The sequence below is a fragment of the Apium graveolens genome, chromosome 7 (genome assembly GCF_009905375.1).
Source record: "Apium graveolens cultivar Ventura chromosome 7, ASM990537v1, whole genome shotgun sequence".
Classification (NCBI taxonomy): Eukaryota; Viridiplantae; Streptophyta; class Magnoliopsida; order Apiales; family Apiaceae; genus Apium; species Apium graveolens.
The window spans coordinates 46,185,614-46,257,702 of NC_133653.1; the positions used below are offsets into that span (position 1 = coordinate 46,185,614).

General features: G+C 35.7%; 3 pseudogenes; 2 read left to right on the plus strand and 1 right to left on the minus strand.

Annotated features, from left to right (window-relative positions):
• Positions 1–34,708: 34,708 nt before the first annotated feature.
• Positions 34,709–35,729, plus strand: LOC141673570 (uncharacterized; annotated as a pseudogene).
• A 624-nt stretch (positions 35,730–36,353) lies between these two features.
• Positions 36,354–44,090, plus strand: LOC141673571 ((R)-limonene synthase 1, chloroplastic-like; annotated as a pseudogene).
• A 1,821-nt stretch (positions 44,091–45,911) lies between these two features.
• On the minus strand, positions 45,912–47,833 carry LOC141671141 (protein RTF1 homolog; annotated as a pseudogene).
• Positions 47,834–72,089: the final 24,256 nt, after the last annotated feature.

Here is a 72,089-nt window from a genome sequence, read left to right on the forward strand (position 1 = left end):
CTCGAAAGATTTCGGGCAGGATTCACGACCTGGATCTCGACCTGGATTCTGGTCTTTTTCTAGCCTTCTCCATTGGGCCTTACATCTTTTAGGGCTAAAATTGAATTTTCCAAATCCTAATTAAATTGGGCCTGGCTTTCTCTATTGGGCTTTTTCAAATATAACTGGGCCCCTCTTATTGGGCTTTACCAAATATTATTGGGCCTCTTTTATTGGGCTTTACCAAATATTATTGGGCCTCTTTTATTGGGCTTTACCAAATATTACTGGGCCTCTTTATTGGGCTTTACCAAATATTACTGGGCCTCTTTTATTGGGCTTTACCAAATATTACTGGGCCTCTTTATTGGGCTTTACCAAATATTAATGGGCCTCTTTTATTGGGCTTTACCAAATATTACTGGGCCTCTTTATTGATCTGGGCTTAATATTGATCTGGGCTTAATACACCCTGTTTAGAATGCTCTAGAATTCCTAGGAATATTCTGGAATATTCCTTTTTCTGGGCTTTTTCCTATGGGCCCTTGTCCTTAATGGGCTTTCGTCCCTTCAACTTCCTTTTCCTCTTATATAAAGGAATTAGGAAAGGCTACTACTCCTCACCTTCTCATTTCTAAGTTTTCTTCTTTCTCCTCCTGCTAAGATTCTCAGAGCAATAACAGCAAGTCGGAGCTCAAAGCCTTTTTTCAGGAGTGCTTCTTCAGGTAAAATTCCTCCCTTTGCTTTTCGTATCTATTTTTCCATTGTGTGCCGTTTTAAGATAGCCTGTTTACGTGCCCCTTTCTTCTTTTTTTTTAGATGGCTGACAAAAAAATGACTCGCCTGGCCAAGATGAACGTGGCTAGAAAGTCCAACGAATTTCCTATTCGATCGAGGTATACTTCCTTAATCGACATGATCAACACTCGAGGGGACGAGTACCCGTCTGATGCACATCTGGACGCGCACGATCATATTAGTGCTTTACGGGATCCCAAGGAGCTGGAGAAGTTGAGCAGCTGCTTCAAAATCAAGGAGCCTTTTAAGCTGGTTCTTGCGGGTCCGGCCGACAGGGCCTGCCAGTGGAAAAAGGACGTACTATGCGTCTATAGGGATACTCTAAGGGCAGGTATCAGACTTCCTTTTCATCCGTTCATTCCCTTGTTACTGGCTGATGTGGGCGTCAGCCCTTGCCAACTCCCCCCAACTCCTGGAGGCTTATTCTGTGCTACCTGTCACAATGTGCCAAGCGCAAGGTTCCTACTTCTGTTGCTGTTTTCAGGAAAATTTTCTAGTTCAAAAATAGCCCTGATAAAAGTCCGGGTTGGGTTTCTCTAAACCAGCGCCCCACTATTCCCCACATTGTGAATGGGAAGTCCATCCCTGACAACAACTTGGGGTGGAAGAAAGATTTTTTGTTCGTTGTTTGGGAGGGTGGAGATTGGGGCACCCTGTTTCGATCGTCCTTCGGGCTTGCCGTCGATGGGAGCCCAAATGACATAACTTTGTCTGAGGAGGAGGCTAGAGCTTTCAACCTCCTTACACAAGATAATGGGACTTCCCATTCTTGGGATCTTATCCGGGAGTCCGTTCTTGTAGAACGCGGCCTCTCTCCCGTCCCTAAGAAAAGTAAGTTTCCTCCCTTATATCTCGCTCTCTTTTCTTTATTTCATTTTCTATTCCACTCAGTTTTCAACTTTGCTTGTTGCAGTGGCTGAGAAGATTGAGGAGGCTACCAAGCCTAAAGACCTGGAGACAACCAGGATGAAGAGGGCTGGAAAGGTCTTTAAAGACCCATGCCTTGGTGACCGATTCCCTGAGTTCCTCCTTCAAGCAATGGAACCGGGCGAGGAAGGCCCCAGCCAGGTTTTGCGCACCAAGCAGAGGCCAGGGGCCTATTTTCAACCTGCTTGGGGGATCCGGGGCAAGGATTCAATATTAGGCAGCACGGCCCTTTCCAAGGAATGGTCTAAGCACTCCATCTCCCCGGTGGACTATCAAGATTTTATCCTTCAACAGGACTTAGAGGGGAATGAGCTTTTTGGAGCCCAGGCTTTGGCGACGGTACGTCCTTTACCTATGCCCTTCATACTTGCCTTTTCATGTTTCTTTTTTTCATACTTTTGCTGCTTTTCTTGCAGGCTAACGCCCCTTTCCAAGGGGCAATTCACCAAGCTAAGGCTTGGAAGGTTGGCCTGGAAGATGCTAACAAGAAGTTGGAGGAGGCCAACCAAAGAATAGAGGCCCTTAAAGCTCAACTGGCCTCTTCCACTTCTGACCTGGAAACAGCCCGGGCCGAAAATGTTATTCTGAAGGCGCAGAAGGATAAAGCCTTTGATGGCTGGATGGACACCCAGGAGTTTCAAGGACTTGATGGTGGAGCACGATGCCCTCCTACACCCAGTTAGCTATAAGGAGGGCTGGGATGCTGCTGTGGAGGCCGTCCAAGATGAATTTCCGGAAGTCCTAGAGCAGTCCTCCTTCCCTTGCCCTGTGCGAGTTCCGGAGCTTGGGGGTATTACTGAGAAGCTTGCTGATATGATCAAGGACGGAGAGGAGGAAGATTCTTCCGAAGAGGAGTTTGAGCCTGTCACTAAGAAGGCCAGGGTGGAAGAGCTTCCAAGAGCAGCGCCTCAACAGCCAGCATCTCCTGCAGAGGGAACCTCTACAGGGACTTCGGAGGGGACGACCGAGACGTCCGAAGGAATGACTGAGACATCCGAGGAGACTTCGGATTGTGGTTCCGAGGAGTCTCAGCCTTCCAAGGCCTAAGTTTTTTTGTATATCTTCTTTTTGAACTTTATTCATATCAGAACTTGTTACCCTTCAAGGTTATATTCCATATGCTATTTTCCTTATTTGCCTCTTTCTTCTTTACAATACTTAATATGCACTTAAACTTTAAGCACCCTTAGATTGAAAAATATTCAAACTCTTTAATACGAAGTCTGGTTTTCCAAAACCTTACATAGCATGGGTTCGACCTTAGATTATCTTACACGTAGTAAACCTTCAGGTTTTGTGCGTGCCAGGTTCTCGGGACTTCAAAACCATCCATAGTCTCCAGCTTGTAGATTCCTCTACCCTGAACGCTCTTGACTCTGTACGGCCCTTCCCAATTCGGGGCTAGCTTTCCTTTTTGTCCGACACCAGAAGCTTCTATCTTTCTCAAGACTAGGTCACCTTGTTTGAAAAACCTCTCTTTAACCCTGAGGTTGTAGTAGAATGAAGCCTTTTTCTGATATTCTACTATCTTTGCATGTGCCTTATCTCGCACTTCATCGATTAAATCCAGGGCTAACCTCTGCCCTTCTTCATTTTCTTCTGCATTGAAAGCCTGAATCCTTGGAGTGGAATGTGATATCTCTACTGGAACAATTGCTTCTGCCCCATATGCCAACATGAAGGGAATTGTGCAACCTGCTTAGTTGTGATCTTAGCCAAGGGTTTGGCTTCGACCCACTTGGTGAAATAATCAATGGCTACAATCAGAAACTTCCTTTGTGCCGTGGCCATGGGAAAAGGCCCCAAAATATCCATCCCCCACATAGCAAAAGGAATGGATGAGTTGATAGAGGTCAGCATCTCGGGGGGTTGTCTAACAACAGTTGCATGCTTCTGACAGCGGTCACATTTCTTCACGTACTCTTTGGCATCAGCCATCATTTCTGGCCAATAAAAGCCTAAACGAGTTATCTTATGAGCCAAGGCCCTGCCCCCCAAGTGTTGTCCACAAATACCTTCATGCACTTCTTCAAGAGCCAAGCGTGCCTCATCGGGCCTGAGACACCTCAAGTAGGGAACCACAAAGGATCTTTTGTAAAGAATCCCATATATCAAAGAGTACCTTAGTGCCCGAACAATTAACTTCCGTGCTTCAGTTGCATCGCTTGGCAACCAACCGGTTTGAATATGAGCCTTAATGGGATCAATCCAGGATTTCCCCAGGCCTATAGGAGCCACAAGCTTAACATCTATGCTTCGTGTTTTCAAAACACGGAAGTACACACTTCCTGAACTTTCTTCTATCTCAGATGAAGCAAACTTTGATAGCGCATCTGCTTTAGCATTTTCTTCCCTTGGAATGTGTTCAACATGGCATTCATTAAATTGGGTCATCACAGCCCTTACTAGGCGAACATACTTAGCCATCGTATCATCCCTTGCCTCAAATTCTCCCTTTACCTAGGATATGATCAGCTTCGAGTCTCCACGGACCTTTAAGTTTTTGACTCTAAGTGTCCCAGCTAGACCAAGGCCAGCTATCAGGGCTTCATACTCTGCCTCATTGTTTGTGGTTGGGAGTCCTTGAATTGGACTTGGTATAGGAGACTTGGTGGGCAAGTCTCATAATTAGAATGGACTTTGGAGTCCTAGATAGTAGGAAACTGATTTATATCCTTATCGGGACTCTTCTCAACAGCTGATTTTTCCCTTATTAATTAATTACGAAATTAATTAATAATCAGGGCTTTTGGACCTTCTTTATTCCATCAGGCCTGATCTGGTCCATCAGGCCTGATCAGTATGTTAACCTTTCTGGTCTGAATGTCATACATCTTCTTATTGGGCCTAGCAGTCCACACCTTGTACAATTAATGCAGTATTTAATTATACTATCATAATTTATTAATCCCTATCAGGTATTTATTGAGTATTTTATCGCAAGTTATATGTTTCATATCAAAACCCATACAGCTGAAACAGTATTTTAAGAGCCTGTATTTCAAACAAAATTATTGGCCCTATTTTTCCAAGAACGGTCTATACCACATCGCTATTCTGAACCCCCAGACGTTTTACAAATTTACCTTTTTTCGCGAAAAATGACTTTTCCGGACCCCTTCGGGAGTTAAAACCCCCACAAAAATCACATTTTTATTTTTATATGATCATGAAATTATCGAACATCATTTTTCTTTGCATTTTTGTAAAATTCATAATTTTTGGGAATTTCTGGCATTTATATTGTATTTATTGGATAACTAAAAATTCATAATTAATACCCAAAAATTAAAAAAATTGGGGCAAAATATTTTTATTAGATGTGTAATTAGCCCCTTAATTTTATTTAGGGGTATTATTTTTCATAGTATAAATAGCTGGATTATTATTAATTTTTAGTTAATTAATTATTAAAAATCAGAAAAATAAATAAGAAAGAAGTGTGGGTGAAGAACATTCAAGGAATTTGTTAGTCCCTTAACAATATAGCAAGAATTACAGAAGGGGGGTTGAATGGAATTCTTTACCTTTTTCTTGAAATAAAAATGTTCAACTCGATTATAGATATATCTGTTTTGATTAGCACAATGCGGAATATAAACTTTAATGAATCAAAACAAGAGTAATTAAAAACAAGAGTCTTTAAAAACTTTCTGGTGGATTTAAACAATTCCACCAGAGATATATATTAATATATCGAGAGAACTCTGTGTGCAGAAATGCTCACAGCTGCTTTTACAAGATAGAACAACTAGGAACACAGGAAATGCTAAAGATAGTGCTTACAAAGATTTCTCTGTGTTTGTTTCTAAGCTCACTTAGTTTTCTTAGTTCTTTTATATTTGCTACTCTCTTGGTTTATATATATTACCAAGATTACAAAGTCAAAAGAACTAAATAAATATAAAATCTAACAGTCTTGATCTTTGCTGCTTTTCGTCCTCTATGACCCAGTTAATAGGCTTCCACAGTGTTTGTATCCAATCTCGACGGCTGTGTGTCAGCTTTCACTGTTCAACTGATGTTTGAATCTTGATATTATCATCCGTCGACTTTCAGATCATCTGTCGATGACTTACTTGATCATTCGTCGACTGCTATTTTGAACATCCGTTGAAAGTCATTTGATCATCCGTCGAAACTTTGTTAAGCATCCGTTGATAGCTATTTTGGCACTTGACTTCATTTCACTTATACAGAATTACAAGACATTGCTTATGTACAGTTAATCAACCTATTCTGCATATCTAGTTAAAGTCAACATGACTTATATGCTACTACAGATTTTATACAAATGTGCATACAACACTGTGCTACAAACTTATCATTATATAAGCTACTCACTCGATGGATAATAAATTACTCATCCGTCGGTACTCAAACTGAGTTATCCGTCGGGACTATAATTCTTATCCGTCGAGTGCTACATTATTTCACTAAGTAGAATCTACTTAGATGTTTTGTTTAGGTAATCATCAAGTGCACAACATATTCACAACAATCTCCCCAAATTTATGTCTACTGGAATTGTAGCCATAAATTAAGAGACACTTGATGATAACAAAACATCCTAAACATATATCTTTAAAGATAAGTAGATAAAACTGAAAGTGCTTCAATTTAAACAAGGTATACAAGGTTTGGCTCACAGTCAATTCAAGATGCTCCTCTAGCCTGAGCAGATTTTTCTAGTTTCTTGAAGGTCTGGATCTTCTTCCAAGCTTTCTGTTGTTTTCTTCAATTTGATTCTGGAGCTGTCTGTGGAATTCTAATTCATCAGATTCTGAGAGATCTAACATTTCTTGCATTTCCAAAAGAGTCTCATTGCTAGAGATACTCAATTGGTCTTCTAGTCTGAAGAATCTTCTCACACCCTTGTCATCCATGAATTCTATCAGCCAGTAGGGCCTTAGATGCACTCTTCTCCCTGTGTATGGGATGATAAGAGTTTTGGGTAGTGCATCTTTGGCTCTAACACTCCTTAGCTCTTCAATCTTCTTCAATACTAATCTTCTTGCAGTTACATTAAACCCAAAGTTTTTCTTGAAGGATGAATAGACTTTGATCAACACAGCTTGGCTTTCTTGAAGTATCCTGTGAAGAGGCCACTGAATCTCCCTTCCTCCTTTGTACTTGAATACCAACCTTTCAGGTAGGTTTCTGTATGCATCAATTGCCCTTACCTCATCCAGCTCCTCCAGATAAAGGTTTAGGTCTGAAAATTCCTTGATGTCACACAGGTACAAGTAGTCTCCCTTGTTGATCTTGGGTTGAGCTTTGACTACTGCCTTGGATTTGAGAGGTGACAGCTTCACTTTCTTGACTGCCCTTAATTTTTTCCTTCTTGGCTTGGTGAGAATTGGCAAGTTGAAGTCAGGAATTGGTAATTTATCCCACTCTATTGGCTCATCCTTTGGCACAATAGGCTCTCCATGTATGTTCCTGTAGGGGTCTACCACCCTTATGTCTTCAAATACCACATAGGGCTTTGATGCTTGAGTTTCAGCTTTAGTGGATTCCATTGGAAATTGATCTTCCAATTTCTTGTTAACAATATCCAACTTTCTTTTTGTTCTTTTAGCCAATTCTTTCTTTCTTGGAGATTTCTTCTGTTCTTCAATCTTCTTCTTTGATCCAGTAGCTTGAGTTGGTTGAGAGGGAATTTGTTGAGAAGAGTTCACAGCCTGTAGCTTGGTCAAGATAGCAAACTATTCTTTCTTTTGTTTAGACTTCTTTACATCTAGAGCAGCTTGCCTCTTTTCCTGCTTCAATCTGGCTTTTTCTTCTTCCTTTGCTTGAGCAAATTGTGGATGTCCAGCTACCACACAAATTTCCTTCCCATTTCTGAATATCTTTGCAATTCTCTCTCTTGAGGCTGAATCAGCTGGATCTTTGTAGAGAAGAATAGATCTTGACAGAAGCTTCTTTTCATCAGGCTTGGGTGTCTCATACACATTATCCATAGGGTTCTTCAAAGATGACTTTGTATAGTTTGCCCTTGGTTTAAGAATCATCTCAGCCTTTGTAGTCTTGATGCAGGAAGATTGTCCTTTCTCCAGATAGTTCATGCTCATTTCATTAACATTGATTGGCTTGACATGAGAGTGATGGATTGCTGACTGATCTGGTTCCTTGACTAATTGAAACTTTCTCTGTATGTCCTCATCAATCTTTTTCCAGTTGATCAGAGTCAACTCTTCTTTATCAGCATCTTTCAAACTTGCTGCTGCTGCATTTATAAGATCTATACAATCTGCAACTGGTGGCTTGGAGATAGTAATTGAAGGTACAATTACTTTGCTGATTTGAACTACAATATTCTCCCCCTTAGTTGGTCCTTTCTCCCCCTTACTTGATTCTCTCTCCCCCTTTTTGTTATCATCAAGTGAAGGAGTTAGGCCTTGTGCTTTAGCCAGTTGCATGAGAAGATTTGTCTGAGTATGTTGATTTTGAAGAAGTAGGGCCACTGAATTCTCAATAACTTGAACTCTGGTCTCCAGCTTGGCTATCTTCTTTTCAGAATCTGATTCTCTTCTCAACCTTTGTAATAAATCATGCATGGTATCATATGGCATTAGTGAATCCAGTTTCTCAGAGTTGTATGTCCTTAAGTCAGCTATCTCCTTTTTCAATTCATCCACACTGATATTCTGTCTGGAGTGTTGGATCTTCATTAAGTGCAAGGAGTCTAGATGAGCTTTAAGAACAGCCTTGGTACCAGCATCTGAAACTTCCTGAAGGGCTTGCTGAATAGCTGTTACTTGTCTTACCAAAGACACCTCAAATTGTCCTGATGTAAAGTCCTTTGCCCATGCCCATTCAGGTAAACTTAAAGCAGAACTTTGGCCTCCAGCTCCCCCTAAGTTCATGCTTCCATTCAAAGAACTAGAGTCATCATCATCAGAATTTACTCCAAATTCTTCAGATGGCTCTCCAGCTTGAGGAGGCATCCTGTTGATAGCATCTTTATCTCTTTGAAGAGATTCTGTGATATGCACTAAGTGTAAAGTCTGCTCTGCCTCCACATTGCCCTGAGCAGCCAACAATTGATAGGCTGAAACAGGGTGAGTAAAAGTGTCAGTATCCAAGGAAATGTTATCAATTACAGCTTTGTAATGTTGCTGAAATTGTCTTTCCTTTTCAGCATCATCCACAATCATTGACTCACTAGCAATGGTTGGCTCCATCCTTATTGCTCTAGTACCTACTTTTCTCTCATATTCTCTCTTTTGTTGCATCAGGGTCTCACCCTGGCTCCCCACCCTCACACCCTCACCTTCACCTACTAAGGTGGGACTCCTCTCACTCACTTTTGCCAATCCTGAATGAATGGATTGCTGAGATTCACTCTTTTCCTCTCCTTTTGCCTGGGAGCAACCCAGCCTCTCACTCAATACACTCTCCTCTCTCAGTCCTAAGAGTGATTGTATTACCACCAAATCTTCTGCACTTGAAATTATTGAAGTTTGAAGTTGTGCAGAGACACTCGACGGATAAATGATATTCGTCGGGTGAGTGGTAAAGCTATCCGACGGATAACTGTTATTAAGCTTATCCGTCGGGATACAATCACTACTCGACGGATGAGAAATATCCATCGAGAGAGTAGAAATGAATGAGGTGGGAAGAGAAACTATTGTTGACTCTGTGTTGATTGAAGTTATTTGAGGCACAGAAGTCACAATAGAATCAGAAAGAATTGGCAAGTGAGCCAACAAATCATCTAAAAGATGATGGTCACTTGCACTAGATTTTGGCTTCCCCAACAGAGTTAAAGAAGGGGAATCAGGAATTGAAGTGTTTATCATGTCCACTTCCAGTGAGTTGTTTGGTGAGTATTGTGTTTCATTGGCTTCTATCAAGAGAGATTTTGGCTGTGACTCCACATTTATTGGAGCCACATCAATCTGAATTTAAGAAGGTGCAGGGACTGTGTCTTTAGCACCAGTTTGCACTAAGTGTGTGTCCTGTGCATCCCCAGTTGTTTTGGATTTCTTCTTTCTAGTGTAAGTTTGGTGTAGGCTTGTGTCCCTAACCCTCTTGGCCTGTGCTCTTGGATGAGAGCTTTGTTCAATAGCCACATCCTTTTGGGAGGATGCAGCTAGAAGTGAGCTTCTGCCCTTTTTAAGCACTGCAGTTTGTTGGGAAACTGCAGTGTGGCTAGGCTGGGATTCACTTATCTTTCCAACCTTATCCTTGGGGTTTCTTTGATGTTCACCCCTTCCCTCACCTATCTTACCCTCCTTCACACTCCCCTCTTTGTGTTTGGTAGAATTTTCAACTGGTACCTTTTGAGAGATACCAGAGGGGGTTTTCTTTGATTTGGATTTAAGACTTGCAGTTGTTTTGGCAGCTTTGGTAGGCAACTGTTTGGTCATTATCACAGTTGCCATAGCTATGCCTGAAGTCAAAGAAATAGAAGGGATTGGAATAGTTGAGAGTGTAGATGAACTTACCTCACTTACCTGAGGTGCCAGCATTACAGGAAAATAGAACATTGGCACATCCTTGTGATGGTTGGCTCTGTTCAAATCTGCAATGATTCTTCTCTCTTGAACCCAACATGCTAATTTGTTGGTTGGGTTCTCAAGTACAATCTCTTCACAAAGATGGTTAGCCAAAAGCATAAAAAATCTAGCATAGTAAATATTTTTTCCTCTTTTGGCTAAGTCACCTAGTTTGTAACCTAACTCATACACAACCAGATCACTTAAGTTGTAATATTTGTCTGTAACTAGCATGTATAGCATGTTAAGCATGGAAATGTTCACAGAATCAAAATTACTGATTTTTCCAGAAAAGACCTTAGTTACTACACCACACAAGTAACTCCATTCCTTCCTAAGACCTAGTCTTCTAATTTCACTTAGTTTTACAGTAGGAAGTGCATAATGAATGGAATTTAGCATATTGACAATATCAGTGTCAGTGTGTGGTGCAGTAACATTGTCATCAGGAATCTTGAAACATGCTTTTATGACATCACTATTGATACAGAAAACATTACCTTTGATGGTCAGAGTGATGGTTTTGTCAGTAGAGTTGTAGATTGCTGTTGTCCACATTTCCACAACAACTTCACAATAAATTGTGGGTGATTCCAGCATAGCAAAACTTAACTTGCAGTTCTTCACGAAGTCCATCATCTTATGATAGTCTTCAGATTGCTGAATCCCCTTATTGACCAAGGCAGTGAAGTTGTTCTTCTCATAGATGAACCCAGTCTGTAACATGATCTTTACTACGGGTGCCATTGTTAGGGAAGAAAAGCTTGAAGAGAAAGAGGATTTTTGCTTGAGAGAGAGTGAAATAAGACAGTTGAATTTGAGAATGATAAAAGAAAATGATTAGAATGAAATAGGCTTTTATACTTTGCTCAAACTCAACGGATAAAAAAAATAAAGAGAAATAAATTACCCAATAGAAACTGCCTAAAATTACCGTTTTAAAATAAACTTTAAAAATTCCACCCATTATCCGTCGTGTAATGCTTATAAACTGTAAGTCTACTCGATGGATAATGTTCAGGGAATTAACGGTTAAGATTTAGACACTTCGACGGATGAGGATAAAATGTTATCCGTCGAGCTTTAAAATATTCCAGAAAAGTAATTGATTTTTATTTACAATTTGTATATCGACGGATGACTCAACCCGATGGATAATGGTCATCCGTTGAGAGACAAATTTTGACTTAGCCAAAATTTCATCCAAGACTAAAAATCATCTAAATTTCTGGCTCCTTTTCAACTTGCAAGAATAATTCAGATAAATTCAAGAGTAATTAAGCATACCTAACTCACTTACCAACCTAGAAAAGTTGGATTCATCCAGTGGCTTGGTAAAAATATCTGCAAGTTGCTTCTCACTTGGAACAAAATGTAACTCTACAGTACCATTCATTACATGTTGTAAGTCATATGTCATAGCCTATTTGTATATTCGAGGATTCAACTCAACTCAAATAAGAATGTAATAAGTAAATAGTGGATCTACCGTCAGAGAGATCTCGCAAAGTAATATCTGTCAAAGGATTCAGAAACAAGGTTCATCTACAGACTTGAGGAGGTAATTCACTGGAAGAAGTTCAAGAAGTTGATCATGCCTCAGTGATATAAATCAAGATCGTGGATTTAATCAAGTGACAGAGATTACGTCGGAGTATCATTAATTACAAGGATTTAATCTGAAGAAAATCAAAGCGTCAAAGTCAAGACATGAAGAAACGTCACGGAAGTTAGTCACTCATGAACCAGACAGTACATCGAGTATCAACGTTGAAGTGGTGGAATTGATTCATAATTCTCAGTGATTTTCAGAAGATATTCAGAAGAATGGATGCTGCTCAGGGTTAGTATTAATTCTCTATTAATTAATTAAGTCATATAATTTAATTAAGAGAATAAATTATATCTGCAAAGATTAATTTATTGATTAATTAAATTAATTGATTAATTAATTCAGAATTAATTTTAGGAATTTTCAGAAGTTTAATTGGATTAAATTCAATCTTAAATCAGCAAGACAATTGAAAATGAACTAGCATGACAATCTGGATTGTCATACCGATTGTCATGCCAGTTCAAAAGATTGTCCTACCGATAGTCATGTCATTTCAAAAGATTGTCCTACCGATAGTCATGCTGGTTCAAACGATTGTCTTGCTAGCTCAAAAGGATAGTCTCACCGATTGTCATACAAGCTTAAAGGATTGTCATTCCAATTCAATTAATTCGGCTGTTGATAAATAGAAGCAGAAGTCATTCAACTCAAAACATCTCAATCATACAGAACACATTCAAGAACAAAGAAAAGAAAGCAGCCGCCTTGAAACATTTTATTTTCTTCTCTGCTTACATCAAGATCAAAATTCTAGTTTGTTAATGTTAAATCCAAACCACTAGAATTATTTATCTTGTTCTTGTGTAACAATCTAGCGGATCAAAATCCCTAGAACTTAATCTCAAATCGCGTTTAGCATTTGATTCTAATTATTGCAAAAATAGAAAAAGTTCATGTCGAATTTATTCTAGATTTGTGATAATTGATTTGAGATTAATATCTTGTAATCGATACAGTTGTTGTAACACCTTTCAAGTTTAATAATATTTTTATTTAACTTGAATTTTGTTTCACATTTTTTATTCCGCATTTATTCGATTATTTGGTACTGTTTGTATTCAACCCCCCCTTCTACAAACACATTGGGACCTAACAATTGGTATCAGAGCCTTCTGATTAACGAACAAATCAAGATCCTAGACTTTTGTGATTTTTGAACTCTTTGAATTTTTATTCATTCAAAAATTCATAATGACTTCACATAAAGTTGGAACCGTTAAAATTCCACAATTTGATAATGAGAATTATATTATGTGGAAGAAGAAGATGCTCTTATTTTTACAAGTTGCAAATCCCAAATATTCAAACTTGTTAAAGAAGGGTATAAAAACTCCGATGGTTATTGAACTGAAGGTAATAATAGATGGTGTGGTGACTACTAAAGCTAGAACCTATCCAAAAGAGCTCGAAGATTTTACTCCTGCTGAGAAGGAAGAAGCCTCCTTGCATGCCAGCCTTCAATTAATATTAATTGATTCCCTTGATCCCTTGATGAACAGACATGTGATGAACTGTAAAAATTCTAAACACATGTGGGAAACTATTGAGGTAATTAATGAAGGAACAGAGGAAGTTAGGGAGAACAAGTTGGAAATCCTAACCTCTGAATATGAACATTTCAAATCAAATCCAGGAGAAGGAATTACTGAAGTGTTTGAGAGGTACAATGCGTTGATCAACAACCTGAACATCAATGGAAAGTATTATTCAATCAGGGAGGTCAACAAAAAGTTCCTTTTAACACTGCCAGCTCATCTTGAACATAGAATCACTGCCATTAGAGAAGCTAGAGATCTGAGTGAGATTTCTTTGGACAGGCTCTATGGAGTGTTAAAAACCTATGAGTTGGAGCAGATTCAACAGAAGGAAGTCTACGGGAAGGATAGAATGGTCAGCACATCTACTGCACTTGTAGCTGAAGGTCAACAACAACAACAATCTCAACAATTAGAAAGAATGGTACAGTTTTCCAAGGGTGAGGAAAATGAGTTAGTAGCAGAATATGATCCTCCTACTACAAATCAATCAAGTGATGACTTTTATTCCTTGGAAGAGCTGGAGCAATTGGAAGATGAATCAATGGCCCAAATTGTCAAGAGATTCTCTAATGTTAGATTCAGGAGGAATCCCAAGCTTAAGTACAAGTCCAACTACAACAAATTCCAGAAAGGTGGATCTTCATCCTCTAACACCAGCAGTGGTGGATACAAAACAGGGATGGTTGATCGGAGCACCATTAGATGCTATAACTGCAATGAGTTGGGACACTTTGCCACAGAATGTAGGAAGCCAAAACAAGTAAGAAAGAACTCTGAAAGGGCTTATCTGGCAAAGGGAAGAAGCTGGGATGATACTGACAGTAAAGATGAAGAAGAAGGAAATCTTGCTCTTATGGCTGTTGATGGAAAAGCTTCATCGTCAAGAATAGAGGTAAAACTTTCTGATGCTGAAATGGTTTATCATCTAAGAGGTAACTTAGATTGTGCACGTCGTGATAATGAACTGTTAAGTTTACAGATCACAGACCTTGAGAAAGAGGTCAATGAATTAAGACTTGTGCACATTAATCAAGACAAATTAAAAGAACAGGTATCTTTTCTAGAGAATAGAGTTGACTGTTATAGAAAACTCGAAACTATTCTCAAAGACAAGATCACCGGTCTTGAGACTAAGGTTAGAGCCTACTTCAATTCTTGTTCGAAGGCTAAAGAGTTCTACAGTAAGCAAGCTGTTAATCAAACATCTGGAATAGGTTATGATTACAATGCTGCTATTGGAGAATTAGGCATAAACTCCCCTCCTCATGTCTATGCTAAAGGGAGGGAAGTACCACATGTGCTTAAGGGTGTTGATGAACCCCTCTATAAAGCATCAATTGCTGAACCATTTGATGCGACCTCTTCTGTTATTCAAGAAGAAATACGTGCTGAGGATCATGCTAATGAGAAGATTGTTTCCAAGTCAAGTGAGTCGAAAGTTCCAGTCAAAGTTGTGAAAGCAACTGAGACTAACTCAGACACACATGAGTTGGATAACAATAATGCCATGTCTACCATGCATAAATTGCCTACTGTTAATCACTCTCATAAAGCATGTGGTGTTGCTAATTGTATGTCTTGTGCTTTTAATATGATGTATGCTTATTTTAATGGTAAGCATGTGTCTAATGATAAGACTACTCCTCGTCAGCATGTGAATAACAAGAAGCATGATAGGTCTAAGACTGCTAGTCCTTCTAAGGCTAGAAAGGAGACATTTGTGCCTAAGCTTAAACAGAAATTTGTTAAGGCTGTTTACAAGGTCAAATGTTCAGTCATTGAGGATGTTGAGATCGTTAAAATTAAAAATGTTGTTTTGCCTGACAAAGGACAATTCTACAAGTATGCCGGGCCCAACCAAGTTTGGGTTCCGAAGAAGGTCTAATCCATTTGAAGTGCAGGGCAGTATACAGGTGTAACCGGTAGTGTGGATTCTTGACAGTGGATCATCAAGACATATGACCGGAGATAGAGCCCTGCTATCAAATGTGGATTGAGAAAGCTGGCCCCCTGATTACCTTTGGAGATAACAGCAAAGGTTTATCTGAGGGATATGGCTGTTTGCAAGCTGGGAATGTTATCATTGTAATTTTGTATATTGTGCTAGGTTATTATCAGGAAGCAGTATCTAACATATAGCACCAGTGACGAGACTTGAGAATATTACGACATATCAGGCACCTGCTGCACATTACACTTGGAATTGTACTCTAGTAAGATGTGTACAAGTGTACTCCTGATTGGTGAGTTAAAAGAGGAAGTCAGTGCACCACAGTTCATGGACTTTGCAGCTGCAGATCTATTGGACTATGCAATCTCTTCTTCACAATCTCACTTCAGGTTAGTATGAACTAGTATACTGCTCAAGCAATCGTCAAGGACATGGTATGGCACTCTAACTGCAGTTACAGTTTTATATGAATAAGTAGAGTCGTCATATTTATAACTATCTTATCACTAGGCACAATCATATTGTTTTATATGTGCAGTGGTATATTGATTATGTAACATAACAATTAGTATCTAAAGTACTTGACAAGTATCGGTCAATGATATCTTGTTAACATTATGTTGCAGATATTTGTAAGCTTTTGACATGAATGAGAATTACTTAGACTTTACCCTAAGTGATCAATGTTTTATCAAAAACTCATTCATATTGAAAAACAAAATCAAACTTCTTTCTACATTAGTGATTTCTTATTTCATGTAAAATCTTTTGAAATCACTATTGTAAATCATTTTCTCTCTATTACCATATGTTCTGTGTTACAGTTTCAGTCTCCAATGACTTTCTTTCATTGACAGTCATGAGGTTGAAAACCCACAACGTCTATCCCAGACTGTAAAGATAAACACAAAAACAGAACCAACCAACACTCTCTTACCACTAAATGTAGTATGAATGAGCGTGAGGGAGATAGTGCCTAGTGCACCACATAAGGAAGGTTCTGTAGTCAACCCAGTAGCTCTGTCTCATACATAGATGAGTAGTATTTAAACCGAGACAACTGCTAGCCCCCATACATCTTCTCAAAAAGATGTAATGGCTGAAAAGGCACAAAAACAGTTACTAGATTCATTCTCTCAACAGGGTGAGTCTATTGAATTTTGCCTGTCGGCCAAGGTATCCGATGTAGTGTCACCACTTCAAACATAATCAATTCTTGATGCACAAGGAGAGGTTACACACACAAAGGATGAGTTGACGGAAACAAGAGTTTCGACCATTTTAAGGTCAGATTCGATTGTTCAAGGTTCGTTAGTGGACCAATTGCCTTTACAGGTGTTAGGAGAGGATACTGATCCAAAAGCCATATGTCAGTGGTCAGTATCTACCTCCCCAGGCTTAAATCCCCTGGATGCATCTGCGGATAATGGATCTGACATAGGCGCAGATCGGCAACTTGTTGACAATGATTCAGATATTACCTGATGCGTCACAAGGAAATGTCTTCACAGACATTAGAAGGGAACTTTGATCTTTATGCTAAATTCGATGGATCATTGTTTACCTTCCCAGAATTCAAATCTGGAACCCTAAAAGGGAAACTAGCAACTTTTAGATTATGACTCAGATTCATCTGACGAGTTTAACAAGGATGGGGATTTGCGAACTCCCATTGCACCACCTGTGACCTCCTTAAGGATGGCTAAGGTGATTTTCCTTGTAGGTACAGCTGGAATATGGAGCTATAAGAGGAGTGATACACTTGTGAGAAAGAGTGTAAACACGAGTGGAGAGAAGAGTGAAACACATGTGAGGTACACTAAACAGAATCACACACTCACAGTGAGGTAGAAAAAGAAACTACTTGTTATTTCTTTTCCAACCAAGTGAAATATGAGAACTCCTTCAGACGATGGCATACATTCCTTCTTTAAGGGGGAGATAAAAGCTTAAGTAATAGTTTGGAGGATTCCTCAACTAAGGGGGAGAAATAGCAGGGAGGAAGAAAAAGATCCTAAAAATGTACACTACACCACACCATTGTTGTTTGTAACTACGGATCCTATTGTACGGGAGAGGTGGTAAACACAAGGTGATTTCCTAGTAAGGGAAGAAGCTGTTAGGGGAGTACCATTGGTTTTTATCTGCGGATCCTATTGTACGGGAGAGGTGGTAAAACGAAGGTGATCTTCTTTAATCAGTTGATTCTCATAGGGGGAGAAGCAAGAGATATGGGCTTCTCAACAGGAAATGCGGTTGTACAAATGAAGATGGAACTACTTGAAGATATGTTCAGTCTAGAGGAACATCTACTAGGAATCTGGAAAATGTTAAATCTCATCGAGAACTTTTCTGCTATTTACTTTGCATGTATGTTTATATCTTTTTCTTATTTGTTAGTTGAGTTATCCTCTAGGTATTTGTGTGTTATTGTCTAACAAACAAATAGGGGGAGATTGTAAGTCATATGTCATAGCCTATTTGTATATTCGAGGATTCAACTCAACTCAAATAAGAATGTAATAAGTAAATAGTGGATCTACCGTCAGAGAGATCTCGCAAAGTAATATCTGTCAAAGGATTCAGAAATAAGGTTCATCTACAGACTTGAGGAGGTAATTCACTGGAAGAAGTTCAAGAAGTTGATCATGCCTCAGTGATATAAATCAAGATCGTGGATTTAATCAAGTGACAGAGATCTCGTCAGAGTATCATTAATTACAAGGATTTAATCTGAAGAAAATCAAAGCGTCAAAGTCAAGACATGAAGAAACGTCACGGAAGTTAGTCACTCATGAACCAGACAGTACATCGAGTGTCAACGTTGAAGTGGTGGAATTGATTCATAATTCTCAGTGATTTTCAGAAGATATTCAGAAGAATGGATGTTGCTCAGGGTTAGTATTAATTCTCTATTAATTAATTAAGTCATATAATTTAATTAAGAGAATAAATTATATCTGCAAAGATTAATTTATTGATTAATTAAATTAATTGATTAATTAATTCAGAATTAATTTTAGGAATTTTCAGAAGTTTAATTGGATTAAATTCAATCTTAAATCAACAAGACAATTGAAAATGAACTAGCATGACAATCTGGATTGTCATACCGATTGTCATGCCAGTTCAAAAGATTGTCCTACCGATAGTCATGTCAGTTCAAAAGATTGTCCTACCGATAGTCATGCTGGTTCAAACGATTGTCTTGCTAGCTCAAAAGGATAGTCTCACCGATTGTCATACAAGCTTAAAGGATTGTCATTCCAAATCAATTAATTCGGCTGTTGATAAATAGAAGCAGAAGTCATTCAACTCAAAACATCTCAATCATACAGAACACATTCAAGAACAAAGAAAAGAAAGCAGTCACCTTGAAACATTTTATTTTCTTCTCTGCTTACATCAAGATCAAAATTCTAGTTTGTTAATGTTAAATCCAAACCACTAGAATTATTTATCTTGTTCTTGTGTAACAATCTAGCGGATCAAAATCCCTAGAACTTAATCTCAAATCGCGTTTAGCATTTGATTCTAATTATTACAAAAATAGAAAAAGTTCATGTCGAATTTATTCTAGATTTGTGATAATTGATTTGAGATTAATACCTTGTAATCGATACAGTTGTTGTAACACCTTTCAAGTTTAATAATATTTTTATTTAACTTGAATTTTGTTTCACATTTTTTATTCCGCATTTATTCGATTATTTGGTACTGTTTGTATTCAACCCCCCCTTCTACAAACACATTGGGACCTAACACATGTTCCCTTATGAAATGGTACTTGATGTCTATATGCTTTGTCCTTGAATGTTGCACTGGATTTTCAGTGATGGAAATTGCACTTGTGTTGTCACAGAAAATAGGAATCCTTTCAACTTGCAAACCATAGTCTAGCAATTGATTTTTCATCCATAAAATCTGTGCACAGCAACTGCCAGCAGCAATATATTCAGCTTCAGCTGTAGAAGTAGAAACTGAATTTTGCTTTTTACTGAACCAGGACACAAGCTTGTCTCCTAAAAATTGACAGGTTAATGTTGTGCTTTTTCTATCTATTCTGCAACCTGCATAATCTGCATCTGAATAACCAGTTAGATCAAAACCAGAATCTCTAGGATACCAAATGCCAAGTTTTGGTGTTCCTTTGAGATATCTGAAAATTCTTTTAATAGCTATCAAATGAGACTCTCTAGGATCAGCCTGAAATCTAGCACACAAACATGTAGCAAACATTATATCTGGCCTACTGGCTGTTAAGTACAGAAGTGAGCCAACCATGCCTCTATAACTTGAAATATCCACAGACTTTTCAGTAGTGTTTAGTTCAAGCTTAGTTGCAGTGGCCATGGGAGTTTTTGCAGATGTGCAATCCATTAGATCAAACTTCTTTAAAAGATCAAAAATATATTTAGTTTGACTAATGAATATTCCATCACTAACTTGCTTAACTTGTAAACCAAGAAAGTAAGTTAGTTCTCCCATCATACTCATTTCATACTTGCTTTGCATCAGTTTGGCAAACTTTTTACAAAGTTTCTCACTGTAGAGCCAAAAATAATATCATCTACATAAATTTGAACAAGTATGCTAGAGCCATTCACATTTCTGAAAAATAAAGTTTTATCTACAGTACCTCTTGTGAAGTGATTTTCCAAAAGGAACTTTGATAAAGTGTCATACCAGGCTCTAGGTGCTTGCTTCAGTCCATAAAGTGCTTTCAATAGATAGTAGACATACTCTGGGAAATTTGGATCTTCAAAGCCAGGAGGTTGACTTACATACACTTCTTCCTCCAAATCTCCATTCAGAAAGGCACTTTTGACATCCATTTGATAGACCTTGAAATTGGCATGGGCTGCATAGGCTAAGAAGATTCTGATGGCTTCAAGTCTTGCAACAGAAGCAAATGTTTCATCAAAATCTATCCCTTCTTGCTGACAATAGCCTTTAGCAACCAATCTTGCTTTGTTCCTTACTACTATGCCATTTTCATTCATCTTGTTTCTGAATACCCATTTGGTGTCTATTGGATTCTTTCCTTTAGGCTTGGGTACCAGTTTCCATACTTTATTCCTTTCAAATTGGTTTAGCTCCTCCTGCATAGCTAAAATCCAATCAGGATCTAATAAGGCTTCTTCTACCTTCTTTGGTTCTTCCTTAGACAGGAAGCTGTTGTATAGACATTCTTCTTGAGTTGCTCTCCTGGTTTGAACTCTGGAAGAAACATCACCAATAATCAGTTCAAAGGGGTGATCTTTTGTCCATTTTCTTGGTTGAGGTAGATTAGCCCTAGATGAAGAGACCTCAATGTTGTCTTGATGTGTGATTGAGTTTTGATTGCTAGAAACTCCCCCTGAGTTTGTGGATCTTTGATTTGAAATTGGGGTGCTTTCTATGGGTGATCTTCCTTGACTTCCTGCTCCTTTTGATAACCCGACGGATGGTGAATTTTGAGTACCGACGGATGAGGCAGGTTGTCTTCCGACGGATAATACAGATTGCCTTCTGACGGATGAAGCATTATGTAACTCGACGGATGTTGAGTTTTGTGCTTCATTTGTAGTAAATTTGTCTGCATTATCCTTAGACACTGTTTCTTGATCACTTTCATCATCACTTTCTTCACTGACCATCTCAACATTGTCGAATTTGAGGCTCTCATGGTAATCTCCATCTTTTAGTCCTTCAATCTTTTTATCATCAAACACAACATGTATAGATTCAACAACAATGTTGGTTCTTAGATTGTAGACTCTATATGCTTTACCAACAGCATATCCAACAAAAATTCCTTCATCTGCTTTAGCATCAAACTTCCCATTTTGATCAGTTTGATTTCTCAGAATATAGCATTTACAGCCAAAGACATGAAGAAAGTTCAGAGTTGGCTTCTTGTTCTTCAATAATTGATAAGGTGTCTTGTATTTTGCTTGATTAATCAGAGAGATGTTCTGAGTGTAGCATGCAGTGTTGACAGCTTCAGCCCAGAAATATGTTGGTAATTTTGATTCTTCAAGCATTGTCCATGCAGCTTCAATAAGAGATCTATTCTTTCTTTCCACTACTCCATTCTGTTGTGGAGTCCTTGCTGCTGAAAACTCATGCATGATCCCATTTTCCTCATAGAATGCTCTCAAGACATAGTTCTTGAACTCAGTTCCATTGTCACTCCTGATTCTTCTAACTTTGAAATCAGGATGATTGTTAACTTGCCTTATGTGATTGATGATGATTTCACTAGCTTCATCTTTGGACTTTAGGAAATAGGTCCAAGAGAACTTTGAGAAATCATCTACAATTACTAGGCAAAATCTTTTCTTTGAGATTGATAATACATTGACTGGTCCAAACAAATCCATGTGAAGCAGTTGCAGAGGTTCTTCAATTGCTGAATCAAGTTTCTTCCTGAATGATGCTTTAATTTGCTTCCCTTTTTGGCAGGCATCACACAGTCCATCCTTTGTAAACTCCACCAGAGGAATGCCTCTAACTAGCTCTTTCTTTACCAGCTCATTCATGGTCTTGAAGTTCAAATGGGATAGCTTCTTGTGCCATAGCCAACTTTCATCTTGACTTGCTTTACTGAGAAGACAAGTTACAGATTCTGCTTTATTTGAGTTGAAGTCGGCTAGATACACATTTCCTCTTCTCACACCAGTGAGAACCACTTTGTTGTTTTGATTATTAATCATAACACAGGTTTCTTTGTTGAAGGTTACTGAGTTGCCTTTATCACAAAGCTGGCTGATACTCAACAGATTGTGTTTGAGACCATCCGCTAAGGCAACCTCTTCAATGATGACATTGTCCTTTGAAATCAAGCCATATCCCACAGTATAACCTTTGCTGTCATCTCCAAAAGTGATACTTGGGCCAGCTCTCTCTTCAAACTCTGTGAGCAGGGTAGAATCACCAGTCATGTGTCTTGAACAACCACTATCCAAGTACCAAAGATTCCTTCTGTTTCCCTGCACACATCAAAATCAAATCAAGTTGATTTTGGTACCCAAGTTTCCTTGGGTCCTGCCTTGTTAGCTTTCTTCTTCTGTTTCTTGGGTTTTAACTCATTTGACTTAGGAATTTCAGATTCTTCCTTAGTCATTTGGGTTGGGCCTTTGAAACCACTAGATGCTACAGATTTATTATGCATGTTATGGCTAACAGGAAATGGCATGCTTGGTGCAAACATGTTATTCCAGTAAGGCATGCTAAATGGCATTTGAGGCATATTGTATGCAGCATAATATGGATTAGGTGCAAATGGCATATTAGCAAATTGTGCATTCATGTTCTGTGTAGGCATAGCATTAACAGGCATGGCATTCATGTTAGAGAATTGAGGTTGAACAGACATGGGAGTAGGCATGGCAGATTTGCAATTAACAGACAAATGATTTACACTACCACATTTGACACAGATTTTTCTAGGAGCATATTTGTCAGGTGTGTAGTTGTTATGTTTGTTAATCCCTACTTTACCATTTCTATTGTTTTTCCTTTTAGTTTCTGTTTTTACCTCTATCTTCTCAAGTCTGTCACTCAACTGTTTGACAGTCATGTGACCAACATTAGCCTTCTTCCCTTTCTTGGCTTGACTTGACTCCCCTGAAACAAAGTTCTTGGAAACAGACCCATACTTTTCATTTAGCTTGGTTAATTTGGCTTTACTAATGGGTTTGTTCACAGCCGACGGATGAGGATTTTTATCATTCGACAGATAACACATTTTGTTATCCGACGGATAGTCCTCATCATCCGTCGAGTCTACATCTGTCAGCAATCCATCTACCAAAATAGGTTCTAGTTTCTCCTTATTCTTTTTCCAGGCTTCATCACAAAAGGACTCAATTCCTTGAACCTTGGTGATTTGAGTATGAACATCTCTGGATGTTTTCCATGCTTTAATCACCTCCTGTTCACGATCGAGCTGCTTCTTTAAAATTTCTTCCTTTTTCAAGGACTCAGTTAATTCCTCCTTAGCAATTCTACACTCAATTTTTAGTTTCTCAAACTCAACAAACTGAGACTCAAGCACATTATTCCTCTCACTCAAAAACAAGTTGTTTTCTTTGATTTTAGCATTTTCTTTAGTGAGGGACTTAAGTGTAACACGCAAATGATACAATTCTGTAGACATGTCATTTATTGCATCATTACACTCAGCTTTAGATAAATATGCAAGGTTTGTAGTAATTACCTGATTGCTTGAGGAACTTGTCTCTGTTTCATCAGACTTGGCCATAAGGGCTAGATTGACATAGCTGATCTCCTCATCTTCATCCAAACCATCAGCTGCCCAGTCATTCTCTTGTGTAATAAAAGCCCTTTCCTTCTGTTTGAGTAGATCAAAGTATTTTTGCTTATAATCCACAGACTCAAATCTCCTCTTACTGGAATCTGACTTTCTACACTCATTTGCAAAATGCCCTGCCAAGCCACATTTGAAACACTTGAATTTTGACTTATCCACCATGTTTCTATTTGGCTTGGCAGCTCCAAAGTTCTTCTTGAACTTGAGCTTGGAAAATCTTCTTGAAAGAAATGCTAGGTGCTCATCAATGTCCTCCATGTCATCTTGACTCAAAGAATCTTCACTTTCTGCAGCTAGCCCTTTACCCTTGCTTTCACAGGCCTTTGAAGTTGATTCCACAGCTTCCATCTTCACTTCCTTCTCCTTTTCCAGTTCAGCAACTAGTGCAATGGATCCTCCTTTCTTCTTTCCTCTCTCCATTCTTTCATCCTGCTCTATTTCAAGCTCATAGGTCTTCAGAATGCCATACAGTCTCTCCAAAGTAAACTCCTTATAATCTTGTGAGTTCCTCAATGAGACTGTCATTGGTTTCCATTCCTTTTGAAGAGATCTGAGAAATTTCAGATTGGAGTCTTTAGTCTCATAGACTCTTCCATGCAATTTAAGAGCATTTAGTAGCTTTTGGAATCTACTAAAAATGTCAGTGAGTGACTCACTTTCTTCATTGTGAAAATGCTCATATTGCTGAATCAGGAGCTGCATTTTATTTTCTCTTACTTGCTCAGTATCATCAAAGATTATCTGTATTGTGTCCCAAACTTCCTTGGCAGTCTTGCAGTTGATGATGTTATCAAACATATCTGCATCAACACCATTGAACAGAATGTTCATGGCCTTTTTATCTTTCCTGACTTGTTCAAGATCAGGATCAGACCATTCATGCCTTGGCTTTGGAACTGATGGTTCATTTCCTGTTACAGCTCTCATTGGAACATGAGGGCCTCTTTCTATGCAGTCCACATAGGCCTCATCTTGAGAAAGCATATGAAGATGCATCTTTACCTTCCAATGATGGTAATTATCTTTATCCAGAAAAGGAATCTTGACTCCAACATCTTTCTTGTTCATCTTGCTGAATTGTTTTGATCTTTAAACTCTTTGTAGATTAAGAGCTTGCTCTGATACCAATTGTTAGTCCCTTAACAATATAGCAAGAATTACAGAAGGGGGGTTGAATGGAATTCTTTACCTTTTTCTTGAAATAAAAATGTTCAACTCGATTATAGATATATCTGTTTTGATTAGCACAATACGGAATATAAACTTTAATGAATCAAAATAAGAGTAATTAAAAACAAGAGTCTTTAAAAACTTTCTGGTGGATTTAAACAATTCCACCAGAGATATATATTAATATATCGAGAGAACTCTGTGTGCAGAAATGCTCACAGCTGCTTTTACAAGATAGAACAACTAAGAACACAGGAAATGCTAAAGATAGTGCTTACACAGATTTCTCTGTGTTTATTTCTAAGCTCACTTAGTTTTCTTAGTTCTTTTATATTTGCTACTCTCTTGGTTTATATATATTACCAAGATTACAAAGTCAAAAGAACTGAATAAATATAAAATCTAACAGTCTTGATCTTTGCTGCTTTTCATCCTCTATGACCCAGTTAATAGGCTTCCACAGTGTTTGTATCCAATCTCGATGGCTGTGTGTCAGCTTTCACTGTTCAACTGATGTTTGAATCTTGATATTATCATCCGTCGACTTTCAGATCATCCGTCGATGACTTACTTGATCATCCGTCGACTGCTATTTTGAACATCCGTTGAAAGTCATTTGATCATCCGTCGAAGCTTTGATAGCATCCGTTAATAGCTATTTTGGCACTTGACTTCATTTCACTTATACAGAATTACAAGACATTGCTTATGTACAGTTAATCAACCTATTCTGCATATCTAGTTAAAGTCAACATGACTTATATGCTACTACAGATTTTATACAAATGTGCATACAACACTGTGCTACAAACTTATCATTATATAAGCTACTCACTCGATGGATAATAAATTACTCATCCGTCGGTACTCAAACTGAGTTATCCGTCGGGACTATAATTCTTATCCGTCGAGTGCTACATTATTTCACTAAGTAGAATCTACTTAGATGTTTTGTTTAGGTAATCATCAAGTGCACAACATATTCACAACAGAATTCAACTGCAGATTTGAGAGTGATTTCGTTAACCAAATCTTCCATGTGAGTAATTAAAACAATCCTCTTGATCTCTTCTTTCTATTCATACCATCAATTTTGTGTTTTGTTGCTTAGATTTTCAATTCGTATTTTAGGGTTCATGATTTGAAATTGGGGGTTTTTGATTCTGGGGTTCTGGGTTGAATTTTGTTTCTTGGTATAGTTTCATATACTTGTTTACAACTTATTTGTGCTATTTAATACATCAAAGTTATGTTTTAAGTGTTAGTTCTTAGTTTCAAAGTTTGTGGAATTTTAATTTAATTCATTTTTGAAATTTCAAGAAGCTGAGATTGTTTTGGATATAGGGGCTCCATTGTGGAAGTGAAAACCTTTATTTTGATATATTATTTGCAATTTTTCATGTACGAATTTGTTAGTTTGGTTTTTGGCCGAAAAATTGTTTGAGTTTGGCCGGAGAATCTGTTATAAGTATTGATAGGATTAGATAATGATACGGGTGAATTGCTGGTTTGATTTTGAATGATATGGAAGGTGGAATCGATTCAAATAAACCCCGTTTTGATGCCGAATCGAAATCACCGGAGTTTCGCCGGTTTTTACTTCGTTATTTCCGGAAAAGATGAAGGAGACATTGTGGGTTGCAGAGGATTCAATGATGATGTTGCAGAGAAGGAGTAGAATGAGTTCGTAGTTGGGAATGTCCTGAAATTGTTACATTTTGACCGTGTTTTCTGCTAGCCGAAAAGTTTCGTCGGCGCCGGTTTTTGGGCAGCCACGGCGGCTGTTCTTCGTCGACCCGTCGACCCGGTTGTTGACCCGAAAAGCAACCCGGTTTTGATCTTCCAAATCCCGAATCCAATTCCTGAATTATGTTTCTGGAATTTTAATTATTTATTTTATTTTATAGAATTCAAAAATCAGTCTTGTAAATTCTAAAAATCCATTAAAAATTAGTTTTAAATTCTGAAATTTTTTATTAATAATCTCTAAATTATTTTATTAATTTAGAAATTTGAAAATCATTATTTATTTAATAATTTAATTATTTATTTAATAATTTGATTATTTATTTATTATTTAATAATTAAGTAATTAATTAATAAATAGGATTAAAAATAATCGAATAATACGATTAATAATTCGATAATTAGTCGAATAATACGAGTTACTCGTATTTATAGGAGTAGTTGATCGATAATTTGAAGTATTATTCGAGCGATAGGTTATTTGTTTGAAGAGTGTCATAATAAGTATTCAGATCGACTATTTATTTGTAAATAATCGTTCTAATCGTATAATTGATAATAATTTGTGAATCATTGTAATAATTTGTAATTAATCCTAATAATTAAGGATTAATTATTTTAAAATACAATAATTTTTAAATAATTATTTAAAAATATAATTAAGAATTATTTAATTATAATTATTTATTTATAATTGATTTACAATTAATTAAATCTTGTTTAATTTGTAGTAATTAAACTGTTAGTTCGATTTAAGTGAAACGAAGACCCTTAGACTCAGAAAAATGAAACGATTCCATTAAAAATAATTATAAATAATAATTTCTTCCGAAAGCGAGTCGTCTTGTGGTAGTTAATTGTTTGTAGGCCCTATTAGGGGTATAATCGAGCCTTATAAATCCCGAAAATTATAAATCGAACCAAATAGTGTTTGTTAGTACAAGTATAAGTCTACTAGCGAACCTAAAAATAATTATGAGTCTAAAATCAATTATGTGCCTTATATGCTATGTGCTTTACGTGATGATGTGAACCCTATGTGCTATATAATTATATATATATATATATATATTTATATATGCGAGTCTGATAGAATTGATTGGGTAGACTATTAGGGATACGTGGTATGAATTCGAGATACGTATATGAAGTAAGTTATCTAAACGAATATCTTTCCATGATAGATTCGGTATCAACAAGGCGATTCAAGTAGGAGATGGAAGGCGGTGAGTCATACGAGGTTAATTACGCGCCAGACAAGTTTTTCCCCTATTCTAAGTTCAGAATAGTATACCCCACTTTCCAGATGAATTATACCTTGATAATTATTGCTCATATACACTGATACATAATTGTAATGAGGCCATAGTTGCCTGGATACCCTATATATTGGTTGGGTCTATACAGTTCGGTATAGATGTGCACTGTATCCTGACTGATCAGCAGGTTATAGTGCATACGTTAGTTCTTGTTTCCAGTCTTATTCATTTGGCACTCGCCAATAATGGCAAATTATTATTCTATACAGATACAAATGATTGTTCAAACCAGCAGATTACCGGTTCATTTATTCTTCTCTCTTTACACTATATATATTATTGCAGGCTTGTTGAGCAATTTTGGCTCACCCCCTTTTATTGTTATTCACATTGTTTTTCAGTTAAGGTAGAGAATGAAACCCATCAGAACCCGAGTAGTCAAGAAGCGAGTCAAGCAGCGGGATCCTCTTATACCAGGGGTGTTTGTCCCTATCCCAGAAGAGAGCTTTGAGTTGTCAGATCAGGTGTAGCAGGATAAGTAATAATTGTAGTTTGAATAAAAGTTATTTAGTTTAAAATGTGATTAGAATAATGTTTTGTAACAAAGAGAGTTCTTGAGATAGATTATTTAAAATGGTTTGTAATAAAGTTGTTTTATCGTTCTTGTTTTCAATCCCTAACCTTGAAAAGATCCTGAGTAGTAGTAGTTCAGGGTAATTATTTTATTTATATTATGCTTGTACAGGTTTAGTGAGTAGTTAGTATTAATAATGTCCCAAATTTATACCCCGGATTTGGAGGGTGTTACATTTCTATACTTAGCAAATCTTGTCTGAGCAAAAATGATAAATATGCGATTGACGTGGTAAAGCATTTGTGGAGAAAACTAAGACAAAATAGGGCACCCCTTAAAGGTAGAGGCGCCTTAACAAATTTTAACCTTGAAAAAATTCTATGCAAGAATGGTAAAAAAAGATTACTTTTTGGCCATATATTTATCATCTATGATGTTAGTACGCGCCTTAAAAAAGGGTTTTAAAATTTATAAGGCGCGCCATAACCATTAAGGCGTACCATTCATTTGGTACTTAAAAACTTTTTATAGAAAGTTTACCTTATATACCTATTAAATGAAATGAAATTGGGTAAAACCGTATAATAGTCATAATGCAAAGTAAAAAGTAGCAAATGATTAAGTCATACACCTTTGCACAACATCAAAAGAGGGCTGGAACCTCAATGTATTTAGAAAGTCAAGATTAATTGAAAAAGATTAAGAATGAAGCTTAGGGCGCGCCCTCAGCATTCTCAGTTGGAGGAACGGATTGGAGAGGAGTTGTTGGATGAAATTTGGGCGCGTCTTTATAAGCCTCGTCAGAAGGCGCGCCTTTAGCTTCTTCTTCAAGACCAAGCTCCACATCATATTCTCTTTTGAACTCCATCATCTCTGCAATAATCTCTTCGCCAAACTTCTCGAAAGAGGACTCTGGGTCATTTGCTATGAACCCCACTATGTAGAAGTAAAAGCGACGGGTGAAGGCTTCATCAGTAACCTCCCTCTTTTCATCTGGCCATCCATCCCTCTACTGTCCCTCGAGGTATTCGATCCTAAGATTCGCTTCTCCCAACTCAGTGTGAAGAGAGGTAGCTTTCTTGTTGGAAATCTCGAGTTGAGAAGTTAAGTTGGCCACCTCATCCTTAAGAAAAGAGATTTCAGATTCCTTGGCCTTGATGTCCTTGGAATGGAGAAAGTCTTTATCTTTGAGAGTGTTCTACAAGATGTTATTGACACCCTGCAACCTCTCTAGGCGCACCTTCTCTTCTAAAAGTTTATCCACCAGCTGATTAGAATGGATGAATATCTGGCAGGAAGCCTTAATAGAAGTCCTGGTGGCATCCTCCAAGCTCATGGCTCGCCATTGCACCACCTCCTCATCTGTGACATGAAGAGAACCCAAAGGACCAAGGCAGTTCAAAGAAGTAGAAGATCCAGAAGGCGCGCCATCTGTCCTTGGTCACTTGGGTGCGCCCTGTTTTTCAGTCAGGTCAATGATTGGCCTTTTTGGGATGGGGATAGGTTCAGGATCTGGAACTGGAGTAAGGATGGATGTTTGGGCCTTGGCAGCATCTTTCTTTGTCTTGGCCTTAGGTTTATTGCCAGTACATGATCCGAATGACTTGGGGATCTTAGGAGGAGCCATTTCTGCACAATAAACATTTGGAAAGATATTAGAAGTAACAAAGTTGAGGCAAGCCTGATAATAAGGGCACGCCCTATGTATGCAAATATAACATGATGAATGTGCATTAAATAAATATTTGACAGGTATGCAAAAATACAGTAATAAACAAGTAAAGGTGCATATGGTTCAATAAAATTCTAAGCAGGGCATAATAACAAGGAGTGACAGGCAAATAACATGTGCAAAACAACATGAAAAATGGGGTAGATGAAAGTATGGTGTACAATATTAGAATAAAAAGTGTTTAAGCTAAGAAAAGATAATGAAGGCACGCCCTATGACTTTAGGGCGCATCCTCATAAATACTTAGGCTATCCAAACCTAGGGGTTCATTTGGTATAGTACTATCTTCGCACTCCTCTTCGTCTTTTTCTTCGTCACTATCAATCTATATGGTATGATTTATGAGGCCGCCCTTACTAAACTCCATATACTTACATTTGGTGCCAATACAATCAGAAAAGATCACAACTCTCATTAAGTTGGATCTAGTAACCAATGTATTCAGGTTCCATCTGTCCACAATGATTTTGAATATTGTATCGGCACGCTCTTTGAGCGCGCCCTCAAGTTCGCGCACAGAAGGTTTATATGTTATAATAGACAGGAAGAGTATAAGAGAATAGATCGAAAGACAAAAAATAATAGAGGTGAAGGCGTGCCCTTATTTGGTTCCCTATTAAACTGAATCCTGATTCTGGGCACGTCATACAAATAGAAAAAGTTCTCTTTCCGCCCCTTCTCATGGATGACTTTTCCTGAGGAGAAGCCCTTCTTATTTTGCTGTTTGTCCACGACCAAATAGAAATACCCATGGTCATATTTTATGAGACTAACAAAATGACTTACCTCATCCATAGTGGGAGCTAGGAATCCCATGTCCATCTACAAGATGTACAGAGCAAGAACATACTTGTAGCTGTTGGGGGACAATTGGAGCGGCGCCAAGTCATACATCTCAATCACATCCCTCAAGAAGGGATGGAGAGGCGCGCCCACTCCCAAGGATACCAGTTTCGGGCTTGTAACCATCCTAGGGATCCTGAAGTTTCTACCATAGTTAAAGATGTGTGGGCGCATCATACGCAGAGGGCGCGCCCATATACCTTTCATATCATAGAATTCCATCAACAACTCCAATTGCTCATCTGAACAGGATGAGAGTAGCTCAACACAGAATAATTTGCCTTGTTTTTTTCTAAAACGCTTTTTCACCATCTCAGTGCAAGGTTCATACTTGCTCCAATAAAAATCTAATTCACTATCAGAAACCTCCCAGTGTTCGAAGGGGACAGGTGAAGGTTCAGGAGAAGTTGAGAATTGGTAGGTATCTTCATCAAAGAAATATTCTTCTATTTTAAGTTCAGGAGAACCTGTGTCAGGCGTGCCCTGTGAGTTGGGGGAAGCGGGGGCGCCTTGAGATTATGGGGAAGATAGGCTTGGGGAGATCTACTTATAAGAAACCTAGGATGGGCCTGCACCAACATTAAGTCCAATATCAGTGCTTCTATACCTATCTGCATTCAGTTCATCGAGCCAATCATCTAGATCTATGTCCACAGGAGCTGGTGACCTTTTTTTCGGATTAATTTTTGTTTTCCTTTTCGTTGAGCCAAAGGAAGATTATCTAGAGAGTCGCTTGGTGATTCTGCCATGAAATTTCTTTCTTTGGATTCTTGAATAAGGCGCGCTTCTTGTCTTAAACATTCAGGAGTTATATGAGTGTCTAGAAAGTTTGGGCTGAAAGAGATAGTTGCGGGAGAATATATCTTAAGCCTTGTGCAAAAATCTTTAAAGGGATGAAAAGGAGAGGATGCGCCCTCGTCTGCCAGCTGTACAAAACAAATAAAAGAATTTTTCTAAGGGCGCGTCTATTGAAGAAATAAGATAGGATAAGAATCGAAAAGAGATAAGGTGCGCCTTAAAAAGAGAAGATATATCTAAGTTCAAAATGTAAAAGGGTGACAATTACGAGCAATATTTAAAAAGAGATGGTGTGTCCCAGGTTGTTGGCGTGCCTTAAATAATTATGTGGTGTGATAGGATTGTTGCTAGTAAATAAAATAGGTGGCACGCCTAAAGATTTAAATAATCATCATTAATTTAACGAATATATCAAAAGTAAAAACATGGCGCGCCCTAAGATTGTCTATGACTGTTTGTCTTGTAAGGTGCGCACCCTATGTCTTATCAGGAGAAAGCTATTCTAAGATGACTGTTGCAATTCCATAAACACAAAATTTGAATTTGAAAATCTAAAATTGTGGATCTAAATTGATATATATGCAATACATACACATATATACACAATAATTGTGAAGAACATAAAGGAATACAAGAAATAAGTCGAATAGGTTCTATAGCATGCATAGTGAAATACACTTATTATACTCGGGAAAATTAAAAAGGAAGTTGAGAATCATGTACCTTTGTGTTTGATGAAAGGATTGGCCAGATAAAATTGAGGAAATGATGAAGAAAAGGTTGATTCCGAGCAACCTTGGTTCTTGCCGGCGACGGTGATTTTAGAGAGAAAGAAAGTAAAGATGAATAGGGTAAAAGTAAAAAGTAAAATAATGAAAAGATACTTGTATTTGTAGCTGTAATAAATGTGGGACAGTTGTCAATCATATCAAATCAAATCAATCACATCGATCATGATTCCCTAGAAAGGAGGGGAACCATTTTTGGACCGTTTGGTATTCAAAGGACGCGCCCTCTTGAAAGCGCGCCCTCTCTGATAATATTTAAATTTTAAATAAAGACTAGATAAGGCGCCATGTTGTTGATGCGCCCTATAAGATAATATTGATAAATACACAAGTTTATACAATTTTTGATGAAAGATGAGTAAAAATTCCAATCTCATTTTCAATAGCATGCGGAATTTGGGGGTAGTTATTATGCCCAAAAATTGGTATAAACATTATTCAGATTAAGATCAAATAAAGTGGTCACAATTGAGATTTGGATGCCAAAAATTAAGGAAAAGATAAGGCAAGTTTCCTTTATGGAAGAAGAGTAGGCGCGCCCTATGAATAGGGGAGGACGCGTCCTGTATTACAAAGATTCAATGGAAAAATACATCTGTGGGTACTAAGGGCACGCCCTTACCAGATGAGGAAGGCGCGCCTTGTTGATTGGAAGGGAGATTTTGGATAATCCCCTAAGGATTGACCCCTTACCTATGGGAGGTCTTAGGGCGCGCCCTAAGCAAGAAAAGGAGGCTTAGATGGGATTTTAGCATGGTTCCTTGGAAAGATTCTTTGAAAAATTCAAGAAGAATGGAGATTATTATCACTAACCTATTTGTTGCAGGTACTCTATTAAAGAACTTCTTCCTGTAATGCAACCACAAGAAGGCGGTGTTCGTGGTCAGAGACCTCCAAGGATATGCCTGGACGGAAGGCCTCCTCCATTTGTCAATGAGTGTCCTCACTGGGGATGTGGGGTAAATTCTGGTGTGTGCTTTGGGAGCTCTATTTCTGTAGTCAACGGGTGTCCTCGTTGGGAGCTTTAGAGTATACTGCACTTTGCACCCAAAAGCTTGGCATCACTTGTCCTGCAATCTGGTATGGGTTCCTTATCCGGATGAGAAGGATACGTCCAATATTTGGGGTGAACCACGGCTATACCTGTGTCCACGGATTAGAGAAACTGCTGGTAGCGGAGGGTTATCCTTGGCGAGGGAGATGCTTTATCAGTGAAGTCTCGAAGCCATGGACGAACCTTGGATCTTTGTGGTTGGGGCCTCATCGGCGGGCATTCCTAAAGCTAGTAGAAGTTGATTTTCAGTGGGTTTCCTACTGGGCCTCGGGACAAGAGATCTAAGCCCATTAGGTTTCTTGTTCCCCAAGAACTATGTTGGCTTGATTCCCTATAAATAAGGATACATAAAGAAATTGTAAGGGGTCAGAAGTAAGAGCGCAAAGGAGCCACCACTAACCCTAAGCAATCTCAGCCACCAATAATCATAAACAACAAACACTATTCATCAAATCCAACAAAAACTGTTCACATTTTCTGACGAAGAACTACCTTCGCAGATCTTGTTTCCGGCTACGAACCTCGAACTTTGTTGCTACCAAATTCCTCCGTCAACAAATTGGCTCTAGCAGGAGGGGCTAATTAAGATCTGCATCTGGGAGGAAATATGTCTCAATATCATGATGGAATTTTTTATGATGTAAGTTCTGAAGAGGAGTCTGATCATGCCTATGATCTCCATGAGCCTTATGTTCCGCCTATGACTGATCGCCCCACTGCAGATGTTGGGGGTAAACCGCCTGCACTGATCAGTAACACTGATTTGCTGGAACAACTAAATCGCATGGAAGATGCTCTAAACGGGTTCGACTCAAGGCTAAGCACCGTGGAGCGACGCAAAACCAGAAGGGGCCTTCGCCATAATCATACTGCACACACCCTGTAAAGCTTCCATGACTGAGAAAGATGCTTTGGTCGGTCGCGGTCGAACTGAAGGCGGGCATATACCAATAATCCCGCGACGTCTGAATTACTCCAACGATGTAACCCCAATCATTGAACTTGTTGATAAAGACACTGATGGTCGAGAGGTACCGCAGACAGATAACTGGGTAATCACTCACCCACACTGGTTCAGGCGTAGTCTTGAGGAACATCGATAAGCGGTATCCATGCCCAACAATGAGCAACGAGGCTTCACTGCTTTGAAGGATCGCTTGGGGATCCGTTTGGGTGATGATGATATAAGGATGTTACCATTGGAATGGCAGAAAGAGGCCGATCACGGAGACGTAATGCCCCGTGGTACAATGCGTATGCCCCTGAATTCCCATGAGAATCAGGAGCGACACCGCGATCAAGAGAGAGCTCCTACTCACGGATCGGTGGACCGGTATGGTCGAGGGTACGGAACAATCTAATACATATTATCGTGATAATGTTAGAATCTAACATTATCGCGATCAGAAAGCTCTTCTTTCTGCATTATGTTTATTTAAATTTATTTTAAGTCTGGATTTTAGTATCTAACGGAGTACTTTTGTTTATTTAACGTTCCAGGCTGTTCTCTGGGGTTGATGACATATACTGTTCTTTCTTGGGGGGTTTGAACAACTTGAGCAGTCTTAATAAGCAGTGTGGACTATCTTAATGTGGGAACGAGGCCATGTTTGTGATCGAGGCTTACAGGACCCTACGAGACAGGGGTCCGTTCCCTGCCCATCAGGTTCTTAAGGGTCTTGAGGGGATTTTTGGATTTGTGCTATATGATACCAATGCTAAAACTGTGTTTATTTCATTGAGGGATGATGGAGGAGTCAAGCTCTTCTGGGGCATAGCTTTTGATGGTTCTGTCATAATTTTTGATAATCAGGACCTCATTAAAGCCCGTTGTGCTAAATCTTTCGCTCCCTTCCCCACATGTATGTATCATAAGTTTGTATTTTTATTTTTCTATCTATCTTTGCAAAATCACTTATTTGAATTGTTGGCTTAGGGTGCATGTATCATAGTGATGGAGGATTAATGAGTTTTGAGCATCCGACAAACAAACTGAAGGCAATGCCAAGGGTAGATAGTGATGAGTACATGTGTGGATCAAACTTTAAAGTTGATTTTTACTCCAAGACCAAAGCCATACAAAGAGTTGGCACTGAAGCCAATTGGTTAGCTGTTGGGGGACAAGAGGCCTAGCACATGGAGAACCCCCATATTATCATCTCTATTGCATTCTGTTCTTTCAATTATTTTTCTTTAATAATTCGGCTTAATGACCTTTTGACCCCTAAAGTATGTACCGTTATATCTATCAGCCCCAAAAATAGTCATACCTTTTAACCCCTATAGTATAGGTATCGTTTCTTTTAGCCCTTTTCGGAGATAAAATGACATATCGCCCAATATTGGAGAGTAAAAATGTCTTTTACTAAGGAAAAAAGTTAAAAAGTATGAAGACCGATACTACAGGGGTCAAAAAGTATGACTTATACATTTCATACTATTCTTAATATAATTCTTTTAACCTTTTTTTAATTTATACCTATCGGGACATGGCCACCAGAACTCCATGTTCTTCCAAATTTTGTACAAAGAAGGTAACTACTCCCTCCATTTCAAATTAACTGTCCTCTTTTAAAGAAAAATTTATTTCAAAATAGTTGTACACTTACACTTTCAATGTCACTATTTAAATTATAAAATTTATTTTATATTTTTATGATGAATTCTACACCACACACAATTATTGAATTACTAGTTTCTATTTTCAATGCTAACTCTTTATCATAAATAATGGTGTAGTTAATGTAGTAAAAAAAGATGGTAACTTTAGCATTGGACTTGCTATTAGACCTTCCTCTACAAGGGAGTATCCCCATATTTGATGCAAGATGGTACATAAATCCGTATCAAAAAAGCTCTGACATGATCCCATCAGTTTTGTTTTGCAAAGTTGGACTTCAACGTTAGGCAAGCCTTGTACCAAGAAGAACTTAAGGATTTTTCGAGGTATATAGTAATTTCTCACACACACAAACACACATTTGAGTTAATTGAGCTTTGAAGCAAAAGTAAAACCATCTTTATGAAATGATACTTTTCAACATATGTAATCCCAGTTTAATGCTATCTTTTGTTAAATAGGAGATTAATGATGCTTAATCAGTTTTCAGTATTTTGTTATGTTGGAGGTGGAGTAGATTAGACATTGGAGAGAAACTTCTATTTTCCAGAGATAGGTTGGTGGCATCTTTATTTTGGAGTTTGGGAACTTGAGGTGAGCCTCATTACAAATATTGTAGAGAAGTTTTAACTAAAATATTAGAGCTTATCGGTGTATGCGATGATGTTTATGATATCTATGGTACATTGGATGAAGTGGAACTATTTACTGATGGTGTCCAGAGGTTTGAGCCTCTTAATCTTTTCCTTTTTTATAATCTATACCTATCGGTCCGGACATGGCCACTAGATTTCCATGTTCTTCCAAATTTTGTAGAAAGAAGGTAACTATTATAATTCTAATCATTTGCTTTAGGTGGGATATAAATGCAATGAAAGGCCTTCCAGACTACATGAAGTTGTGTTTCCTGTCATTATACAACTTTGTCAACGGAACTTTGAACAACATCCTCAAGAACATCAATACCACACCAAAGAAAATGGGTAACGTTTTCCCCATAATTTTTCTCAATTGCTTACAAAAGCCACTCTTGAATATTTTTTAGATTGTCAAGCATTCCCTAAAATTGTTAATAGGGTTAACTATAATGTGCAACCCTTTGGTTTGGTCCATTGTCAGTTTGTTATCTACAATTTTCATATTTAGACTTCGCACTCGGGACATATTAGTGCGCTGCATATTACACCCAGTTGACCAACTTCCGTTAAAATTCAACGTTATCTCCTTAACGGCAGGGTTATATTTGTCTTTTTGCAATGCTTTGTAAACGAATAGTCATCCATTATACTCTCCCGGTTTATTTCACTATTATTCCTTAATATAACAAACAGCCCCTAAATTACCATGGCGATTGAAACCAAAACAAAGTAAAACCCTAAATCTGTAAATTAGCTTAGTTTTTCTCTATTAATCTGAGAGCAATGAGAGGCCGATTAAGATATGTTTTCAATGCTGATCATGTAACTCTTCAAAAATCGACGAAGGAAGCCGGTTGTAGTGATGAAAGTCCTGTTCTTGTCGATTATGCTCTTCCCGATGGGAAAGAGGTCCCTAACTACAAAGGTCAATATCTTTCTCTATGTTGTTCTTGTTTAAACCTTGCATGTGTATGTCTACGTAGTTATACAAGTGATTTAATCAATTTGTTACATGCGATATATCCCAAACCAAAGTAAAACCTTATTTATCTGTTGTGTGATAATTTGCCTGTTGTGTGATAATTCTTTTTATGTTTATGTATTGTAAATTGTTGGAAGAAGTTGTGTTAAATTTTGCAGTGTATAGTCCTTACTTCTCAATTAAACTTCGATATGGTGGAAAATTTAACTATGACTTCACCATATTTTGATATGTGTTCTGTGAAAAAATTAGATTAACTGAAATAGAAGCCATGTATTGTGAAATTGGATTGAATAGTTTAGACATGGATTTCTGGTACACTTATGATGAGTTGGATGTGTCAGTTGATGGTATAATTCCTCTTGAGACTAATAAAGACCTGGAACATGTAATTCAACTGGTGGAGTCTAATTACAATTTCGTAAGGTTTTATGCAACCCCTTATGGTCCATGCTCTGGAAGATGAAAATATGATGGATTTCTCCTTCACTCAAATGGTTGTTGATGATAGAATTAAAAGGGTAGAAGACATCAGAGTTGAAGTAGGGGGAATTTGAATGAATTACTAGAAGATGCTTTAAATTATATAGAAGATGAGGTTAAAGATATAGATGCTTCCAGCTTTCATGGAGACATCTCCAATTTGGACTCAAGTGATGCTGCTTGTCCCAACCCTAAAAAGAGAGTGAAGAGAGTGCCACCACCAAATCCCCCTTACAGGACAAGAAGAAGAGGAAGATACTCTATGTTGAGGGGTTTGTTTAAGAACATAGAAGATACACCTGTGATAATTGATGAAGATAATGGTGATAAAAATCCAGGGAAGAAAAAGGTTGAGAGAGGGAAGGGCAAAAAAATTGTTGATCATGAGAGTCCAGTGAAAAAGGCATAATGACAAGCAGAAAACATGGGTGGATCTGGTTACTGATATGGTTCAAAATGAAGAACAAGGTAAGGAGGAGTTGCATCCAACAGATGAAGACCTGTTTGAGTCTATTATTCATGAGAGTCAGAATCCAATAGAAAAAGAGCAAGGTTATTTTCAAGATGATGGTGGTAAGGATGAATATGAAGGTGATGGAGGTGAGGGTGTAACCAATGAAGGTGAGGCGTTCTCAGTGAAGGTGATGGAGTTGTAAATGAAGATGGAGATGAAAACTATGAGAGTGAATCTGAGGAAAGTGAGTATGATAGTAGTGAGGAAAGGATGACCATTTCATCATGTGATGAGCAAGACATAAAGTATCCAAAATTTAATGAATTGACTGACATGGAAGATCCTAAGTTTGAGTTAGGGATGTTGTTTAGTATTGAAAAGATTTTTAGGGAGGCTGTGAGAAAGCATGCAATTGCACACCAGAAAGGAATTAGATTTGAAGAAAAACCTTTCTGACAAAATAAAGTGGGTATGTGTATATGGGTGCCAATGGAAGTATTATGGTATTAAACAACAAAGATCTACTAATATCCAGATTAGGACTTTGCACAATAAGAAGACATGTAACCCTACTTGGGTTTAGAAGTAGGTCAATATTACTTGGATAACAAGAGATTATGAAAATGAAGTGAGGATGAACCCTACTTGGCTAACAGCAGCATTTCATGCTAAGGAGGTTAATGACTTACAATGCTACATTTCAGAGACTATAGCTTATAGAGGTTTGAGAAAAGCAAAAGAAGCAATAATTGGAAAACATGAAGATGAATTCAAAAAGTTATATCACTATACTAATGAGGTGAAGAAGGTCATGCCAACTTCCACTGTCAAGTTGATGACAGAAGCAGCAGAAACGGGTGTTGATGGCAATAGATTTTTAAGACTGTATATGTGTTTGGGGCCTTTAAAAGAAGGTTTTCATCATGGGTGTAGACCTTTGATTGGTCTAGATGGGTGTCACCTAACGGATCCCTTTTGAGGCATAATACTTACGGCAGTAGGAACAAATCCAAATGAAGGGATGTATCCCATTGCCCGGGCACAAGTTGAAGCAGAGAATACATCAAGTTGGAATTGGTTCTTAAGGCTGTTGAAGGCAGATTTGATGATAGAAAATACCGGAACTTACACTTTCATCTCAGATAGGCAAAAGGTACAACTAACTTTGTTTATGTCTGTCTTATTTTTCTTTTATGTGTTCAATTCTTTACACAATAATCTGTTAAATTATAGGGTCTTGTAAATGCTCTTGAAAGGCATTTCCCAGAATCTGAGCATAGATTCTGTGTAATGCACTTATACAACAACACGAAGAGTTTATGCAAGGGACTTGGTATTTCAAAGACAATGTGGTTAGCAGCAAGGTCAACCATAGATTAATTCTTCAACATGAACATGGAATCCATCAAAAAGGTTAATTACTACCTCTCTATTTAGATCATTATCCCAGTTATACTTAGAATTTTTTCTAATTTTTTACCTAATAATGGAAGATGAGCAAGACCTGTTTTGATTGGTTAGAAGCCAAGCCTAGGTCCCAATGGCCTAGGTCTGGTTTTAGAGATGTTTGCAAATCAGATGTCTTTGTCAACAACAATTGTGAGAGTTTCAAAAATGCAATCAAGAAATACATAGATAATGGGTTTTTTACAATGTTCAAGAATATCCACAAGACATGTATGCAGAGGATACAACAAAGGAAAGCATCCGTGGAGAAGAAGAATACCAAGTTTTGTACCAAGGCCTTAAAGAAGATAAATTTATAAGTTTCACCTCATTTAATTTGTAAGTCAGTTTCTTAATAATTTTCTTTGCTAAATGCTATTATTTTTCCTTAACAATGTTGTATAACATATAATATTGTCACTTAGGGCAATTAAACTGGCTGTTAAAGCAAGTCCATTTTAGAATGGTGGAGATAAGTATCATGTTACCATGTCAGCAGGAGGGCATGAGGTAGTGGTAGATTTGAAGGAGAGAAGTTGTGCTTGTAGGAAATGGCAATTGAATGGAATACCTTGCTTCCATGCCGTGGCCTGCATACATTTTTAAAAATTGGACCCTAAGAATTTTATTCATCCATGCTATAGCAAGGAGATATGCATGCATGTTTATAACCACATTTTGGAGCCAATAAGTGGTGAGCCTTATTGGGAAGTAACTGAAGCTGAGGAACCATTGCCTCAATTAAAGAGAACAGCACCTGGTAGGCCAAAAATGGTTAGGGAGAAAAAAATGATGCTCCTCCAACTAGAGAAAATAATTCAACTATGCTTAAAAGATAAGGAACAAGTGTAAGATTCTCATACTATGGCCAGTGGGAGCACAATGTGAGAAGTTGTCCAAGAAAGGTGTGATTTCATAATTTGACATTTATCATTCATAAGGTGTTCATATTTGAAATGGTTGTAATAATAGATTGTGTGATATTTGCTTTGCATAAAGCTGAAGAAGAGCATGGTGAAGAAGCACTAAAGTAGCAACCTACAATTCCAAGGTGTTTATATTGCAAACACGAAGGCCACAACTTAAGGTCTTGCACCTCTAGGGTGAGTGAACTCTACATTTTGCTCCTTCAACTTGAGTTTAATTTTTTTTTGTAACTTTTGTCAATGTATGTGTAGAAATTTGACCTTAAAACCAAGACCAAAGAAAATAATGCAGAAGATCAAAGAGTGTTCAAGGAGAAATAGTCAATTCTTCATAAAGCTCTGGACATGTCTGTTAAAGCATCTGCACCTAGAAGGCTTTATGACAATACCAAGAATACCAACTCTCTAAGTCATGGAGGAATTGTGAGGCCCTTTAAACCATCAGCACAGGCAGCACCATCAGGGGTGGAATGTGTGGACAGAGATGGTGATCAATTTACAACACTAAAACAGCTGCAATCTGTACTAATGAAGAAGAAAAGTATGTTGGGAAAAAGGAAGAACATAGCTACTTAAGTGACTTGCTGCTAGACATTTACAACATAATATTCGTGTGTGCCAAACTATTTTTGTGAATTTATGGTGAATTCCTCTGGGAACATTAATATAATGTTGTGATATCTTATTTTGTGGTAAACTTCTTTTGGTAATGATGCTTAAGTTTATGACAATTTGGAACTAAGTTTATGATAATTTGGGACTTATTTTGTTTGTTATGTCTTGGTTTGCTAAGTTAAAGTACAACTTTCAAATGACAACATCAAATGCATAAACATCCAACAACAATGTAGCAACCCCATTTTATAACAATCTAGAAAATACAGATACAGTTAATGCAATAACATCCAACTAAACTAAATTAAACTAAACTAAATGCAACATCCACCAACTATACTAAATGCAACAACTAAAGAAAACCGGTGATTACAAATGAATTATTACACCTATTCAACAACTTATGTCATGCAAATCCAGTTGAGTAAGATTGTCATCCATGTCACAACCAACAAAGTTAGTGTTACGTTACTACTTGATTTTTCATCTTGAATCATTCTTTGCCCGTCAACTTCATTTAAACAAGCCGCACTCCTCCTAACTTCAGCTTCACTTAATCCTGTGTAAAAGCCCAGGAATGATGATTCTTGAGCGCTCACACAACGGTGCATCCAACCACCGAAAATGACGACATCGGTCGCACGATATAAAACGTCGACCGGCATTTAAGTTCGTCCAAGCACTTTTGACAATAAGCCAAACTCCACATACACACCTTTTACTCACTTTTATTCAACAAATTGGTTCCATGGGCATATACATATAACATACAACTTAACTTATATAAGCACGGAGAAGGAGGATATGACCGTTGGGCACTTTACAAATTTTAAGGACAATTTAACCCTTCCTGACATCCAAACTAACGGCACAATATAACGGAACACTGACGGAAGGGTGCAATATGCAGCGCACTAATATGTCACGGGTGTGAAGTGCAAATATGCAAACTATAGGTACCAAACTGACAATGGACCAAACCAAAGGGTTCCACATTACAATTAACCCTTGTTAATATTATGTTGTAGTTCAATGGTTTATTCAAGTATCACTTAACGGAGCCCTGTGGTATCACAGGGGATACCAACCAACACAGGAGGAGTACTTGAACAATGGATTACTGTTGATAGCAGGTTCAATTAGAGAACTTTACTCCTATATCTGTACATCAAATCCGATCAAGAAAGAAGAAATAGAATTTATAGAGGACCTTCTTGATATTGTACGCCTGGCATATGAAATTCTTCGATTAACTGATGATTATGGGACCTCATCGGTAGTGAAAATGATTACCAGCAATTTAATCTGTTTGCTATAAATATTTCATTCAATTGGTTGCAGGCTGAGTTAAAGAGAGGAGATGTTCCATCATCAATACAGTGTTACTTGTCTGTACTGGAGTTTCTGAAGAAGTTTCACGTGAGCACATGATGAATTTGATGAGGAAGAAATGGGCACAAATAAATAAACTTGGATTTTTGGAGGGTGATGAATCTTTGTCTTGGAAATTTGTTGATATAATATTGAATCTTATCAGGGTAGTACATTGGCTGTATAATGATGGAAATGATGGCTATGGTGCTGAAGATATTGTAGCCAAACCTACATTAACCGATATCACCCTGCTGGTACAATAACCATCTACTAATAATTTTGCTTATGGTAAAATACAAGATAGGGTTGTAAATAGCATGGCAAAACATACTCTAAACGGAACTAGCTAGTTAGATAAAGTACCCGTAATAGGAGGACACCATTTGAAATTGCTCCTAGGCATTTGAAGCAGAGCACAGATCTAAACACTTGTAAAGTGATAATTTATTGAACAATAAGCTTGGATCAACATCACAAGTCACAACTGATGGCTACTATAGATCTTACTCTCTTTATTTCACAAGAAATACATTTTACATAATTCAATTCATTTCAAATGTAAATTGTAATAATGTTTGGAAAGTATAAGAATTTCTAATCCTGGATTTTGAATTCTGACATTGTTTGGCAACAATAAGAGTTTCATTTGAAAATTCAATTTAAAATTCAACAGAATTCATTACAAAACAATCTTAAAACATAATACAAGATATAGAGATACAACTGAAAAGCATGCCAATATACAACAAATCGTTAATAAGCAATAAAATGGAGCTAAGCGATTTACGATCATCTGATTTTAGGCATGTCAAAATCATCAACTTTACCATTCATAAATCTCTTGAAGCTTCATACAATAAGCAGAAGTACATATATTAATGCACGCTTATTTTGATATGCAGAAGTGTGCAGAACTCCCTGTCCAAGAAATTCACGGGAGTAAAAACATTAAATGAGCAACTCGAAATCAGTATAATATTCACTGAACATACAAATCATAATATTTGCATAAGTATTTAATCAATATGAAAATACTTGTACTACAGAAAACAAAGCACTGATTCTACAAGCATTCTTATTAGATTAGATGGACATCTACAATGATGACCACAAACAGATAGAAGATTAATGGTGCGTAGGTGTATACAAGAAAAATGATTTATTCTTAAAAGAAACTCTTTTTTAAATATATAATTGAACACGCTGACACATCCAAGAAGTTCTATTTCGGTTCAACAAGGAAACCTCAAAAAAATAAAAATTTATCATTACATTTTTCACAAAAAAAGCAAGATTAATTTGGCAAAAAAGACCAGAAAGCAAGATTATCATAGCATGTATAATCTTCCACTTAAAAGTAATATATATTGCAGGACAGAAGCATGCCTCCACACATAATGACCGAAAAGAAATTTGCTTAGCTGAAGATAAATTAAAAACCAGAAATCTGTAGCTACTATTATTTTGCAAAATGAAGTGCATAAGGCATGGGCCAATTGTTTTTACCGTACAATTGAAAATTGCAAAAAATAATTGAAGTGTATCAGGCTCAATGATCCAAACTTCTATAGGCATTAAAAATATGTAATAAAACTTTACAGTAGGTACTTGGTTTAAGACTGATCCATATGACTAAATTGATTTCAATAGCCCACAACACCTACTGAATACTTGCAAAGTGTGAAAACAAGAGTTCTTCTATTCTTTAGAAGACCTAATAGCTACCCAATTACTGAGAGCTGCAGAAACTTTCCTCCTCACAGAAAAAAATAAAAAGCATATTTAAAAGTTAATAGAGCAACGAATTAATTCCAATTAAGCTAGCAAACCCAAAAAAGGGAGGGGGAGAGAGAGGGAGCCACACACACACACACACACAGAGAGAGAGAGAGAGAGAGAGAGATTATTCAAATTTATTTCTTTGTGATCTATCAACCATATAAATGGATTTGTGAAAAAAATATATTAAAAACATGGTTATTATGAGCTTTTATAAATAACTTTTTTACCATGTCAGGGAAATTATCTTTACTTGTATATATAGCAAACATGAATCTAGTTGTAATTCTTAACACCGCAAGTATTAAAAGGTCAGGGTACAATAGAATGACGACAGTTACATCAAAGTAAACAAGGAAGAAAGCAAGACACGAACACACTTATTATAATTCAGAACCATCAAACTTTCAAAAGAGAAGATGAGCAAATAAATTTGAGGAGATAATAGAATTTGTAAGAAAGAGAGAGGCAAGACGGATGGGATATCGGATACGTGACATACGTCGCATCGGCTGCAGATGCATCAACAGCAATCCACTGGACGTGCATTCAACATCCAAAGTCAGGTACCAATCTCTAAACAAAATTTTGACAGATATCTCTAAGCAAATTAATACATCATTGATCAAGATTCATCAATCTAGGTTCAATGAAAACCAGTCTCTACTAATCTGGCTGATAAATATTTCATCCAAATTCTTCCAAGATTTACGATTTACAGCCAGATCCTGGTACCTAATTGATTGCAATTGCTGCTTAGTTCATCAGAAGGTCAAGAAATTAATTTTTAAACATGTCTGCCGAGATGGTTTAGTATATGTCTTACCGTAAAAAGTTACCTTTCACATAAAGTTAGATTTATTACTCATAGGCTAAGACAAAGGGACACTTAATCAACAAATTAACAGCGAATTGACCCCTAAAGACCAACACTATTAATGAAACAAAAAAGAACATAACAAAAAGGGTGTTACCTTGACTTTGATTAGCAGCATTTCCTATAGAAGCCCTCTACGCCTCTTATAATCACTAATAGTCAGGGTTTGGGGTTGTCTCCTTCCATCATTTTCAGGGACCCAGCATCCAACTGTTGCTTCAACCCTCTGCTTTTTGGCTAAAAAACCCGCTTGGGCTCCTTGAGCACCACCAAAGTTTTTCAGGAAGGCAAACGAAATTGGAAGCTCAAATTTATGCAACAGATTGGACTCAGTTCCCTGATCCAGAGGAGCACTCATATCCACCAGTTTACCAGCTTCAGCTGCAACCACCAATGCAGCTGCAGTAGCCACTACACCACTGCCATCAGGACCTACCAACGATGCAGTCTGTTCACACTTTCCTCCAACTGCAGCCTCGTCTCCTGCACTTGCCTTTGGAACATAGTAAATTCTCGATCTGGTCCACCTCCTTGAAAATGGATCATAACCTGCATCACCAGCTTTTAAGCCACTAGCTGATTTTACACCACATGCATTTCTAAAATTATCAACCCTGTTCTTTCTGTTCATTTCTTCCAGCTTAATAGCCTTGTGATCTTTCTCTTGAGTTTTTCGGGAAGCCTCCAGTTCTAATAGTCTCGCATTAATTCTCTCGACTTCTTCCTCATCACTTTTACTTATGGCTACATCCATTTCCCTTCTCAGACGGTCCTTTTTAGCTGCAACGTTCAGTGGTCTACACGTTGCTGATTTTTTCTCCTGAAGCATCTGTTTCACAGTGGGAGCTGAGTAGACATATGTGCTAGTCTTTTGAATTGCATCTTTCTTGTCCAACACATCCTGTTTGCTAGGCATCCGCCCACCACCACGCTCTACATCCTTAACCCACTCTTTAAACTCAGCTTCAGATGGAAGGGAGTCCGATATCATAGCCATCGCCCACTTTTCGGCAGAATTTTTATGACCCAATACAATATTTAGATACTTGTGAGTTATCATGTTTTCAAGCTTGTACTGTCTTTCAGGATTTGTTGAGTTAACATTCTTGACAACACCGATGCTGTACCTTGGCCCATTTCTAGACTTCACGACTCCAACCCTTACAAAGCAACCTACAATTAAGTCATTAAAAAAAGGTTCCATATGCCATTTAGCTAACTTTGACCTTTGAATAGTGATTTCTTTTATATCCTCAAAGGTCGGAACTGCTGGCTGCGATGATATGTTATCATCATCACTATAACCTGTCGACCTATCATCTTTGCTTCGAGAGCCATTTACACTTCGGCTGGAACTACTTACAGTTACTTCAGTATAGGACCTCTGCTTAACAGGTGAAAATCTACGAATTTCAGAACCAACGCTAGTCGAATCTTTATGTTTTCACTGAGCCTCGAGATCCTGTTGCCTCAATCTCTTTGCCCTTAACTCATTTAAGGCATCACCTTTGGCAGCTGCCCTGTCAGCATATCTGGCTGAAGATCGCACGCCAGTGCGAGATGATACATAAGGAGGGCTGCTTTTTGTGGACTACTTAATATTCTCTTTCTGCATTCTCAGTATTTCTTGCATCTTCCTATCAGTTCTCTTTGTTGAACGCTCTGATAATATCATCTCCCGGTCGAGTTCCGTCATTTGTGCAAGCTTTCGTCTCTCATCTTCATCCTTGTAAAGATCACTTCCGACAGAGTCATCATCACTATCTCCCTCCCGGTCATAACCATCATCACCTTCTTCCCGGCTTCTCTGTCCAAAGTCTCTTTCTGAGTGCTTTAACCTTTTTTTAAAGGAACCTGTGATGCCGAGTGCTTCCTTCTTGCATAACGACGATCATCATCTGAGTCATTGTCCCTTGAGTCACTTCCATTGTCAGAATATGAACCCTCACGCTGCCTTCGTGATGATGGGGGTGACTTCCGCTTCCTCCCAGAACGTCCAGTTCTTCCGGCTGCCTCAAGAAGTAACTTCTCAAGGTCCGCCATTTCCAACAGTTACAAATACGGAGTGGACTTTTACCTGCATCCATATAAATTATGTAAATTAAAATTGTATACTAGTAAGCAACAAATGAAGATAGTAGCAGATGGTGGACCAGTTTATATTTTGGGGAAATATACTATCAGATATATATATATATATATATATATATATATGTGTGTGTGTGTGTGTGTGTGTGTGTGTATCGATTCTTGCACCTGATATAAGACATAGAAGGGAACTATAATTTCCAAATGCTACTAAATCATAATTAAAACGAATAAGCAATGAACGCTTACAGTTCATCATTAATGCAAAATGTGCTCTCTTTAATAAGTCTTTCATTTAATTGCTTGTATATTTTAACTCAGCTACTACAATTTATCACCAAAATGAAAAAAATTGTACATATTTCTAGGTAATGGAAAAAATTGTACAAACTGTCACAGATCTCGCATATATGTCAAAACTAAAATAATATATAAATAGGCACAAAAATATGGGAGCCACATATTCACCATGTGCATCACAATGCCTGCAAGTAAATCCGTATTATTTGGAAATCAGGAGCACTATTGAACTAATAACTATTAAGACGACAACAAACATGGTTATCATCATGTTTCCCAGAAAAGGACAATCATAATAAGTACAATGGATTTCTTATTATTTTATTTTAGTCATTATTACTGCACCCGTTTCCCTCCAATGTGATATTAAAACTACCTGATCTATCTTAAACATGGTATTTGAACACCTTATAGTACTATAAATCACATCATTTTACCTTGTCTAGGAAGAAAATCACAAGAATTGCATCTACCTACAACAAATTCAATGCAAAAGAATTCATCAACAACTATGCAATTACGCCCCCATTTCCCGCCAATCTGTTATAAAAATAACCTGATTTAACAACTAGCATGATAAATTAAATTCCTTATAATATTAAATTCGTGTCTTTATACTTAGTCTAGAAAGAAAATCACAAGAAATTCAACTACAACACAGTCTCAATGCAAAAGGATAATTAACAAAGCCGCATTTAAACACCCTTTTCGCGCCAACATATTATAACCTTTACAATAAATTCAGTAATTTAAAATCTTTGCAGTAATAAAAATCTCATCTTTTAACCTAATCTAGAAAGAAAACCTCAAGAATTTGAACTATAACACAGTCAACTCTCAATACAAAATAATCAATCATTAAATTCACATTTACGCACCCGTTTCGCGCCACCGTGACATAATAATAACATGATTTAACAACAAACTTAGTAATTTAAAATCTTTACAGTATAAAAATCACATCGTTTTACCTAATCTAGAAAGAAAAACCTCAAGAATTTCAACTACAACACAGTCTCAAATCTCAATGCAAAAGAATCAATAACAAAATTCACAATTATGCACCCGTTTCGCGCCAACGTGACATAACATTAACCTGGTCTAAAAACATACATGCCACTTTCAAATCTTTATACTAACAAAAATCAAATCATTTTACCTAGGCTAAACACAAAAATCACAAGAATTTCAAGATTCAACCAAATAAATACAACAAAAATGGTATCAAAACAAGGGCGTTTGCCAACATAAAATTTCACAGCAAGAAAATTATAAAGTTTCAATCTTTGAGTAAACACATGATTAAAAATTATTCATACAATTATACACACATAAAAAAAATATGTAGAAAATTAAACAAGAGAAATAAAGGGTACCTCTGAAATGAGCTCAGAGACTTGCAGCTATAGCTCTCAAGAATCAAACCCTTGCCTGCCCTACCAAATCTATGTGTGTAATATAATAGTGTGCATATGATTTTTTTATTAAATATATATCGTGTAACTTTTGGTGAGGCCCAATTGAAATTTTGGGCTTTCATAATATAATTGAGCTACACTACTTTATTTAAGGTTTCATTTGGCCCGTATGTTTAACACGGATAGCTGCAACATGTTTATATCATTAGATGGGCTATCCCAATGTGTATTACTGTTTTGTTAGGCTCGTATGTTGCATATTTCCAAGTATTGTTACGTAATTTACAGTATTTTCTTAGAATTGAGACCAATAGAATTGTTTCAAGGACAAATAGTAATCTATCAAAAAAAATTAATATTGTACTAGCTTAAAATCTGTGATATGCACAGAGTGTTTTAATTATTATATAATTTTTGAATTTATATTGAAGTGCAAATTTTAAATTCTGAAATTTATTTATTAGAAATTTTTGATAATATGATTTGATAATTATTTTAAACATGCATGTGTATAATTTAGTGAAATTTTATTCTTTAAAGAAATATCACTAATTGAAAGATTTAGTTTTTTGTTCAAATTAATAGGTGTGTTTACAAAAGATAATTATATTTAATTAAATGATAAATTTTAGCTCACATCAATAGTAAACGAATTATCTTTACTTTGATATACCGAACAAATCTAATTAATAATTTTTTAATTTATTTTGGGTTAATTTGTTTAAATCCGGATCAATGATAAAAAATTTATGTATCAATAATAAACCCGAATAGAAGTACATATTATTTTATATTAGCTGGTATAATTATTTTCTTAATTTAATTTTGATTTATCATGAATCAATTGTATAATTTTTTTTAGCCCGGATGAATAACATATATTAATTTAGTTTAGTCTGACATGATTATACTAACTAGGGAATCATCTCTATTTTCATTTTATTAAAATAGTTTTGGATATTAGAGAAATTGAAAAAAAAACGTAATTATATAAACTCAAACATTTTACACACGTATCTGCGATCAAACTTTTAATATTTCGGCCATCCTACAATCCTAAGCCTACATTATACCTAACAACGAATTAGGTAGACTTTAATTTTTAATTTAACACGAATCAATAATATACAAATTACCTTAAGTTTCAATTTGATTTTAGTTTTGGCATAGATCAATAATATACATTATTTTGTTTTAACCTTAAGCTCGTTATATCAACCATCTAATTGCATTTAGTTTGTTTTAATTTTATTTTAGCTCTTGTTAAATATTGTTTTTCTTTAAGCCAAATAGATAATATTTTTTATTTTATTCTGATGACATTATATCGACCAACACATTATGTTATAGCCCGGTTTGATAAAATATTTTTTAGCTAGATCGGTAATATTTATTGTATTGTTTTATCCTGAGGTAGAAAATCTTGGTTTTAGTCTCAGACCCATTTTGTCCAGCTAATTATATTTAGTTTTTTATTTAATTTTATTTTAGCCCGGAATGAATATTATTATGCTTTAGACCAAATTGATAATATGTTTAATTTCATTTTAGTCTGATGACATTATATCTTCCAAACGGGTTTGCTTTCAATTTATTGTGTTTTAGCTCATTTATATTTTGTTTTAGCCTAGTGACATTATATCGACCAAACGAATTTGCTTTCAAATTTTTATGAGTCTTTATTATTTTATTTTAATTCGAGACTACAAATCCAATTAATTGTACGTAATTTATTTTTATCTTTTATTTAGAATTGGATCAATAGTATAATTTAATTTCATATTATATATTATTTTGTTTAAATCAAAACCATTAGACATATTACAATTCTATTTATATTTATATAAATATATTTTGAATATTAATTTATTTATGAGAGTGTTTTATTTTAATTATTATTTTAATTGTGGAGACCAGATCGACTACCAACCAAAGTTTCATTATTTCGTATTTAATATAATAGTATAGATAGATAGTATAGAAGATAGATAGATTGATAGATAGATAATCAGCATATATTAAAAAGAATTGTGCATAATATTTTTAGAGAAAGATTTATTTTATTTGGAGAAAAAAAACATGTTTTACTTAAAAAGGTATATATTAAAAGGAATTGTCTAAAATATTTGTAGAGAAAGAGTTGTTTTAGTTGATGAAAATAAAAAAGGTAACGTATTTAACTTATAAAGGTAATTGGTTAGATATTGATTAAGTAAGGGCTATTGAGTAAAATATTAATTTTTTTAAGAAATGACAATTATGTAATTGAAGGAAGGACCTTCCATACAATATGAAGTCGTGTTTCCTGTCATTACACAACTTTTTCAATGAAACTTCAAACAACATCCTCAAGAACCATAACATCAATATTTTACCACACCAAAGAAAATGGGTAAGTTTCCCCCCATAATTTTTTTCAATTGCTTAAAAAAAGCTACTCTTGATTGTTTTTTAGATCGTAAAGCATTCCATTAATTGTTAACTTTATGTCGTAGTTCAATGTTGTTGGTTGAAAACTTGGCATCCAGGCTTTCAAACTTGGAGCAATAAGAAGAAAGCAACTGCTCCTGCTCGGAATTAGAATTCAGGCCACCGAAAACTTAGATATCCCTGCAAAACTGTATATTTTTTAGCAAAGTAATAACTTTTACTACACACTGAAAATTTAACACAAAGAAAGTAAGAGAGGGGCAGCGGGGGGTGATTGACTAATTTATAGTTCTTATAGTGACATGTGTTGCTGGTTTAAGAATGCTTGGATATGTACTAGCTTTCCTACTATTAGTTTTTTCAACTTATTGTGGTATCATTGCAGAATCATGTGGTAGAGCTGAAGAAATAATTCTCAACATAAATTGAAATCCACTTTAAGTTCAGATCCTCTTCCTGTACTTTTATGCATAATAAAAAAACCAAAAAAAGAAAGTCTTAACTTGCTATAGATAGACACAAAGTGCGGCTGGTAATTTATTGTTATGGTTGTAAATGAACTCATATAAAATACTTTTATAAGTTAAAAGCACAAAATTTAAAAAAGAACAGTGATGTACATATTTTCTAATCAATAATATAAATTTCATACCTCTAAATAATACAAATTAAAAGATATATCCACCCATTCTTTTACACGGACAATAAAATATTTATGATAGATCATACAATTTTGCTTACAAACCGGTTCCATCTCTGCTATAAAGTGATATGATAGATTAAAAAAACACAAAGTTAAATAAATTGATAGCTTGACCAATGACTACCATTCAATAAAGAATATTAAAATTAATATCATCTAAAAACTTAAAATTAATTACATTAACTATAATCGTGTAAATCACAACATTTAATTCTTTCAAGTTGGGATTAGAAACATTTCGTCAAACCCGATTTGAGCATTTTCGGTATACCTGATTTGAGCATGTGAACTCTCAAGTCTCAAATTAAAAGCTCAAAGAACTCTTCAATATCAGAATGCAACTTTACATAAAAATTAAGTATATATATTGATGATATTAATCTCACATTTATCAAAATGCAAAAATCAATCCATAAAAACATAAAAGCATATAGTTTGTATAATAAAAACACATACCTTCGTTAACGATTTTGTAATACTGATGTATAATTCATCAACATATCATAATCTCCCGTCCAAGGCAAAACAAATCTAAGTAAGAATATCTATACAAACTTATAAAATCAATACCAATAACAATAATTAAATCACAAAAAAGAAAGATTATAGAGACGAAGAAAAAGAAAAAATAGAAAAAGAAGAAGAGAGATAAAGAATGAGATGTTAGATATTTAAATTTTGAGAAAATAAAATGAGTTAACAACAAAACGTGATATAGAGCGTTAATCAATACTTTATACTTGATATCGTTGTTATCTCCATCAGGAGACGTGTTCAAAACATACTCAATATTACATCCATACAAACGTTTGGTCATCTGAAGAATCTGATACGACAAGTATATATTAATAAATAAACATAAGACAATCTAAGTAATCAATTGATATAACAAAGTTTAGAAGCATTATCTTGAGACTCTATGTTTAAAATTTTCACTATTTTAATTCATGATTTTTTGACTCAAATCGTGATTGAGGTTGAGAAGATGATGATTACAGTCTCAGAGAGAGAGAGAGCGAGATGTAACATATAGGAGACAATCATGCATAATTTGATTTGTTTAATTTTTTCATAGATATGTTTATTTTTGAAATTTGAATAATTATCAACTCATCATTAAAATGGGTCAAAAATAAGTTAATTGGATAGTTCATGGATCTAGTAAATTGTATAGTAATTGGGTCATGGGTAAATTTATTTATCTATTGGGTATATTAAGCAATATCCATTAGGTATTATAGATAATGGATTGATGAAAGTATCAACCAACGGGGCATTAAAAAAAATACTATGACCCTATTTGAAAATTAGATTTTTGACGAAAATTAATTATTTTTTGTAAATATTAGAGATTTGATAAAATAAAATCTCTAATATTAGTATTTAGTAGTTAAAATTTTGAAATTATTTTTTGTTTCAAAAAGTTTATTTTGAAAATACTACTCGTATGAGTTTTTTGAAGTATATAATATAAAAAATTAAATTAAAAAAATCTATTTACCAGACAATTTTAAACTTTAAAACAACATCTAAGTATATTTGCATGTCAAAACATCTATTTGAAGCGTAGAAGCGGTTACGGCTAACAGTTAATTAACAAACATCAATATATATATATTGGACAAACTTAGTATTCTAGACTAAATTGTGAATCATTTTGAGACTGTATATGAGTGATACACATTATGTGTTAGTGGTGTGTAGTTATTGAAATTTTGCATATTTATATGCTCAAAATGAGTAAAAGGTGAATGAGAACTGATATTCCAAAGTGTGACATTTTAATGTGAAAATTGGGTTTTGTACCACATCGAGGGTAGTACAAACCTATTACTTAGTTTTTCTTATAAATACCATGTACTACATCGAAAAGAAAAACTAGTCATTTCAAGCCTCTTTTTATATATAGAGTTTTAGGGCACCAGTTTTATTAAGTCGAGAAAATAAGAGTCGTCTCTTTAATTCTCGGTCTCTTCAGTCTTAAATTTTTCAAATATTCCGGTGATAGTTTTCGGGCTCAGTTCAAGTTCGCTGAGAGTATTTTTAATTTATCGATTATACTAGTATCTCGTTTTATCTTGTGAAGTAGGTCGCTACACGGATGGTGCGGGGCGAAACTACTCTAAGAAGACAATTTTCTGGACTCGAGACTAAATCCAATCTTTGTTTGTTTTCTCAAACCTTTCTCCTAACTTAATTGTTAATTCTTATATGCTTATATGATTTAAGAATTAGCAATGTTTTTATAAATTAATTATATATTCAATATATATAATAATGTCTATACTGTACAAGATTGATAATAATATATATATAGAAGAATACGCGGGAGATTAGGTGTAGCTCTAACAGAGTTGTGCCTGAGGGTGTGCAAGTGATGCCCCGCATAGGGCCCTCAAAATATGAGGGGCACATTTTTTTCTATATACATATATACATATATATGTTTACTAAAATAGGAAAAGAATGTTTAGTAAAAAAATATAATTTTTTTAATGTTAAAAATTTGTAAATGAAAAATAATTAAAAAAATATTATACATTTAAATAATATTAAATTATTATCTTGAATCAGTCATATTAATTCTAAAAATACTTAAAAACGAAAGTTGCATTGTAAATCACCATTAATGCTCTAGTTTGACTAGGAAAACCACTATTTTTAATGAAAAGTTTATAGTTAACTAATATATTTATATATAGTTATTTTTTATTGGTAACAATATATATATTATTATGCATTCAAATAATGTTTTAAATTTTAGGTATATTATTCATCTTAAAATATCCAATTTTAATGTATATATTTTTTGAAATAAGTCAATTTAATATAAAATAAATTAAATAATGGGTTGAAGAGATTTAAATTATAAATTTATGTATAAATTAATTTTTATTTGAATATTTTTTGTTTATCAATATTATATCTTACTTTTTTATAAAATAATATATTATAAGTCACATGTATAACTTATCTATTAAACATAAATATTTAATTTCTAAAATATAGTATAACATATTAAAATTTACATGTATAACTGTTTTTTATTTAATTTTTATTATGTAATAAAATTACTTTTTGTATTTTGATTATTATATTTTGTTTATTAACTTCAGCTTTTATTATTTCATGTAATTTTTTTTTAAAAAATTAGTAGGGCACTTTTTTAGATTTTGAACAGGACACTTAAAATCTCAGCCACGGCTCTGAGCTCTAAGATCACCCCATCTATTTTTCTATTATTTTTAGAATTTTAAATATTAAAATAAATAAATTATTTAACAAATTAGAAGTCAAATAGGTGTTCGAGTTTATAGAAGAAAAGAATTTGAATATATATAAATGACATGTAGTTAAAAATATTCGAATTTATGTAGAAATAGAATTTGAAATTTAATATTATATATAACCACCCAAGTTTTATCTTCCACACAAGATAAATGGGAGGTTAGGTCTCTAAAACCGTCTCAACATCTTTATAAGATTTTATAGCTAATGTTAATATTCCAATACGATAACTAATAACCGAGATTGTGTTTATAATCCTTATCATTATGTTCGTCTTCCGTGATTGTGTTTTTTTCACTTCACTAAAGAGTTTGTATACATACTTATGTGGTGTTGTTAATTTTTTTTATCATGTTCAATATTAAGATTTAGTTATAATCATTTTATTTGTAGTTTTCCTACAATTAACTGAAGTGTGTCACAATTTGTTGGTTAATTACTAGCTTATTATTGCAAAATTTAAAAATATTACACATCATTCTATTGAAGTTTGTCTGAGTGTAGCATTCATGTTATTTATACTAAGTGGTCTACGATGAATTTGCAGGTTTCAAGACGCCGTGACAATGGGATATGAAAATCACAATAGAATACATGTTAATTTAAAGGTCAACCTCAATCGCAATTCTCGATGACAATCGTTTTATATAAAATAAAGGTAAAGTATATATTAATAAGGTCAATCTTTTATTTTTATTATTTGTAAGTGTGTGTTTATGTTGATAGTGTCTTTTTATCTTATATAAGAGAGAATTAATTTAATGTCAATTTAACTACTTTTTTCATGATACTTGAAGTGGAAAAACATCTTTTTAAGACGAAGAAAGAGCTTGAAATACCCGATAATATTAAGCAATTGCGCATTCATGCCGGTTAAAGATAAGGCATGCTAAAAAATAATCTGCGGCTATTTGAATGGCACCCGGGGATGAAAACTTACGGATTTTTTTTATAAATATTGCTTATATTCTTATAAATAATTATTTGTTCTAAAAAAATTTGAAGGGAGCGAGGATCAAATTCAGAACATAAGATGAAGAAGGATAAATTCTTAAATACTTAAGTTATCCTACTGCACTCAACAATTTACCGATTTTCTTTTGACAAATACAATTTACAGATTTAAAAACACATCAAGTAATTCATTTTGTGATGCATTGAAAAAGGATTACGAGATAACTAGGTGGCAAATAACATTTGAATCAGGTGTAGTACTGACAAATTTTAACAACCACTAAATTCAAGGGATAAATATAATTGATAACATCGTTTTTAAACCATTTTTCTATTTTTTTATAATTTATATTTTTTAATAATAATAATTAAATATTTTTAACATATTATAAGCAGAAAAGTTATCCAAATTTATAAAGGGGATGGGTTCAAATTTATAAAAAATGAAGGCATTTTGATTTATGAATTAGAGGAATTCAGATTTATCAATATATATTAATTTTAAAAGACATGATTTTGAATTATCTTTTTATATATATATGAAAGAATATGTACCACAATTTATATATAAAAAATGTTATTCTAATTTTTAAAGTAAAGAAACTCGAATTATCTTTTAACATATCATAAATAGAATATGAATTATAATTTATAAAAGGTGGAGTTTGGATTCATAAAGAAAAATAAAAAAATGTATACTAATTTTTAAAGAAAATGAGTTCTTAATTTATAAAGAAAAAAAGTTATATGGAGGGTGGTTTCAATATATAAAAAAGAAGCCGGTTGGAATTATTTTATCAGCATATTGTATACATTGAACTGTGTTAATACGGTATTATCTCTAAAATTTGAATCTTTTGATCATGGTGATTGTTTCTTGTGTATATGTTTTAAGTATTTTTTTTAAAAAGATTAATTTGATGGGATAGCTGCTCGAATTAGTTTTTATGTAAATAATAATATTAATTTACATCAGATTTTATAAAAAAATACGAGATAGTGAAGATTTTGATTGATATATGAAAAGTTAAAGGAGGGTGAATAAATTAGAGTTAGTGGCTTATAAATATCATGCACCTATTGAAATTCATGTATAGGTCCCGAATCTCTTTTTTATAAAATTCATATATTTATGTAAATTCACTTGAATCCTACTTTATAAAGGATAAAAATTCTGATTATAAAAAAAATGTATCATTATTTATCAGGAGTTCGAATCTTTTTTTTTTTTTTACAAATAATAAGCTTAATTAAAATTACCCGTATAATCAAAAGGGGGTAGTTTGGATTTATAAAGGAAAATATATTATCGTTTAACAAGGATGAGATGCGAGAGATTAGGTGGCATCCTGTTCGAACATGAAAACCACATTCATTTTCATATAAAACTGGATTTTCGTTTTTATAGTAGACAAAGAAATTCGAAGTAGAAAGTTATATATTCGAATCGGACAATTTTTTATCGGTATTATATTTAACAGGAGGGCAGCTCAAATTAATTTTTATCTAAATTATAATATTCATTCATAGTAGAATTTAAAAAAAATCATGAAATAAGGAAAATTTGGTTGATCAGTAAAAATATGAAGGTGGATAAATAGATTAAAGTTAGTGGTTTACAAATATCATACACGAGTTGATATTCATGTAAAAATCATTCATATTCAGAATTTAAAAAAAATCATGAATTAGGAAAGATCTTAATTTATATGTGAAAAACTGAAGGTGTATGAATAGATTAGAGTTAGTGACTTACAAATACCAGAACGAGCTGAAATTAATGTAAAAGTCATGGATCTATATTTTTATAAAAATTCATGTATTCAAGTAAATTCACATGTATCCTAATTTATAAGGATAAGAGTTCTGATTATAAAAGAGATGTATCATTATTTATAAGAGGTCTAGAACAATTTTAAAAAACTATAAGTCTAAAATTACGCGCCTAGTCAAATAAATATATTTATATATATATATATATATATTATTTAATAAGGATGAGATGCGAGAGATTAGGTGTCATCATATTCAAATTAAAAAAACACATTTATATTTATGTAAAATTAGGTTTTTCGATTTTATGTTAGATAATAATTTGACGGAAGAGCGGGTCCATTAATTTTTTATCTAAATTATAATATCAATTCATATGAGAATTTATAAAAAATTTAAACGTCGCCGCGAAGCGCGTATTTATTTACTAGTAAAGCCGTTATGGATGCTCTCTATACTCGCTTTGTATTTGTTATTTTGTTTATTTTTAACTCAGTAAAGCAGGTAGGAACAGGGAAAATTAAAGCCCACACACAGTTGTTATGCCTATATAGAAACCGCATGTTAGCGATGAGTATAGCCTACACGCATCTTCCGATTATGTATCCTGTGTTCTGTGTGAAAAATAGAAGAGAAGGCACAATTGTGCATGTGTTTTATGTGTATACCTTACACGCTGTCCTGTATTGCATTTTCACTGTCCTACGTGTTCGCTGTAGTTGTCGAGTAAATATACACTATACGGCTATACGCAATTCTCTCCTGCGTAATCTGGCTACGCATGTATGTTCGTAATGCGTGTTCGCTAGGCATTTTGGGCGCTTCCAGCACCGACGGGTATTTCAGTTTCTTTTTTATAAAAAAAAGTGATAACCGTCGTTTAAAATTCATTATAACAATGTATTATAAGTCTAAAAATACTCATATAATTAAAGGAGGGTAGTTTGGATTTATAAAGAAAAATGTATTATTATTTAATAAGGATGAGATGCGAGAGATTAGGCGGTATTCTATTCGAACTTGAAAGCACATTCAAATTTATTTAAAATTGGGTTTTTGATTTTATACTAGACAAAAATATTTGAAGTAGAAAATATTATATATTTGAAGTACACAATTCCTGATCAGTATTATATTTGACAGGAGGGCGGCTCAAATTAATTTGTATCTAAATTGTAATATTCATTCATATCCAGAAATTATAAAAAAATCATGAGATAGGGAAGATCTTGATTAATATGTGAAAAACTGAAGGCATGTGAATAAATTAGACTTAGTAACTTACAAATAACATGCACGAGCTGAAATTAATGTAAAAGTCTGGGATCTCTATTTTTATAAAGTTCAAGTATTCGAGTAAATTCACATGTATCCTAATTTACAAGGATAAGAGTTCTGATTATAAAAGAGATGTATCATTGCTTATAAGACATTTATATCATTTTTTAAAAATTGTAAGTCTAAAAATACTCGCCTAATCAAAGAAGGATACTTTGTATTTATATAAAAAAATATATTATTATTTAATAAGGATGAGATGCAAAAGATTAGTTGTCATCATATTCGAACTAAAAAAACACATTTATATTTATGTAAAATTAGGTTTTCGATTTTATGATAGATAACAATATTTTAAGTAGAAAATGTTATATATTCGAAGAAGACATTTTATGATCAATATTATATTTGACGGAAGAGTGGCTCAAATTAATTTTTTTCTAATTATAATATTAATTCATATCAGAAATTATAAAAAATTTAAACACCACCGCGAAGCACGACTTTATTTAATAGTAGTCTATATTTTAAGTTAACTCAATAATAACAACAATTTATAATAACTAAAAAGTACTTGCACTCGAGTTCGAAAGAATATATTACCCTTTATCCTTTCCACATGGCATCAACATCTTTGATATGGATATAAAAAGATAAGTAGGATCCATGTAGGATTATGGATATACTTCTCTTCTTATTTTTCTTCATCTAGATCATAATCGCAAATCATAATATTCAGTTGTTAGAATATTACAATAAATTTCTACGTAATTTTTATTTTTATATTAAAAAAAATAAGATTAAATTCTAGTACTTTTATAGAAACCTTATATATAGTACATAAATTATCATGTTAGGATAAAAGTTTAGAAGCGGTATTATGATTCAAAAGGAGTTCTCGGATCTGACTAATTTTTATCCTACACTATTACACGTAATCTTGCAGATTAACACAGTCACTCTTTCACAACTCTAAAACACAACTCTGTTTATTCCCCTATACATCTATATATAGATTTAGATATTCTAGATCACATTCATATCTATATTCTACCTCCTACTCATTATTGCTTGAAAAGTTTTGTGGATTGTGTTAAATACTGTGTTTAAGATCATCACACTGACTGATTTGTAAGAAAACAGATAGTCATGTTGGGAATATTTAACAAGGAGTTGGTGAATGCACCAAAAGAGCTCAACAACCCTGTAGTAGCTTGTTATTCCCAGTGAACTAACAATGAGATTTACAGAAGGGGGGTTGAATGTAAATCTCAAAACTTTTTCAAGTTTTGATCAGTTTCTAAGGCTAAGTGTTTCTGAGAACAAGTGTGTATGTGAATTGCTTGAAGCCAATGCAGACAGATATATATTCAAACACAAATATAAAGAACACAAAGATCTTAAAAACTTTTCTGGTGGATTTGTTGTTCCACCAGAGATGTGTTATTTCAGAAAATCTGTGATTCAAAGAATTAAATCACAGCTGCTTCCTAATACAAACTAGATGATTTTCTCTCTGAATTTTTCTAAACAGCTCTGGAAAATTTTTCATCTAATTACTAGCTGCTACTTGGTTTATATATCACCAAGTTTACAAGTGAAGACAAAACTGTAAAATACAATTAAAAAGATTCTTCACATGTTTCTTCTTCATTTCTCTATCAAATGCAATTTAGGCTTGGCTGTAGATCTTTGAATACTTCCTTGTTTGCATCAGAATGGAAATGCTGCATTTTCTTGATTCCTCCTAGAGGCTTCCACATTCCAGTTTGTCTCTGTCAACCCATGTGCCTCTGTCAACTTGTGAATTGTCACTATCAACTGCTAATGAACTAAGCATCCGTTGAAGCTTTCATCCGCTGATGCCTTATCCGTTGAGGCTTTATCCGTTGAAGCTTTATCCGTTGATGCATTATCAGTTGAAGTCTTTATTCGTTGAAGCACTTATCCGTTGATGGATATTATCCGTTGAAGCATTAGAGACATCCGTTGAAGCTTTATTTCTTATCCGTTGAAGGTCTTCAATATCCGTTGATACTTATTCACTTATACAAAATTACAAGGCATAAAATATTTACAATTAGCCCTCCTATTTGCATATCCACTAGTAGTCAACATGACTGATAATTTCCTACAACATCTAAGTAGTCAACATGACTGATAATTTCCTATAACATCTAAGAATTATAACTTGAATCCAGAGAATGAAATGTGCTACAATACTAAACTTATTGCTAAGTAAAGCTACTCCTTCAACGGATAGCCAAGATGGTCTTATCTGTTGAGGCTTTAAACACATAGATTTCTACTTAAGTGTTTTGTTTAACTTATCATCAAACTAATACATATATTCCTAACAATCTCCCCCTATTTATGTCTACTAAAACTGTAGGCATAAATTTGGGTTTAGCTTGATGATAACAAAACACTTGACAAATATATAAACTGTAATAAAGCAGAAATTGAAAAGTGCTGCAAAAATGTGTATGCGGAGATGGAATTGAAGAATTACATTGTTTCCAAGGCTGCTCCTTTAGCCTGAGCAGATTAGTTTCTTTTCCTTTGATTTCTTGTTTTCTTTCCTAGCCTACTATCATTCTCCTCTATTTGAAGTTAAAGTTGTCTGTAGAATTCAGCTTCATCTTCTTCATTGATGTCCAACTTAGATTGCATATCTTTGAGAGTTTCATTACTGGCAATCTTGAGCTGATCTTCAATTCTGAAAAATCTTCTGACTCCTTTGTTGTCTCTGAACTCCATCAATAGATGAGGTGATTTGTGAACTGTAATTCCTCTTTCTTGAATGAGTAATATTCTAGGCAAGGCATTGGGTTCCCTCCAAGTTTTCCTTATGTTTGTTGAGAATCTCAGTCTTGGCAGTCCTGGTAAAGCCAGAATCCCTTTGTATGGCTGAGTAGACTCTAATCAAGGTAGAGTAGCCTTCATTCAAAATCCTGTAGAGAGGCCAAGTTCTTTCCCTACTTCCTTTGTATTTGAACACTAGTCTTTCTGGTAGCTGTCTGTAGGCAGCTATTCCCCTTACTTCCTCCAGCTCATCCAGATAGAGTTCAATGTCTGAAAATTCTTTTATGTCACAGATATGAACATAATCATCCTTAGAGGCTTGAGGCTTAGGCTTAGGCTTCTATGTGAATTTGATTGAGGCTTTAGATGGTGTTGATTTGATTCTTCTTTTCTGCTTCTTTGATGGTGGAGAAGAGGTTAAGAAGGTGGGCAATTTGATGGTGTCCCAATCAATTGGTTCCTCCTTAGGAATGATTGTTTCATCATGAATGTTCATGAAGGGGTCAGGCACAATGGGTTCAGGAATAGAGGGTAGTGGTTTGGATATTGATTTGGTTTCTTCAGTCTCATCTACCATCTTTCTCTTTGCATTGGCCTTCTTTCTGTTCCCTTTCTGCCATTCTTCTCTTTCCTTACTTCTTTCCTCCATATCAGTATCAACCATGTCCCCCATAGCTCCATCTTCACTTTTGTCTTCAATTTCTTTCTGTTCTTCAACCTGACTTGACTTTAGCTGTTTTTCAAGCTTTGCTTGTGCTCTTTTGTCAGCCTTTAGCTGTTTGGCTTCTTCCTTCAACCTTTTGGGTTTCTTCCCTCTTGGCTATTGAGAATTTGGGATGTCCTTGCATCACACATATGCTCTTTCCCTCTCTGAAGATAATAGCCATGTTCCTCCTTACAGCCACATCCATGGTCTCTTTGAGCTTTGTGATACTTCTACCCAAAAGCTTGTCCTCATCAGCCTTTGGAAGAGAAAAATCCACTTCTTTCAGAGGATTCTTTGTAGAGTCCTTAATGGATCTGTTGTTGGGCTTGAGAAGCATAGGTTTCAGATCCTTGGAAGAAGTCTCTCCAACCTTATTCCTCCCTACTGGCTTGAGCTCCATAATAATTGATCCCACTTTTGTGCTATGCTTCACAGATTGTGATTGAGAAGTTGTAGAACCAAAAATTTGTTGCATCTTTTCATCAATCTTCTTCCTTTGCTCTTTGACTTGCAATTCAGCTGCTGCTATCTGGATTAGATCAATTCCATCAAGCTTTCCTTTGATTTGAATAATTGGAGAAGTGGTGATGGCAGGAACTAGCACTTGAGATATTTGAACTGTTGTTGACGGCTCTCTTGTTATCATCAAGGGTAGGGGTCAAGCCTTGTGCTTTTGCCAGCTGCATGAGTAGATTTGTTTGAGTTTTTTGATTCTGAAGAATGGTGACCATAGAGTCTTCAATGATCTGAACTCTGGTTTCCAATCTGGCCAGCCTCTTGTCAGCATCAGATTCTTTCCTCAGTCTCCCCAACAAATCTTGCATGGTACCATAAGGTATGACTGAATCCAACTTCTCAGCATTGTAGGATTTCAGATCAGCAATGTCCTGTTTGAGTTCATCCACACTTAGATTCTGTTTGAATTGCTGCAACTGCAAGAGATGCAGAGAGTCCAGATGAGCTTGAAGAATTGCCTTGCTACCCGCATCTGTAGTCTCCTGAAGGGCCTTTTGAATTGTCATGACTTGTCTGACAAAAGTGACACCAAACTCTCCTGGTGTTGATGTTTTTGCCCATGCCCATTCAGGAAGATCTGGAACAGAACTTGGGCCTGCTACTCCCCCTAAGTTCATGCTCTCATCCAAAGAATCAGAGTCATCATCATTAGAATTTACTCCAAATTCTTCAGATGGCTCACCAGCTTGAGAAGGCAGCCTGTTAACAGCAGCTTTGTCTCTGAGAAGAGATTCTGAAGTGTGTACAATGTTTAAAGTCTGTTCTGCCTCCACATTGCCCTAAGCAGCCAATAATTGATAGGCTGAAACAGGATGAGTAAAAGTGTCAGCATCCAAGGAAATGTTATCAATTACAGCTTTGTAATGTTGCTGAAATTGTCTTTCCTTTTCTGTATCATCCACTTTCATTGACTCACTAGCAATGGCTGGATCCACCCTTATAGCTTTTGTACCTGCCTTTCTCTCATTTTCTCTATTTTCTTGCATCAGGGGCACCCCTTGGCTCACACACACCCTCACACCCTCACCCTCACCTTCTAAGGTGGCACTCCCCTCACTCACTTTTGCCATGCTGGAAGAAATAGCATGCATATGGTGACTCTCAACCTCTCCTTTTGCCTGGGAGCAACCCAGCCTCTCACTCAAAAGATCACTCCCTTCCCTCAAACCTAAAAGTGATTGTACAGTAACCATGTCCTCTACAGTTGGAATTGTTTCTGTTATGTGTGTAGAGACCATCAACGGATAGGGAGTATCCGTTGAAGTGGAAACTGATGGTATCAACGGATAACTGCTGTTAAGCTTATCCGTTGAAGAACAACCACTTGTCAACGGATGAGAGATATCCGTTGAAGAAGGAAAAGATGTAGATATAGAAAGTGACATAATTGTTGAATCTGTGTGAATTGATTTTAAGTGTGGTGACACAGATTCTTCAACTACATCTGAAAGAATTGGCTGATGATCCAACAAATCATCTAAAAGATGATGATCATCAGGTTTTGAGTGGGTCTCCTCCCTGAGTTTTAATGAGGGAGAATCAGGAATTGATGTGAATATCATATCCACATCCAGAGAGGGTGATGGAGAGTTTGATGATTGGTGTGTTTCTATTATGAGAGAATGGGGCTGTGACTCTACATTTGCTGGAATCACATCAAGCTGAATTTGAGAAGGCTCAGATACAGGTGGATGTATCTGTGCTGTGTGTGCCCCTTGTGTGGAAACTAGGGTCTTGGCCTTCTTCTTCCTTGAAAAGGCTTTAATTGGTGAATGTGTGGCTTCAGTGTCCCTCCCTCTTTTGGTCTGTGTCCCTGGTTGGGGACTATTTTCAATAGTTGCACCCTTTTGGGAGGATGCAGCTAGGGATGTGTTTGACTCCTTTTGAACCACCACAGTGTTTTGAAAGACTGTCGCTTGGCTGGCTTGGGTACCACTCACCTCTCCCACCTTATCCTGGGGGGTTTCTTGATGTTCACCCCTCCCCTCACCACTCACACCCTGTTCACTCCCTTCAGGGTTTATGGTAGTTGTTACAACTGCTGTCTTTTGAGAAACAACAGAGGTAGTTTTCTTTGACATGAGTTTTGAAACTTTAGTTTTGGTGGCTTTGGTAGGAACCTGTTTGGACAAAGACACAGATTCCATTGCCACACTGGCAGCAAAGAAACAATGGGGTTGGAAATAGTAGGAGTTATAGAAGTGTTTACCTCACTTACCTGTGGTGCATTCATGATTGGAAAATATACCAATGACACCTGGCTGATGAGGTTCATTCTCACAAGGTCTGCAAGGACCCTTTTCTCTTGTGCCCAACATTTGAGTTTATTATTCTCATTTGATATGACCAATCCTTCAGCAACATGGTTAGCCAATAACATAAAGAATCTAGCATAGTAGATGTTATGTGGTCTATTAGCTTTGTTACCTAATCTGGAACCTAATTCTAGCATGACACAGTTGCTAAAATTAAAGTACCTATCAGAAACTAGCATATAGAGCATATTAACAAGAGATGAAGTTATGGCATCAAAATTGCTAATCTTCCCAGAGAAAACCTTGATAAAGGCATCTCCAAGAAAACTCCATTATTTCCTAAGGCCTTTCCTTCTAATACTACCTAAACTAGCAGAATCAAAAGCATAGCCTATGGAATCTAACATAGCAGATACATCTTTATCAGTGTGTGGTGTCATGGCATTATTCTCAGGCAACTTAAAGCAAGACTGTATATTATCACAGTTAATGCAATAATCCTTACCTTTGAGAGAGAAGGCAATAGTCATATCTGTGGAGTTGAACTCTGCAGTTGTCCAAATCTCCTCAATCACCTCACAGTAGATGGTTGGGGCTTCCAGCATTGCATAGCTTAGTTTGCAGTTTTTGATGAAGTCCATCATCTTGTGATAATCAGAATGGACTTCATTCTTGTCAACCAAGGCTACGAAATTATTCTTTTCATAAACAAATCCTGTTTGAGACATAATTTTGACTACTGGTGCCATTGTTGTGAGTAGAGGTTACAGAGAAAAACTTGAGAATTTTGGAGAGAAGGAGAATAAAAATTGCAAGAAAGCGTAAAGTGAAAATAAGAGTTCAATGGGCTTTTATACTTTCTTGAATTAAAATGTAAATAAAATGATTAAATGATACTTTTAAGTAAATTACAGCCGTTCAAGAATAAATAAAACTGTAGAAATTCTAAACTGCCTTTAAAACAAATACATACAACAGTGTATATCTGTATCAACGGTTAAGTAAAGAAATCAACGACTGTGACTTACTGAAAGTAACTGATGTGACACTTCAACGGATAAGGTAAATAGTTATCCGTTGATGACCAACACTATTTTATCCGTTGAGGGATAAAATTAACAGAAATGTATTTGTCTTTCAACGGATAATGAACATCCTTTGATAGAACAATTTTGGCTTTTAACGGATAGGGAATATCCGTTAATAGGATAGGTCTTTCTTAAAGCCAACTTTGTTCTTGCAAAAAATTCATTTCAGGCTTCAAAGTAGATTATATAGAGGACATAAATTTATGAATAATTAAGCATACCTAGCTCACTTACTAATCTTGTGAATGTTGATTCATCAAGTGGCTTGGTAAATATGTCTGCAATCTGCTTTTCACTTGGAACAAAATGAAGTTCCACTGTACCTTTCATCACATGTTCCCTAATGAAATGGTACTTGATGTCAATGTGCTTGGTTCTTGAGTGCTGCACTGGATTTTCAGTAATGGCAATGGCACTTGTGTTGTCACAGAATATTGGAATTTTGTCAATAGTCAAACCATAGTCAAATAGTTGATTCCTCATCCATAGTATCTGTGCACAGCAACTACCAGCAGCAATGTACTCAGCTTCAGCTGTTGATGTAGAAACAAAATTTTGCTTCTTACTGAACCATGACACAAGCTTGTTCCCGAGAAATTGACAGGTGCTAGTTGTGCTTTTCCTGTCTATTTTACAGCCAGCATAATCTGCATCTGAGTAGCTAATTAGATCAAAACGAGACTCTCTAGGGTACCAAATTCCTAGATTTGGAGTCCCTTTGAGATATCTGAAGATTCTTTTAATAGCCACTAAGTGAGATTCTTTAGGGTCAGCTTGAAATCTAGCACAGAGACATGTAGAAAACATTATATCAGGTCTACTAGCAGTTAAATATAAAAGTGAGCCAACCATGCCTCTATAACTTGAAATATCCACAGACTTTTCAGCCTTGTTTAATTCAAGCTGGGTGGCAGTGGCCATGGGAGTTTTTGCAGATGAACAGTCCATTAAGTCAAACTTCTTTAAAAGATCATAAATATATTTAGTTTGACTAATGAAAATTCCATCACTAACTTGTTTAACTTGTAAACCAAGAAAATAAGTTAGCTCTCCCATCATGCTCATTTCATATTTACTTTGCATTAACTTAGCAAACTTTTTACAAAGCTTATCATCTGTAGATCCAAATTTAATATCATCTACATAAATTTGAACAAGTATTTTAGAGCCATTAACATTTCTAAAGAAGAGAGTTTTGTCAACAGTACCTCTTGTGAAGTGATTATCTAGAAGGAATTTTGACAAAGTCTCATACCAGGCTCTAGGTGCTTGCTTTAGTCCATAGAGTGCTTTCAACAGATAATACACATAGTCTGGAAAGTTTGGATCTTCAAATCCTGGAGGTTGGCTTACATAAACTTCTTCCTCCAATTCCCCATTTAGAAATGCACTCTTGACATCCATTTGATAGACTTTGAAATTGGCATGGGCTGCATAGGCTAGAAAGATTCTGATGGCCTCAAGTATGGCAACTGGAGCAAATTTTTCATCAAAATCTATTCCTTCTTGTTGAGAATAGCCTTTAGCAACCAATCTGGCTTTATTCCTTATGACAATGCCATTTTCATCTATCTTATTTCTGAATACCCATTTTGTGTCAATAGAACTCTTGTTCTTTGGCTTGGGTACCAGCTTCCATACTTTGTTCCTTTCAAATTGGTTTAGCTCCTCTTGCATTGCTAAAATACAATCTGGATCCAATAGAGCTTCTTCCACTCTCTTAGGTTCCTCCTGTGATAGAAAGCTACTATACAGACATTCATCTTGAGTAGCCCTTCTAGTTTGCACTTTAGATGTAGCATCACCAATGATTAGTTCAAAAGGGTGATTCTTGGTCCAATTCCTTTGAGGTGGTAGACTAGCTCTAGATGAGGTTGCCTCAGTATTGTCATGATGTGAGATAGAATTTTGATTGGTTGAAACTCCCCCTGAGTTGCTGATCCTTTGAAAGGAATTGGGAGCTCTATCAACTGATGAAGTGAATTGATTATCCGTTGACAGACTGTGATCAACGGATGCTTCATTATGAACTTCAACGGATGATGCACTTTGTCTTTCAACGGATGCTGCATTGCTTCTTTCAACGGAAGCTGAATTATGACTTTCAACGGATGCAGCATTCTGTGCATTATCCAAAGGCAGATTTTGAATTCTTCTTGAGATGCCTTCTTCATCATTCTCATCTTCACTATCATCACAATATATCTCAATGTTGTCAAATTTGAGTCCTTCATGATGTCCCTCATCTGTTAGTCCATCAATCTTTTTATCATCAAACACAACATGCACAAATTCCATGACAATGTTGGTTCTTAAATTGTAGACCCTATATGATTTTCCAGCAGAATAACCAACAAATATTCCTTCATCAGCCTTTGCATCAAACTTTCCTTTGTGATCAGATTGATTCCTTAAGATGTAACATTTGCAACCAAAGATATGTAGAAAGTTTAAAGTTGGTTTTGTTCTCTTGAATAATTGATAGGGAGTCATGCCTTTTGCCTGATTGATTAGAGAAATATTCTGAGTGTAACATGCACAATTAACAGCCTCATCCCAAAAGTAAGTTGGGAGTTTTGACTCTTCAAGCATTGTCCTTATAGCTTCAATTAGTGATCTGTTCTTCCTTTCCACCACACCATTTTGTTGTGGGGTCCTTGGAGCTGAGAACTCATGCATGATCCCATTTTCTTCACAGAACAACTTAATGGTTGAATTCTTGAACTCAGTTCCATTGTCACTCCTAATATTCCTTACTTTGAAATCAGGATGATTGTTGACTTGCTTGATATGATTGATAATGATTTCACTGGCTTCATCCTTTGATCCAAGAAAATAAACCCAAGAAAACTTTGAGAAATCATCTACAATCACTAGGCAATATCTTTTTCTTGAAATTGACAATACATTGACTGGTCCAAAAAGATCCATGTGTAGCAGTTGTAATGGTTCATCAATTGCAGATTCAAGCTTCTTACTGAATGATACTTTCTTTTGCTTTCCTTTCTGACAAGCATCACACAGTCCATCCCTTGTGAATTCCACTAGAGGCATTCCTCTAACTAAGTCCTTTTTGACTAGATCATTCATTGTCTTGAAATTCAAATGGGACAGCTTCTTGTGCCATAGCCAACTTTCAACTGCACTTGCTTTGCTGAAAAGACAAGTAATGGATTCTGCATCTGTAGAGTTGAAGTTAGCTAAGTACACATTCCCTTTTCTAACTCCAGTTAGAACCACTTTATTGTCCTTTTTACTTGTGACAATACAGGCTTCAGAATTGAAGGAAACAGTATTCCCTCTGTCACATAGTTGACTGATGCTCAATAAGTTGTGTTTGAGACCATCAACCAATGCAACTTCATCAATGATGACATTTTCTTTTGAAATCAAGCCATATCCCATAGTGAATCCTTTGATGTCATCTCCAAAGGTTATGCTAGGGCCAGCTCTCTCCTTAAACTCTGTGAGCAGGGTGAAATCTCCTGTCATGTGTCTTGAACAGCCACTGTTCAAGTACAATAGATTTCTTCTTTTTCCCTGCACACAACAAAATCAATCAAGTTGATTTTGGTACCCAAGTTTCCTTGGGTCCAGCCTTGTTAGTCTTTTTCCTAGACTTCATTCCTCCTGCATCTTTTGACTTAGGTAACCTTGGGTCAACCTTGATCTCAGATGTGGTTGGTTGAAGTGTAGGGTTAGTCACAAAATCATTTAGCACATTTGATTGAATTTGATAAGGCATAGATTGTGCAAACATGCTATTCCACATAGGCATATTGTATGGCATTTGAGGCATACTAAATGCAGTAAAATAAGGATTATTAATATATGGCATGTTTACAAAATGTGCATGGGGATTCTGATGAGACATAACAGGCATGACATGCAGAGGTGACATAGACATGTTAGGCATGGAGGGATTTGAAGGCATGGGAGTATTTTTAACAGATTTGCAATTATCAGATAGGTGATTAACACTTTTAATATGCACACAGCTTTTTCTAGGAGCATACCTATCAGGTGTGTAATTGTTATGTTTATTAATCCCTACCTTCCCATTTCTTTTAGATTTTCTTTTAGTTTCCTTCTTATCCTCAACCAACTTAAGCCTATTTTTCAGCTGATCCAAAGCCATGTGTCCTATATTCACCTTACTGGCATCTTTGGATGTGCTGGCTCCTTCTTTGACAAAGTTCTTGAAAGTTGAATCATCCTTCTTATTGAGATTTTTATTTTTAAAATTACTTGCCTGTTTTAATTGATGAGCCTTCAACGGATGCTCCTTTTCTTCCTTCAATGGATAACTTTCATCATCCGTTGATTCCACATCCGTTGACAATCCATCAATTAATTCTAACTCCTTTTTGTTTTTCTTCCAAGCATTCTCACAGAATGATTCAATTCCCTGAACCTTGGCAATCTGAACACTAACATCCCTAGATGTTTTCCAGGCCTTGATTACCTCTTGCTCACTTTCTAACTGTTTAGAAAGAATTTCTACCTTCTTAACAGCTTCTTCTAGTTCACTCTCAACAGTCAAGCATTTAAGTTTAATCTTTTCAAGTTCAATTACCTGATTCTCTAACACAGCATTCCTATCACTTAAAAACACATTATTCTCTTTGATCCTAGTGTTTTCTTTAGCTAGTGATTTAAGGGAAACACGCAAATGATATAATTCATTGGACATATCA